Here is a 72,089-nt window from a genome sequence, read left to right on the forward strand (position 1 = left end):
CTTCTTTAGAAAGTCGCATGAAATTGTCATAGGAAGAGGCGATGGGAGGATGCAGGTTAAAAAAAAAAAGTAAGGAAAAGGATCATAAAGGTGTCGGGAAGTTAATTCTTCAGTATGTTGTGATGAGGGTGCTGAGCTTTTAAACATTCCAAGTAGGTGTGCACACTCACAGCTGACTCTGTGTGTGTGATTTTGTAATCCTTAAGAAGCGCAGTGTCCCTGCCCCCGCCACCCACCACCACCCCGCAAAAACACAACACAACAAGAACACACAAGCCTCAGCGTCTACCGAGTCTCATCTTCTTTGGACAGGCGTGATCTCCAGAAGCAATTATGGTTTTTAAGCTTCATCCCCTATTTCCTTTCTTTTTTTTAAGGGTCAAATCACCTTATTGAGGGACCTGGAGAGAAGGAGTCAGTACTGGAGCGGCCCTGAACGGGGCTGGATGGGATGTCCCCAGCAGGGCGGGATCCTGCCGTCACCGAGAGCTTCTTCCCTGATTCTCTGCTACTGGATCAAGTTGGAATCCCCCCACATCTGTGCTGGACAGTGTTCCCACCGTTCATGTCCAAACAGAACCAGAGAACCTGACCTCACTGGGGGCTGTGCCTTCGCAGATGAATCAAGTTAAGACGAAGTGATTCTGGACTCGGGGGACAAGTCTAATATTTGGTGCCTCTATCAGGAGGGGGACATCTGAACACAGACACGGAGCGAGGACGGCCACATGGCCATGACCACTGAGACTGCAGTCCCATATCCACAGGTCACAGAGCACCCCAGAAGCTCGAAGCAGCAACGGGAATTCTTTCCAGAACCACCAGAGAAAGAGAGAGGCTCACCAACATCTTGACCTGAGACATCTGACTTCCAGGACTGGGAGGGTGAATTCCTGGTTTTTTTTTTTTTTTTTTTTTGTGGCGGGGGGGTACTAAGGATTGAACTCAGGGGCACTCAACCACTGAGCCACATCCCCAGCCCTATTTTGTATTTTATTTAGAGACAGGGCCTCACTGAGTTGCTTAATGCCTTGCTATTGCTGAGGCTGGCTTTGAACTCACGATCCTCCTGCCTCAGCCTCCTGAGCCTCAGAGATTATAGGCATAGGCTACTGTGCCTGGAAAATGTCTATTGTTTTAAGCCAACATCTCACTGGTAATTTCTTAGAGCAACCGCAGAAAATGAATTCGATATCCCATACCCTGATTCGATACAATTGCTAGTCATTCTCCCCTATTATTTGAGGGTGATCATTTATTAAGGAACATTTACAACACTGTAAGTTTTATTTACTCCAAATATCACATGTTGGATATACAATTCCTTCGAATTAAAAGGAACAGTACAAGAATACAATGAAGTAAATTACACAACATTTAAATTTGGCCTCACTTAAGCAACAACAAATGCCAGATACTGTTATAACGTCGTTCAACCCTGACTTAAACTTAGGAAACAAAAGGCCAGGTGAATCATCTGTATCAGATGAACGTGGTAACATACTGCCTATCTCTAAACAGATAAAATCATGGTTTTTAAGTGCATCGACATGGACTTATTTGTTCAAATCTGCTCTAAAAGAAAAAAAAAATACACGTCAAATTCTTAATTGGTAAAATAATTTCACAACTACAAAATGAACTTGCTAAGGACACCATCCTCCACTGGCTTGGAAGGGAGCTTCCCGACCTCTTCACTGTCTGTTTCTTTCTTTATTTTTCCAGAGTTCAGTGGAAAATGGTGGTGGTGGAGGTAAAGCAGTATGAGAGAGAAAGTGGTCACCGATTAAACTGTCCACAGTACAGAATTTAACAGAACCCTTAACGTTAAAACAACCTGGTCAACAATGACAACCTGGATGCAGTTTGCAAAAACCAATCACCGGGAACCAAGAGGTGATCCGGGTTGCCGACGCCTCCTTCCTTCAGGGTCACACTTCCCAGCGCAGCCTGAGACAGCAAACGTCCTCAGTGTTCCCTGCTGACTCAGGCCCAGTCTCTCTTCCTGGGGGGCTGTCACCATGTGGGGACTCTCCCATGGCTCTCCTGGACCCTGCCTGCTCTGATGACTCACAGCATTTGTGCTGATGAGCTTCTGGGATAAAACGTGGTCTGCCTGCAGGCCCAGGCCGGGCCCAGTTAAAATGAATTAAATTTGGCCTAAACCAGCCTCTGTATTTGGGTGATAAAACACGACGAACTGCAACCCAGGCAAGAGCAAGATGCAACCCACCCTAGGAGTGCACCTTGGTAACCAAGAAGCAGCCGGAGCCGATCAAGGTGGAGGAAGCTCAGGCCATCCCAGGCTGAAGGCTGCCAAATGAGTCAGGTGCTGGATGCGGGCAGTTATGATACGGTGCTGCTATGAGATTATACTGCCTGGTGACACGGTCACTGTCTCGGTTTGTGTAAGAATGCCGTATGTGTTCACCCTGAGACAAAATCACCTAAGGACCTATCCCAGAATGTAGCCCCCGAAGCGTCAGGGGACTGTATTGCCAAATAAGGCAAACCCTGAGCTGCACCAGTCTGGTGATCTCTGCAGCCATTTCCTGCTTCTCTGGTTGAAGTACATGCATTGGGGTGCAGGGGGGAGGGAGACCTTGTGGCTCATCTTGGGTCTGGAAGGCGGCTTGGCTCTGGAACCTACTTCTTGGTCAAATAAGTGGTTACACTGAATTCCTATCAGTTGTTTTCCTTGCACAGTGGTGCAGTTGTGGAGAAAAAAATAACTGAAGTCGGAGACAGGCCAGGGCCCACGGAACCCCACCACCCCACACGGCAGCTCCTGGGCACTTTCCTCCTTGGATCTTGAGCTCCAGTCACTTCACGTCTTGAGCTCTCCAAATTTACCTGTGCAATCTCTTTCCCCCGTTTCTTTCTCATGATTATTGAACTGGACTCAGAAAAGACACCTCAGGTGTCTGAGTAGGTCAGACAGAAGATAGGGACTGGGTACACAAGATGGGGCTCTTGATCTTCAATTTTTAATTTGGATTACAAACTCATCACAATCTCAAGAGTCCAGGACTCCACCTCCTGGGACTCTGGCTAGGTTCGTGAGTCAGAATTATGGGCGTGCACATGCACATTTTGGGGAAAAGAGCTTAGCCTCACTAGGAAACAGCGGCCACATTCTGGAAGTTTCTGTTTGGACAAAATTGTTTACTTGCAACACATATTAGAAAAACAAGAAAATCACCCCCAAATAGTGGAATGTGTTCTTTAATTGGCACAGAGGCATCGAAAAGACTGAATGAATTAAAAAAAAAAAAAAAAAAAAAAAACTCCTGAAAAGATTCTTTGGAGAAAGCAAATGAAAAGCTTCAGCAGCAGACCAAGGGCAGGGTGAAAGGGGACTGCCTTGAACTAAGCCCATCCGCCATCAGTCTTTGCCTAGATGCTGAGTCCACTACTCCACCAGCCCTTTTTAAAAGCCCACTTGTCCCTTCCCCTTGAGGACAATAAAAAAGCGAAAGTCAAACAGATGCCTTATAAAGTGAGAGCTGGGGCCAAACCTGCCCGTCTGACCTGCTTTTACTCCACCGTCTAAGCATACAGCCAGCCGTTGTGAGCGACTTCCCAAGTCCAAAAGAAGATCTCCAGAAACTTAGAAAGGAATTTAGGACCCTTGTTAGGAGCTTAGGGCTCAAGACTTCCTGACCTTGACCAATCTATTCACACACTGGAACCCGGAGAAGCTTAAAAATGGGTGACAGAAGCAAAAACCAAAGCAGGCCGAGAAGCATATGAAAGACCCTTCAGGGTCAGACCCAGGGGAGCTAGGAAAATGACGGAAAGAGTTTTAAATTCAATCCCTGAAGTTTCCCCACCGAAAACAAATTGCTCCATTATAGAATCCTGTAGGAAAAAGAAGGATGAATCGGTTTCAGATTACAGAGCTCACCCAGGAACACCGTGAAGCACCCTGGGCTCAGAATTCAAGGGATATTTCTTGCAGGCACCAAAAGGCATGGACTGCTTTATTTATAAATGGACTTGGTCATGAACTTGGCAGTCTGGTTAAGAAACAAGTCTGAGCACGGTGGTACTGCATGCTTCTAGTGCCAGCTACTCAGCAGGCTGAGGCAAGACCACTGGAACCCACACACTTGAGGCCAACATAGTGAGACCCTGTCTTAAAAAAAAAAAAGAGCAAGGGCTGAAGGTGAACTGCACTGAGCAGCTGAGGACCTGCACCCCCCACGGGCTAACAAACTTATACAAACTCCAACTCCAGCAACGGCAGGGACCCAGAGCAAAGTGGCTTCCCCATCCTTCTTTCAAATCTAGAACGAGGAGTTGTGTACCTCTAAGGTGTCTGCCTCTATTGCAAACAACCAGGACACTGGGGGAGAACTTGTTCACTTTTATGTCAACCTAACAATAAACCTCTCTTTCTCTGGGGCCAGAGTGTTTTCCCCTTAGAGGAAACCCACAGGAAAATAATCAACACTGATGGTTCTCTAACGGGTTTCCCAGCAAATGGCTCCCTGCAATGATTCTGACCAAACAAGGAGAAAAAAATAGAGAATCCAGAGCCATTTAATCTAACATAAACTCCACTTTAAAAAATCAGCAAACCCATGGGGCTGGGGATGTGGCTCAAGCGGTAGTGCTCTCGCCTGGCATGTGCGGGGCGCTGGGTTCGATCCTCAGCACCACATGAAAATAAAGATGTTGTGTGCACCAAAAACTAAAAAATAAATATTAAAAAAGTCTCTCTCTCTCTTAAAAAAAATCAAATCGACAAACCCCTTGGAGTAAAAAAGGTCATTTCTGTGGTGAGGTTTCAACTCAGTACAAGAGGGTCCCACAACTGACACTCTAATTGACAATGGGGCTCTTTAATTAAAAAAAAAAAAAAGTAACATTATATCTGTTGGCTGGCTCAAGTGAACATGCTGGGGCCAGACTCACTCTCCAAACTAAAGGGACACATAAAATTCTCTGGGGAGGGAGGAAGAATCTTAGGAGTCTATTTCCCAGTGCCCCTGAACTAGAACCCCCACGCTCCCTACAGGCAGAACTTGATTTGGCTGGAGCTCAGGCCTATAGTCCCCTTGACCTTTCTAAAAGCCGTGGATGTTTAAGGGCTTCTGCTGCTACTGGAAGGATTGAAAGTGTGGAGCCTATAAAAGTCCAAATAGGTCGTTCTAAACCTTCTCCTAAATTTCCCCAGCATCTAATGGAGCTCATCAGTTGTAGAAGGCTTCATTACACAGGGACACAGGATTCTGTGTTCAGTCCTGGTAAGACCCCACTCCTCCCAGGGAAGAAATCAAATGGATGAGGTTGAAGATTTGTTCCCGATCTGTGAGCAATTGATACAACCATGATGTCTGCGTTTCCTGCAGTTCCAAATGCGCCCATCTTTCTGTCTGAGGTGCCCACTGATTCAAAGTCATGGCAATCAGGTCCACTGACACGGAAAACAGAGGCCGACCCTTACAAAAGAGCTCCTGGGTGGCCTCAGGCCCTTAACAATAGAGCCGCAAAGGGCCACCAGGTAAAAGCAGCTTCTTGTGACCATCAGCCGATGACAAGCAGACCTCTCACAAGTTACAAACTGGAAACCAGGGCTTTTGGAAATGACACAAACACTTCCCTTCAACCTCACAGGAGGGATCCTACCAAATCCTCCCCAGCTACACTAACGTTCTGGGGCCTCAAATCCTCCGCCCATGCTTCAAAACTTAAAAGGGCCCCTCCAGACTCCTGGAACTGCACACGTGGTGGAGATGTTAAAGGTAAAGCTAATCAAGGAATTTCTTCCCGAAAACAGCATCTTAAGCTTTCCAAGATCCTGGATCAAAACTTCTCTGTTACAACAAAGGCCTTACCTCTTGTCTTCTTTCTGTTTCTGGCTAATTACTCCCCACCCCACCCCAAACAGGGAAAGAAGTGCAGAGCAATCATCTGTCAATGGCTTCAGCAAAGGCTTATGCTTTAGCAAGAAGCCAGAATGAGGGCAGGGGGTGGCTCGGTGGTAGAGCACGGGCTTAGCCTGCACAGTCTGAGTTCCATCCCAGCCCTGCAAAAAGTAAATAAGTAAAAAATAAAAAGAAAGAAAGGGTGACTGTTGAGACTGTGGGCTAATGCCAAAAAGATGAGCAAACTCTTTCATTAATGCTAGTACCTTTCTCATGCTCCCATTGAGAAATACCCTGAAACACAAAGGAAGAGTGGAAGCCTACCCCGGATATTTTAAATATCACTACTTGCTTCCTAGGTTCACTGATCTCTCCAAGCAACAGCCTGGCAGTCGCTACATACGGAAAACCTGTCCAGGGGAGGCCGACACAAGGTGTTCTGTGCTCCAGGTAACATGTTCTGGTAGCTGTCTGTGTGGGTAGGAGTGACTGCTCATATGAGGTCACTGATAAACCACCAAGAAGGACCCCTGACAATAAGTATGGTTATGCATCCTTACAACAGGTGAAACACGGTGCACTAAGAGCAAATTTTCCAGGATACCTGGAATAGGAGCCATGCAAACTTACAGGTGAGAGAACTGACGTATGTTCAAACACCACCAGATGGCCCTCATTTCCAGCTCCTGGGGGTCCTCCCTGGAGTGTGGAGAACTCATTTATTCTGTCATGCCTGCTCACTGGTTTGGGTCTTGCTGTTTGCCCTGGCTCACTCCTGCCTTCTGACCAGTTTCTTGGCCCTGTGTATTGTGTAATACTTACTCAGAAGCCTTAAATACCTGGATGCAACTGTCCTTGCTAAATCAAATGGTCTCACTGCAGTCAGAATGTCAAAAATGTAAAACACAAAAGTCATCCAACTCATGTGACATTTTGAAATTTAAATTCTGAACCAAGAACAAGCAGATTCATTATGATGGTTGCTAAAGATGGTGTCATGGCCCACACCTATAGTTATGGTCAGTCTCGAGAGGATGACCCCAAGGAAGAATTATTAAAATTGAACTAAATTGGACTAAACTGGCCTCCTTACCTGGGTGATAAAATCAGACTTAGGGCAGCCTCTATAAAATGAACTACAACCTAGCTTGATGTGCAAGCAAGTTGTAATCTAAGTGTATACCCCTGGTAACCAAGCAACTGAGCATCGGCCAATTATAGCAGCTGTTCCCTCAGCCAATCCCACACTAAAGTCTCCCAGATTATGCCCAAATAAAGCAAATGCCAAACTGTACCAATTAACTAATCTCCGTATGACATTTCCTGTTTTTCCCACTGTAAACACAGCTCATGACCTTGGGGGTGGACGGCCTTCTAAACCATTTTGGATCTGGAGTGCTCCATGGTTCTAGAACCTCTTTCTTGCTCAAACTTGGTTAAGTTTAACTCCTGTCAGTTTCCTTAATACCCTTCTGCAGAGAAGTGTATTAAGTCATTTTGAGTGTAAAAGTTCAACCTAGAAATGCTAGTGTGAGCTTGTACTAATCACCCCTTTCCTAATTTTCATGTTTGACATCCTGGGGGCTTCACTAATTTGGAAGAAATTGCCCCTCCCAAGGCTGGCTAATTCCTAGACACAGGAAGGGTGGCCTGGGAGCATGCTTTCCACAGGCAGACTAACCAATCCACCTCCTCTATCTGGCCCTTACACCAGGGGAGAGAATGACCCCTGCCCTAATCACTAGGGGTCAGCTATCAGACAACTAGAGATCGCCCTTGTAGCCAGAGCCCAGGGCACAACTGAGTTGAAGATTGCCTAGCCTTGTCTTTCCTGCAGAAAACATTCAAGGGCCCATGAAGAACAGGGGCTGTACTTTCCCACTACTTCCGTTCTGCCTAAGTGCTTCCCCGCTTGGCCCTGGGGGTGCGTTCTGCTCCTCATTCCGGGGGAAACCGAACACAAAGCTTCTCTTCCACTGGAGCTCCCCTCTTGGCGCTGTCATTCGGGTCACCTTTATAAATTTGGACTTGGGGCTGGGGACCACAGCTCCGTGGTGGACTCGTGGCTGGCCTGAGGCCGTGGAAAACCCTCTGGGACTGACTCGGGGCCAACATCCCCCACTCAGTGGAGTGCACAACTTTCTTCATCTTCTTGCACGACTGCCACAGACTCATTGATTCAGGCGCCTAAGAGGCTATCTTACAGGATTCAGAAGTGAAAGTCAAGGTGAAGTTAGGTGAGGAGTTGTACAGGCAAAAAGGCCTCCTCCCGGGAGTCAAGGTCCGAGCTCAGCACGCAGTGTCCCTCCCCAGCCGACAGGAGGCGCCGTCTCAGGATGCAGCCGTCTTCCTATAAGGTGGCGCCCACCACTCACCCTACACATTCGGGTTGGCTCTTGTGGGAACTGGGTTCTGATGAGCCAAGGTATCACGACAGGGCCTTCAATCAGGGATAGTGGATAGAGCTCCCTCTGCTGCCCGCCTCTGCTGCCCATGCTAACAAATGGGAGATGGGGACCTCCCTGCCCCACCCTGTGGCCACATTTGGAAAAAACAAACTCATGCTTCAACAAAAAAGGAGTCTCTCACACTTATTATTTTTTCTAACTTGTCATTATCACCCTTTTTCCTATCTTTCACATTTCTTGTTTCCTTATTTGATAGAATCTCTTGTGGTTCTGGATCTTTGGTGAACCCCACAGGCTGTGTGCTGAACTAGGTCACCAGCCCCACGGCTCTACTGGGAGGCAGTGAAACCTGTGGGAGGCGGAGCCTAATGGGAGGAAGTTAGGTCACTGGGGGTGTGTCCTCGGAGGGGATACTGGAGGGTGCTCCTTTCTCTCTCTGTGCTTTCTGGCCACCATGAGGTGAATAAGTTTCCTCTGCCACACACTCTGCCTTGATGTTCTACCTGGCATGAGGCCCAAAGCAATGGGGCTGGGAGATCACAGGCTGAAACATCTGAAACCATGAGCCCAAATAAATTTTTCCTCCTTTAAGTTGAATTTTCTCAGCTGTTTTGTCACAGTGATGGAAAGTGAACTAACATAGCATCTAAATTTTAAAGAGTGATGTTTTCCCAAATAATTTAAGTAATGGGGGAAAAAAGAATAAGAAACAGATAAGTACCATGAAAAAGCAACATAAAAATATAAAAAATCCTATGTAATATAGCTAGGTCAAGTACTAGACCATTCTGATTGAAAATATAATGGCTGAGTTACAATTTATCATGTTGGTGGTTTTGGGGGTAAGGCCATTTGTGAGAAAAAAGGGACACATTTATGATTATACAAATGGGATAACACTGTAGAATTTCACATGTGAACTGGTTAAAAAAATCACTGTGGCGGGCTGGGGATGTGGCTCAAGCAGTAGTGCGCTCGCCTGGCATGCGCGTGGCGCGTGGCGCTGGGTTCGATCCTCAGCACCACGTATAAATAAAGATGTTGTGTCCGCTGAAAACTAAAAAATAAATATTAAAAAATTCTCTCTCTCTCTCTCTCTAAAAAAAATCACTGTGGCTCATGAAAAGAATTTTAATTTTTAAAAATCTTCATTTGGAACTTTAGGGACTATCCTTTCCATGTCGAAGATGGAGAGGCCCAGGGGATGGGATATGCCTCTTCGCATCCCAGCTGCAGCTCCAGGACAGGCAGGTATGGCACTATGAGTCAGGGTACTCAGGGGAACAAACGGGAAAATACCTAATAGTGTGCGCAGCGTCTCTGGAAGAAGGTGACTCCCCACACTGGTACTTCTCCTGTCTGCTTTCGTCCTGGTGTAAGGAGAGCACTGGGGCTGGAATGCTTTCCACAAAATTAAACTGAAAATCCCTCACTTGCGATGAGAGTTGACATCATCTTCTGAGAAATCCTTAAAAGGGACGTTTTCCTGACAGAAAAGCAGAATAAGGCAGCTGGGGAGGAGGAAGCAGACTGTGCTGCTGGGAGCTAGATCTGTGCAAAGTGGAGCTGGGCCTCTTTTTTATGTTTGCAAAGGATGCCTCCTTTATAATGTGACCAGGGGACACGGTCACCCTGGTTCAACTTCCTGGACACTGTCATGCGAGGGCTGGGTGAGGACCCGTCTCTGCCCACTGGGCACCGGGTGGAGGACTGATGCTGGAGAAGGAGTGTGGGGTGCTCACACTCAGTCTCCTTTGGTGTCAGCGACGTGTGTTGCTGTCATCTGTGTCACCACTGCCGTGCGGGGCTCACGCGAGAACACTGTTGGGAGGAAGACAGACGAGTTGGGAAGAAATGAAGGAGCGGTTCTGACTCCTCGCACTGCCTGAGTGATGACATTCAGCAAGTGAGGAGGAGAAAGCAGGAGCTTCCAAAGGCTTTAGCAGCACAGAGACTTTGGGTTAGAGGCTGCCGGGGAAACGGCGGTCATTCTGTGGTTACTCAGAAACTTCCAAGTGGAAACAGCAGTGACCGACTCTCGTGACACGGGATTGAGGTGAGACAGAAAGGAGGACCAATGTTCCCTGAAGGGAATTTCTTTTCTGCCATTTCTTTCTGTTTTTGATACTGACGCTGCCCGGGGCTGGTGGGAACCGACAGACCCCCGTGGCTGGCCGCTAGGCTGACTGACAGCGTCATGCCCCTCCCTGCTGCAGCAGAGACTGGGGTCAGATAGGAACCATTGCTATTATCCTTGGGGCACCTGAGTTTGGATGGGCTGTGACTGACACTGCTACTGCTCCTAAAGTGCCATAGGAAGTGTCAGCAATCTTGGCCCCACTGCATCCTCAGAATGACAAAGGCTATCAATCAGAGGGCCCCGACTTTGGCAGCCTGGCTGCCTGTCATCATGACAGCAGCTGAAGCCCAACCCACCTGCTGCTGCTGCTACTTCTGCACTCCTGTAGCTGTCATGCAGCTGCTATGGTTACCATGGAAACTGCAGGAACTGTCAATCAAGTGGCTGCTTCTCTGACAGTCCCGCAGAGCTGTCTGGATAGCGACGGCTGCTCCAGAGGCCTCCATGACTCCAGGAGACTGCTCTACTTGGGGCAGACTTGGACATCCTTGAACCACCCCAGACATCTCTGCCTGCTCTTCAGATGTCCTCACTCTGGTCTTTGAGGAGCACCACTCCCCCATGACGCTGGGCCAGTACAACTATGCAGACTGACAGGACTGAAGAACGTCTGGTTAGGTTAGTAGGCAGGAGACTGTGGACATGTGAGCATTGTTTTTTTTTTTTGCTACATAAGCAGCACTTTTCTCAGTCTTATCAGGCCAGTCTGGGACTTCCATTCACCACTCTGCCTGCTTTGCTGCAGCATAAGCCCCAATAAAGACTTATTCAGATGATTTCTATCTTGGGTAGAGTGGGCTGAGCTGGTCTGGGTAAGAGCTGGTAACCAGGGCTGCTAGCCTGGAGAACGCCTCACAGGCAGATCACTGCTGACGAGCTCCAGACAAAGGCTGAGAGCAGAGAGCCATGGGAGACTGTAGGGAGCTGCTAGCCCCACACTGGGAGAGCTGCTGGGAGCTGCTAACTCTGGCTGCTGAGGAGTTCCAGCAGCAGCTAGAAGAGCTGTTAATGCCAGCTGTTGGGAAGCACGGGCACTCGGGGAACTGTGGCACTGAGATACAAGAACCACAGGCACTTGAAGCTCAGAGCTAGAACACTAAAAGCTGAGAACTGCTGGCACTCAAAGCCTGGAGCATGAACATCAAGAGCAGAGAGTCATTGGCACCTGGATGTTGGAGCACTAGAACTAAGGGAGTGGCCCTTTGCCTTTTTCCAATTTCCATTTGAATTGAGCAAAAGAATCCTTAACAAAGGTATGCATTTTTTTTTCAAAAAGAGACAGACAATGATTGATACCTATTAATTTTCATGAATCACTTCTACTAAAGGCTTCCTGGCATGTCAATCAGTTTTTTTTTTTTATTGAAGTGGTCAGATTAGGTCATCATGCCTTAGAAATGTGAGTTCTATTGTGAATGCATGAATTAATACACTCTCCTAGAAATCCAAGCTGCCTTTAAACCACATTCAGAATGAGATTTGAGATTCACAATCAGCATTTGAAACACTGGGTCAGTGAATATTTTCTCCTTATAATTAAGTTGAATGAGTCTAGTATTTTCTAACTCCCATAATGAAGCAATTGTAGCTACTGAAAAGTCCTACAATACAAAAATTAATGATTATAATGTCCTGCTAGTAAAATAACTGATGAAGTGATAAGTCATCAAAATTTTTGTACTATGAAAAATTTCTTAAAACTGAAACAATTGAATCCTCTGAATGAATGAGGCAGAACTTGTAGCTGTCATTTGCTCATTAGTTCTCATCATCCTTCGGTTAAGAACGTGTGCCTCACAATCTAGGAAGCCAGTTATCTGCACCAGCTGGGTAGAACAGCGGGAACATCTGGGTACCCCAAATAGTTATCCCTGTGCATTAACCAAGGTACACCTATTGTTCTTTGATAAATAATGTTTGGTCTGATAAACATAAAACCGATATAATAAAAATTTAGGTTGATGTTGGAGAAAAATTTGCTGAACACTGACATCCCACGCCAGTCTCTCTTTCCTTGTACATTCTGGTTGATTTCCCTTGAACAGGCAGGTTACCACGGCATGGCAATTTTTTAACATCTTCATATATTAGTGGATGGATAGTAAATTGAAATTTACGGATGGGCCTAGCCTGTAATGCAAAGCCTCGTAGAGAAGTGGACTGTCTCCTAAATGCTTAGCATCCATTAAATCAATGAGACAGGGCTCTGCTTGCGGGGGCTCTCTGGCCTACTTTGGCGGTATGTCTGACATCCCAACACACATACAGTTTAAACGTACTCTCGCTTACTGTTCATTGAGTGTGTATAAATATATAGCCTCAAATTAACTAGATTATTATCAGACTTTTCTATATCCGAGATACATCTTGTATTTTGACATTCGTTGGATTGCAACATGCAGTTTACGACACCTGGGACTACAGCAAGACGTGAAACACAGTTCTACCCAAAACTGCTACTTCTTGGGGAAGGACTAATTTTGGCTACTGCACTGGACAATGGTTTGATTCCTTAATTTCACAGATAACTTCACAGGGACACACAAAGCCTAAGCACATTTTTTTGGTTAGCCTGTGCTCTAGTATCTGTTTCCAGATTAAAACACGATCCCCCACCACCCACCCCATGGCTGTCTGTGGTCACTGACGTGTTTCGATTCCATCTGGCAGAGCCAGATCCTCCTCAGGAATGGAGTCCTCCATCCTCGTGAAACCTCTGCTTCCTGTGAGTCGTACGCGGTGCCCTGTATTATCAGTGAACTGCATTCCTGAAACATTGGCTTCAAGGAGACTTTTTGAGGTGGTTTTCCAACCACGGGCGCCATGTGAATTTCAGGCTCACTGTGTACTGGGTCAGATTCCACCAGGCACAGACTTGCAACTAGTGAGCAGGAGTCAGCGTTTGGCAAGAGTTCCATTTGGCAACCTTATCGACAAGCATTTTACAAAGCGCAGTGGCGGGGATGGGTGCTCGTCCATTCCCAGCACTCACGGCAGTACAGGGAATTCCAGAAACCTCAACAGCAGAGAGAAAATCAATTATTTCTTTCCCTGTTATTAACCACCTCTTGGCGACTATTCATCTTACGTGTGATGATGACTAATATTCGCCGAATGGCAAGCAGGCGCTCCTTCAGGGAGGTCATGCCGAGGATGGCCAGCTGAGCCTTGCGCTCCAGCGGCAGCACTGCCAGGATCCACCAGGACCAGGCAGGACCACTAGGATTGCTCTGCCAAAGGAAGGAGAAGAAACACAAGATTGAGGTCTAAAATATACCGACACCTGTTCCCTGATATAGTTTTGGTTTAACCAACAAATGTGAGCAAAAATTAGATGCCACCTTCTATTATTGTAGGACCACCTCACAATTTATCCATCCTCAAACTGCACAGTCCAATGTCACCTGCTCATAGGTGGGGAGACTCACGAAGCAAAGAGCCTGCTAAGAGATGGCCCTGCCACAGGGGAATGCCATGGATGAGTTGTACTCCTGAGTACACACCAGCCAGAGGAGAAGGCCACGAGAGTGACCTCCACGGTCCAGTGTCCAGTGCTACTGTTTTGTAAGTTTTAAGCAGGCTCCATAAAGCATGATATTATAAAGGCTACAAAAGCATGTGTATAAGACTGAGTGCCCAAGGAAATAAATCTTATAATAAAGTCAATGTGGCCAATGTGTAATATGTATAAAACATTTATATATAGACATGTTACATGTGGGAACTATTGTGAATTTATACACATACACATGTTGCAAATTTATATAAATTTATAGAAATAAATATATGTGTGTGTATATATATATATATATATATATATACACAAAAAAAATACATACACCTATACCTGCATATATGCATATGATTGCCTTTCTTTAACAAAATCAAACAGGTACTTCTGGATTGAGCTCTAGGCAAAAGCTGCTCATAAACTCATTTCCAATATTCCTGATACTGGACCCAAGACATCCCTGTCTCTCTGCTTCCAAGGTCTCCTATTCTCTTCCGTTCCTACTCCAAAGACAGGCAAAATACCAACTGGGAATGAGGGAGGGTGAACTCTGGAGTGGTTTTAGTTCAGGGTGGAGCAGATTCCATGAGAGGATTAGTAATAACATTGTGGCCAAAGCCCAAAGGGGAAGCCCAAGTCACTGTCAGGAGGACTGTGATGCACCCTTCTGTGGTGACTTCCAACACAGGGGCTGTAGGAAAATGACCTAAATGAATCCACATTTTTCTCTTCCTTCCTCGTCTTAGAGTGGGAAAAAACTGAACGGCATGCCTAATGGGAAGGATAGCACATTAAAAAAAAAACAAGTGCCTCCTGCATACTACCTAAAGTCCTCTGTATTGGCAGAATAACACCCTCCAGAGATGCCCACCACCTGGTCCTAACACCTGTGAACCTGGCACTTCACATGGCAGAGGGGACTCCACACATGTGGAGCAGTTAGGATCTCAAGGTGGGAGAGTCTCCTAGTGGGCCCAGTGCAATCTCCAGGCTGGGGTCAGGGAGATGCGACTGTGGAGAAGCAGACAGGATGTGATGTCCCTGGCTTTGATGATGGAGGAAGGCAGCCATGAGCTAAGAGTGCCAACAGACTCCAGAAGCCGGAAAATGCAGTGAAACAGATTCTCCTCGACGTCTCCTGAAAACAATGCATATGGCCATCATTTGATCAGGGCCCAGTGAGACCCACGTCAGGTTTCTGACATAGAAAACTAACATATAAGACGATCCATTTGCATTGCTTTAAGCCACCACCTTTGTGATCCTCTGCTACAGCAGTAAAAGAAAGCGAATACAACTACCAAATTAAAGATTAATCTGGGTTAATAAGAAAAAGCCTTTGGGAAAAGAAGGACTCACAGCCCCTGGCAAATTAATCTCATCACTCTGCTTTCTGAATCTTGAGTCAGAGCACGGAGGAGCAAGAGGGCTTACGTGAGAAGGGACGGTCGGGTAGGACTTGGAAGCAATTCTGGCTCTTAAAGCTCTCTCCTGAGTTTGGAAAACACAGAACTCAACCAGAGGGTAAAATCTAGAAACCTCATCAAGAGATAAGATAAAGAAATAAATAAATGGGGGAAAGACAAGAGGTAACTGACCTTACACTAAACCTGTTGAGAGCTGGTCCTACCCCCCCCACCTCCAACCCCAAACACATGATAAGATGGACAGATGCCCACGTGCAGATGGGAAGAACTATCTTGTGCCAGTCACAATCCTACATCATCCCTGCTGAACAGCCTCACCCAAATGAGGAGGTCATGTGCACGCAGAAATACTCCAAAACCCTAAGGCCCATTTACTGCTTAAAAAACCAGCTTTACCCAAAAATCATTTTCAGGAAGTACCAGAGAAAGCTCATGATGCCTGGGCCCCACCAAGGACTTGGAAATAAGGCTTCCAAGTTCACCAGGACCACGGGGGTCTCCCTACTGACTCAACACCTGCTGGACTAGGAACAAGGAAACATCATGTGGAAAACACCGTGTTCGTGCCAAAATGACGAAACCGCTATCCAGGTCTTACGGTGTTCATGAGAAAAGCAAAAGCACAGGAGCTGGCGGCCACGCAGAACAGGAGGGTTTTTGTTAGAAAATAAATTATCTTGATAGAAAGCACTTTTTTTTCCTTCAATGCACAAGATGCCCATACTAAGGGCTTTCTTGGGCTGTTAATAAAGGAACTGACTCATAAGCAGTGATAATGGAATATACGGCATTGTGCTGCCAAATTTTTCCATCAGAGTGATGTGTCTCCGCACAGTAGAGCAGGACGCAGAGCATGAAGAAGGGAAAAGGAGACCATACCTGAGGCTCAGGTTCCCTGTCAGGCATTAACCCAAAATGACTTAGGATCTGTTCTTTCATGTGGTCCTGAAGAGATGCGAACCAGGACACGGACTGTTGGTAAACAGAATCATGAAGAGCAGCCAGTTCTTCATACTCCGGACCTTCCACCTGGCCAAGGAAAAGGAGAGAGCCATTTTAATAACTCAGGAGGTATGTGGCCCTCCACTCGTCTGCTCCAGCTAGCGACCTCTGCCGTATCCGCTAAGTGCATTTGTGGCGTTTATTGTTTCAATAATTCACGACTGTTTCATAAAAAAGGTATATTCTCAATAAAGAAATTTTGCACTATTTCTTTTTGCCTAATTGAGAGCTACTGATTGCATGATTATTCCTCTTAAGACTCTTAACATAAGCACAATTCCACATGATGAATGATTTTCAATGGATGCACATAATTATACACTTGAGATATACTGTAATCTAACCATTTACATAAGATAGATTGAGACACTTTCAACTTTTTTTACGTAAGATAGATTTAGACACTTTCAACTTTTTAATTTTGAATATAAATATTCAAAAACAATTTTTTTTTCTTTTTTGGTGAGGGAAGTGTTATTTCCTCAGGAGAATTTCCTGGAAATAGAATTACCAAGTGAAAGAACTTAACATTTTAAAAATTGTAGTCCATATCAGCAAACTGTATTCCAAAAGACACAATGGAGCAACCCCTCATTCATGCATTAGCTAGGGCTCAGCGGGAACACTTGGCTTCTGGTATCTCTCTCACTGTCAAGTCCAGTGTCTTACAGTTCCATCTCAGCCCTTGGTCAGAAGAACCGGTAGAGTCAGAACAGTGGGCTGGGGCCTGGGTTTAGATGATTGGTTTCATCGCTGACTTAAACATGGGTGAATTCTAAGCAGGCTCACAGCCTCATTAAGGTAGAGTTTTCTCATCTGCAAAATGGAAGTAAACCACTCAGGTCCTTTCTGGCTATAGAATTCCAGTTATCTATGAGACTGAGGAATTACACTGTTATGCAAATGGCCCTCCTAAACTTGATTTGTAAAACCAAATATTCTTAGGTGGTGGTGGATTTTCTTTAAAAAAAAAAAAACCTCTAAATTTATTTCATGTTGTTACTATTTGAGCCATTTAAAAATATATAAATACAGGGCTGGGGCTATAGCTCAGTGGTACAGCACCCACCTCACACGTGTGAGGCGCTGGGTTCGATCCTCAGCACCACATAAAAATAAATCAATAAAAATATGGTGTCCATCTACAACTAAAAAAAAATTTTTTAAAAAATACAAATACATAAAAGCTGTCATCCGTAACAGTCAATAAAGCACAGAGACCCTGAGGACTATCACTTTCAGCCATGGTCTTAAAATGTAGCTCTGTGGTCCAGTGACCTTGGAGTTTGGCTCCGTGCTCTGCTCCTTTGCCAGACAGCAGAGACCCAGCTGGAGGAGAGGGGCCTGGTGCACCGGGTGTGTGGATCCACTTAGATGAATATGCATCATGGTCCCCAACATGACTTCTACGGAAGACCACAGACTCTTACTTCCACATTTCCAAATGTCAAAGAATTTTAAAAAAGAATACAATGATTCCAACAATTTCCTCCTTCTAAATATTAAAAGCATTTTTTGTTACAGTATAATTTATATACCAAAAATAAATGTGTAACTCTTAATTGCCGATAATTTTGTCAACTGTGCACACCAGTCTAACCATCAACCTAAACAAGACAGAGAACATTTCCACCATGTAGAAAGATTACAAAGTCCATCCTACATTTTCTGAGTTTTACTACCAGATGCTAGTTTTGCCTGTACTTGGAAGTATGCCCATAGTGATGGTTGTGCCTGCTGCCTATGTAGATTAAATACTGGTATTTTTCCTGAGGCCGGCTTCTCTTACTTGGCATAATGTCTGTGAGATTCATTCATGTTGTTTATTCCTTTTTACTGTTGAGTAGTATTCCACTGTATAAATGTACCAAACTTGTTTATCTATCAACCCGTTGAGATCTGGGCTGCTTCTAGCTTTTAGCTATTAATAAGACTCTTACGGATATTCTCATAAGTCTTTTTTAAAAATCTCTTCCAAACATTTTGCTAATTTGTCAAATTATGTGCCCTGATATTTCTATTAGAAACAAGTAATTCTTTTTTTCACCTAAGCATTGGTTTAACAATTTTATTAAATTATCAGCACATGCTAATTATACAAGATAACAGGTTTCTTTGTGGAATTTCACATCTGCATATAACATGTTTTTATTGTATCCACCCTCCCTTTTGCCCTCTCTTATCCCTTCTCATTTCATGTCATATTCTACCCCTGCCCCAGATTGCACATATGAGAAAACAAGTAATACTTTTTTGTGGTTGCTGTTAGTATTTTTTTAGTTGTTGATGGACCTTTATTTTATTAGTTTTTCTGGGTGCTGAGAATTGAACCCAGTGCCTCACACATGCCAGGCAAGTGCTCTACCACAACCCCAGCCCCCATACTTGTCTTTCTGAGTCTGGCTTATTTCACTTAACAGGATGACCTCCAGTTCCATCCATTTTCCTACAGATGATAGACATGATCTCACTCTTCTTTATGGCTTAATAACACTCCATTGTGTATTGCACCGTATTTTCTTTATTCATTATTTGCCTCAGTCAATTTTGTCAACTGTGCACACCAGTCTAACCGTCAACCTAAACAAGACAGAGAACATTTCCATCACGTAGAAATGGACCTTGATGGGCATTCAGACTGGTTCCATAACTGGGCTCTTGTGAATAATGCTATGATAAACATGGGTGTGCTGGTATATATTGTATGCTGACTTTGATTCCTGCTGGTATGTACCCAGAGGTGGTATAGCTGGATCATAAGGCAGTTCTGGTTTTAGTTATTTGAGGACCCTCTATACTGTTTTCCATAGTAGCTGTACTAATTTGCATTCCCATCAATAGTGTATAATGGTTCCTTTACCCTGCATTCTAATATTTCTTTATTTTTCTTGACAATAGCCATCCTCACTGGGGTGACATGGAATCTCAATGTACTTGTGATTTGCATTTCCTAACAGCTAAAAATGTTGAGCATTTTAAATATAATTTTTGGCTATTTGTACTTCTTTTGACAAATTAGACAAATAATTGCTAAGGGGTAAGAGACTCAAGTCTTTTATATTTAGCTGTGAATTAAGGCTATTGTTTTGCATTACAGCTCATTCTGGATTAAACCAGTAACTAGGAACACGGACTGACAAACTACTGCTTGTGAATCAAACGCCTTTCACCATCATGTTTTCATAAATAACATTTTACTGGAGGCTGGTTGTTGGGCCCACTTATTTACATATGGCCTATTGCTGCTTTTGCACTCCCAGGCAGCTGAGTAGCTGCAACAGAGAGCACATGGCTTGCAAAGTCTAAAGTACAGTCATCCCATAGGGACTGGTTCCAGGACCCCCTGTGGATATCAAAATCCATATAAAATAACGCAAAATTTGCATATGATCACACAGATCCTCCCACACACTGTAAATCAGCTCTAGATGGCTTAGAACACCTACTACAATGCCAACACCATGTAGTCGTTACACTGCATCGTTTTTGTTTTTAGGAGGCAGGGTTTCACCGTGTTGCCCAGCCTGACCTCAAACTTGTAGGCTCAAGAGATCCTCCCTCCAGCCTCAGCACCTTAAGAAGCTGGACTAGAGCTGTGCACCACCATGTCCAGCTATATTGTGCCGTTGGGGGACTGATTCCAAGGAAACATGTTTACACGTGCTCAGTACAGACTCAATTTTGCTTTTACAATGTTTCTGACACATGGTCAACTGAATCCGGGGAGCAGAACTCAGAATCAGAGGGTTAGCTGAAAACCTGGCCTTTCTAGGAAAAGTCTGCCAGCCCCTGGGCGAGAAGACGAGGAATCACAAACCCAGTTTGCGATGTGCAGGTGGCGTACAAGTCTCTCCACGCAGGAATCTCAGTAAGAGATTTCTCTACCAGCCCCAACCCAGGTGATACTGCACCCCGAGAATGAACCACTTCAGGGCTGGATGAAGAAGGAAATAAGCAAGGCTGTGAATAACAACCCGGCCAGGCCTTTCCGGGACACAGAGTGAAAAAAGGTAACTGACCTCTAGGAAATACACTAGGAAAACGAGCCTCACCTTTTCATCTTCCAGGTATTCGATGTCCGCCGTGTTGTAGCCATCTCTGTGACGGTGGCTTAATACTCGGAACCGGCTGATTCCGATGGCATCCACAACGGAGCTTCCATCAGGAAAGGTTCTGACCTCCTTGATCTCCAGCATGCAGCCGTACTCGGAAATCCTTAAGGCACGTGGGGAGAAACCACCATTATTTTTAACATGTTTAAAATGTTCCCTCAAAAAACGTTTGGGTTTAAAAGGGAGTGCGAAGCCCACGTCCTCTCCATAAAAGCCCTGCAGGTGACTGCTCTGCTGGATGCTAAATACTATGGAGTTGGTGGCTGCGGGTGCCAGGGCACTTGGGCCTCAGCAGTTCAAACAAGCCAGTGCTTGGGAGGGACCCGAGAGACGTGGGAAGACAGAACCTTTAACGTGGCTCCTCAGCCCCCTTGGCCAGGCCCCATGGGGGGTTCCACTCCCACACACTCCCTCTGCACGGCTAGGAACCACGGCATGTTCCCGTTTGGCCCCTCCACAGCACGACTCTGCAGATCTCTCTTCTTCCCTGTCCTCTCGGACCACTCAAGCCCTGACGGCGCCCTTCCTGTGTCACCCTTCCCCCACACACGGGGCTGCCCACGATGGTCCTGGGTCCATCCACCCGCACGCCACAGCTCCCCTGGAGATCCCGCTCACACCCACGACTCTACCTAGCACCTGCACCCTCGAGACAGTCATCGCCGCACACAGCAGTCTATACCATGCACTCACCCAAGACTCCCCAAAACAGGGAGGCTCAGGTCACGGCAAGATCCAAAGTCAAGGTCTGAACCCTAAGCTATCTGCTTCCAAAGTCCTCAAGTGAACAGCTTTACTACACATCTTCAAATGAAAGACGGGACAGGATTACAAGCCTGTGAGTCCTGCTGCACAGCCGCTCCAGGATCTGGTGAAACTCTCCCTCCCGGTTATCCAACAGGAGGGTCTCACCACAGCCCTGGGGTCCCGGAGGCCACCTGAAGAGAGCCTTCAAGGGAGGGCTGACTCCCCAGTTATCAGCCAGCAGCCTCGGAACGTCAGCTCCCCCACATCTGCCCAGCAGCAGGTCTTGTTTGAGGACAGGAGGCTGTGTCTGCAGCTCCCAGGGCATCCCTGTTCTCATGCCTGCCCACATAAGTCATCTGTAACCCCAGCAACTCAGGAGGCCGAGGCAGGCAGATTATACGTTCAAGGCCAGCCTCAGCAATTTAGCGAGACCCTATCTCGAAATTAAAAAAAAAAAAAATTAAAAGGGGCTGGGGATGGTGGTAAAGCATCCCTGGGTTCAATCCCTGGATCAAAAAAAAAAAAAAAAAAAGAAAGAAAGAAATTAGCTGAACACTCATCACACACTGTGTCACCTCCTGCTTCTCCCCTCTTCCCCTGGAGGGACCTGTCTCCCTTCTTGGTCACCCTGAGCCATCTCTGCTGACGGATTCAAGGAACATAAGTTGAGTAGTTTATCTGGGTTCCTCTTGTGGTTTGGGTGGAATAACGTTCTTTTCATATTCCATATTCTTGGTGGAATTCCTGAAGCTTTTTCATTTTGCTTTCCTTGACTTTCGATGGAGCAAATTTTAATATATACTAATTAACCCCTTCTGTGCTATGTACCTTCAGCCTTTATAGAAACATCTTCCCCTTGTCTTGACTGTAAAGATAGTGCCGAATATTTTCTCTTAAAGCTTTTTCCATCTTGCTTTTCACATTAAGAACATGAATGTGTTTGATGTTTATAGTTATAAGGTGAACAGGTAGAGAAGAGATATTTGTTGCCCTATTTGGACTACCCATTACCTACTAATTTTATAGGCACCTTTTAATGAATAGTTCGTCCTCTTCCTCTTTTTTTGTTTTGTTTGTTTTTACCAAACTACGTCACTCTGGAGTCCACATATGAGCTGATCTGTCTCTGTCATTGTTTCCCTGGTCTACTGTGGCTTATCAAGTTGATATGACAGGAATGTACTCTCATCTGCTCATTGGTTTCTTCAAAACTATCTGATCTTGCTTGGTCTCCTGTTTCCCCACAGTGATTCTTAAACAGTTTGAGCAAGTTCATGATAAAAAAAAAAAAAAAAAAAAAAACAAAACAAAAAAAAAACCAAAACAAGCAAAAACCCTTCTAGGATGCTGGCTGGAATTACTTTGGATTTATAGACCCATCTGAGTAGAAATGGCCTTTTATAACATCAAGTCTTTGCATCCATGAACATGGTATTTCTCTCCATTTATTTAGAGCTTCTTAAACATACTTCAATAAACTTTTAGAATTTCTCCACAAAAGTCCTATGTGTATTTTTTAAAAAAGATTCATCTGGGGCTGGGTTTGTGGCTCAGTGGTCGAGCGCTTGACTGGCATGTGTGTGGCCCTGGGTTCGATCCTCAGCACCACATAAAAATAAACAAAATAAAGTAAAAACTCCATTTAAAAAGAAAAGATTCATCTGTAAGTATTAATGGTGGAAACTTGTGTGTGGTCTTAAAAATCCATTGTCCCCTTCTTCCTGGGCCCAGGGGTAGACTGTGTTTCCCAACTTCTTTCACAACAGGTATGAGCATAAATGAGATGGCCCTTTTCCCTCAGAATCCTTTAAGAGTGCATGTGGCACCAGGTACAGTGGCACACGCCTGTAATCCCAGTGACTCGGGAGGCTGAGGCAGGAGGTTTGCAAGCACCAGGCCAGCCTAAGCAACTTAGCAAGGCTGTAAGCAACTCAGTGAGACACTGTCTCAGGATGATTAAAATCAAAGGGCTAGGGATGAGGCTCAGTGGTAAAGTGGCCTTGGGTTCCATCCCCCAAAGGCAGATGTGCCTCTTCTACCAGAGAGCACCTGGATGGCCACGCTCATGCAGAGCTGGCAAGTCCCTAAAGGGTAAGAAGAGACCTTGGTCTCCAAATCAGTCCACAGAGGAGCAGCCTGCTGTCTTGTCACATCCTCCAGCTTGTCCCTTCCTCCCTATACAGCTGACGTGAAAGACGGAGAAGTAACACCAAGTGCCGTGGGGTCTTTAACGGCACGTGTTTACAGCTGTGGAAACAGAGACAATATTCATGGAGGATGCATCCACTTTTCTAGACCTGGTGGTATGGAAGCACGAGCTCTCTTCAGAGAAGGGCCAGCAATGTGGACATGGAGCAGCAAGTGCAATGGCTGAGAGGAGCAGGATGAGGTGGAAAGGGTGGGCTCACACTGTGGATGGCCATGAACTCACACTCTCTGGTATAATGGAAGTCACTGGAGATTTTCACACTGTGGTCTAATAAGACGAAGACACAGCCTGCCCTGAATCAGGACCACTGGTGTGCTGACCATTCTTACCCGGCATGCTCAGCAGACAGACACATGCCGAATCGTTTGGTGCCAGTTTCCATACATCTTCTTATCATAAGCCGATAGCGGGGCTCAAAGACATGGAGCGGGCAGGGGACCGTGGGGAAGGCCATGGCACACACGAAGATGGGCACGTCCCTGGTCAGACTGCAGAGCAAGGGGAAATGTGAAGTTAGATGTGCGGGCTGTCAGAAAGACCAGGGTGGACTGGTCACCAAAACAGCACTCGATCCTGATCCTCTCATCTTGAAAACAAACCCTTCAGTGTTAAGTGGGAAACAGAAGCCACAGTGCACAGTGTGAGAAAGTTCTCTGCTCATCCAGTGTCCTGCCAAGTCTGGCTTATTCAATTGATGAGAGATAACATGACGCGTTAGTATTACTTTAATTGGAAATAGAGATAAAGCTTTTGACTACTCCAAAAAAATACTAATCAGCAGGCACGGTGGCGCACACCTGTAATCCCAGAAGCTGAGGCAAGAGGATTACAAGTTCAAGGACAGCCTCATAAACTCAGTGAGGCCCTAAGCAACTTAGTGAGACTCTGTCTCAAAATCAAAATCAAAAGTGCTGGGGAGGTGGCTCAGTGGTGAAGCACCCCTGGGTTCAAGTCCGAGTTTAAAAAATTAAAATAAAAATCAGGGGGGCACAGTAGCACATGCCTGTAATCCCAGTGGCTGAAGAGGCTGAGGCAGGAGGACCACGAGCTCAAAGTCAGCCTCAGCAACTTAGCAAGGCTCTAAGCAACTCATTGAGACCCTGTCTTTAAATAAGTATAAAAAGGGCTGGGGATGTGGCTCAGTGGTTAAGTGGTTCAATTCCCAGTACAAAAAAAAAAAAAAAAAAATTCGAATCAAAGCAAAAGCTAGATAGTAGTCAAAAGCAATGAGTTTTAAATAGGAGGGTATAAGAATGGTAAGATCTTTACTATCTTCTTGTTCTATGAACTTTGTCTTTTCACTTTGGAAAAATTCAGTGTCATACTTCTTTAGATACAAAAGCAACTACATAATTTCGTATTACAGAATTACTACAATATTTTGTATCACTACATAATTTTTCTTATAATTCCTTGCAATATATTTCCACCAATATTTTGCAATTAGCCTCTGTCCCATTTATAGACCAAGAAGCTTCTCCGCCACAAACCAACCAACCAACCAACCAACCAACCAGAATCTGAGGCAAAGCGGATTTTTCTTTAATCTGAATTTAAAAGCAAGTAGATATAGCATGAGTACTTACTGTGATAGTTCCAACATTTCTTCATCATAAATCCTCTTCCTATCCGTCAATTCATCCGATAAATATTGGAATATTAATTCTTCAGCCAGAATAGTTATATTAAAATTTCTGCTTGCCAACAACTGTAGGGAAAAAAAGTTAAATGATACCAAATATTAATTAGTTCTAGAGGACCAAACCATCCATGTCTGAAGGTCAGTGGGGAAGGGGAAGGATGGAGTCTCTGGGAAGACAGAAAGGACATTGGGTCAGCCTGTGACATGGCAGAGATAGCCTCTCCACGTGGGTATAGGACAGGAATAGGTGGACTACAGGAAGATGGAGGCACCTCCAATTCTGACGGCATCTACACTGTCAATCAAATACCATGTCCATGAGAAAAAAGGAAGAGGAGGGTGATACGTTGGGGAAAGAAAAATATGAAATAAGCATCATCTTGGAAAATGAAAAACGGAAGTTACTTGAGAAAAATCTTAGGAACGTCTCCTCATGTTCTGAATCCAAATGAAGACTGAGAATTTAACCTCTGTTTTAGTCAGCCTTTCACTGCTGTGACTAAAGGATCTGACCAGGATAACTGTAAGCAGGACAAGTTTATTTGAGGGCTCCTGGTTTCAGAGGTCTTAGTCCACAGAAGGCCGGCTCCATTCCTCAGGGCTCGAGGGGACGCAGAGCATCAAGGTGGGAGAGTGTGGCAGAGGGAAGCAGCTCACATCAGGGAGCCGAGAAGCTCCACTCTCCAGACACAAATATATGCCCACAACCACCCCCCAATCCCACCCCCTCCAGCCACCCCCCAATCCCACCCCCTCCAGCCACCCCCCAATCCCACCCCCTCCAGCCACATCCCAATCCCACCCCCTCCAGCCACACCCCACCACCTCAATTAGTCCCACCAGGGATTCACTACTGATGAGGCTTAGGATAACCCAATCATTCCTCCTCCAAACCTTCTTGCCTGGTCTCACATGTGAGCTTTGGGGGACACCTCACATCCAGACCATCACCACCCCCATTCCCAATCTTCCCAAGGCTCTCCAGCCTCGGCGTGTTACTCATGAGGACTCACGAAAAAGGCGAAGAGTCGGCTTAATCTGAACTGGGAAAGGAGTGAGGGTCGGAGGAGCTGGAGCTGGCCGTAAAGGGAAGGCAGGTGGCGATGAGTAAGAGAGTGCCAGGGTCAATGGGCTGGAGGGTCACTGTGTGACTCAGCAGCTGTCACCCCGAGATGGGCACACACATTGCACCGCTTCACTTCAGGCAAATGCGCAGAACGCCCAGGGCTCTTTCCGCCAGCACTCTCGTACACGCCAGGTACGACTCCAGGAGCATCAGAGAAGCCAGGTGCGATCTCACAGGTGTTCTCCCTGCTGCACTGAAGCAGCAGGTCTCAGCAAGGTGGAGGGGGCCAGTGCAGGGCCTCGTAGCTCAGCAAAAGCCCAGGCCTGGCAGGCCGTGCTCTGCTCGCTCTTTGGTAACTGACTGCATATCTGGACGTGGGCTGGCTCCACAGACTGCTAATACCCCAGGTCCAGGGCAGTCCCAGACACACCGCTAGGTCCCTGTTGCCTTGGGTGAAATGAGCTGAGTTTCCATGACTGACCGTGAACTAGGAGCTCCACCTCCAGAGATGACCGACTGAGCACTGCCACGACCCGAGAACTGGGAGAAACCAGTTCCACTTAACTCACAGACCTGCCTCACGACTGTCATTATGAAGGACATAAGTGTTTCAAAATTCATTTTATAAATTAGTAGTCTGTGATACCCTTTTATTGAAGAAGAATTCGATAAAACCTGCTTTACTTGGTACTATGTTAACCAAAACTTCTGCAGAGCCGTATATATAACGGATGATTCTTGTTCATAATAATTCATGCAAGGAAGTGGGAGCTCAGGAAGTGACCTCTGCTTTGAAAAGAGATCAAATTATGATTTTAAATTCTGGTTTGGGTATTATATTCTAATTTCTGGAACACTGGCTATCTGGAGAGCCTGTATATAATCACTCATTCACACATTCAACAAAGATTTCTGAGGCTCTAACGTATGTCTGGGTCTCTGGAAATAAGGTGCAAAAAAGAAAGACATAAAGTCTATTTCTGGCAAGGTGGTGCACACCAGTAATCCCAGCAGTCTGGGAGGCTAAGGGAGGAGGATCTCAAGTTCAAAGCCAGCCTTGGCAACTTTTCAAGGCACTAAGCAACTCAGTGAGACCCTGTCTCTCAATAAAGTATAAAAAAGGCTGGGGATGTGGCTCAGTGCACCTGAGTTCAATCCCTGGTACAAAAAAAAAGACCAAGTCTCTGTCCTAAGGAGCTGACATTTTGGTTCCAATCTCCAGGCACTACTTCACACAGGCCCCTACAAGGCAGTGTCAAATGTGGAGATAATAAGGGTCTATGCTACAAGTGGTGGCCACAGAGGTGTACATTTCATTCTCATGATACCAGGACTCCAAGCTCCCAGCTCAGGGAAGAAGGGGCCCAATAAGTCATCGGGGCAAATGCTTCTGTTCGCTGGAAGAGACGGCAATCCCAGGGGGAGGACTTCAAGGGACCCACCTAAGGAACCTTCCATGTAGACTCAACGTACCTAGTGCCATGACACACTGTGCATGGTGCAATGATGGCTATTCGTAACGGGAACCCTGAGGAATTTAGATTGAGTCTGCATGCAATTTAACAAGGTATGTATATATGATTTAGAAAGGTTTCAAGTATAACATTTTAACAAGTTTTGGCAGTAAATTAAAAGGTTACAATTATCTAAAAATTGGCTTCAGTATAATATCTACTCTTATCGTGTCAGGTTTCAAAAAATGAATTTTGGGGGCTGGGTGTCGAGCTCAGTTGTAGAACGTACGCTTAACTAATGTGTGAGATCCTGGGTTCCATCCCAAATGAGAGTGGGTGGGGAGAAGAAGAGAGGGAGAGAGGAAAAAAATAGAGAATCTGGACATTTATGAAAGACAAAAGCAAGACTTTATCCTACCTAAAAATGCATGTAAAAAATCTCTGGGAGACAATAACAGCAAATATTCTATTCTTAGTCCCTTTACCACCCCAAGTGGGTAAATAATGTGTTCCATGGAGAGCAGTGGCTCCCTGAGGACCAGCATCGGACACAGTGATTTAAGGACACACTCTTTAAGGATGCATGCGATCAGGAGACGGTCAGCTTTGAGATACTCTCCGTTTGCTTCCATTCCTAATGTAAATGGATTCAATAGCTTCCGTTGGGTTAAATATCATTCAACAGCTTCCCTGTAGACTCTTTAAGTGTTGCTGGTTTTGATTTCCAACCAAAGACTATGACAACTGACAGATGGTGAGGGCACTAAGGGACTGAGGAACAGTCAGAAATCATCAGTTCTTCCCCCCACGCCCAACTCTCGTGAGGAGGCCAGGCAGAGCACGCCCGCACGCGCCGAGGGCTCACCATCTTATCCCGACCATTTAGTGAGCATGCCGTGGGGACTCAGTGATGGTAGCTATCCTGTTCAGTCTCTGCCCACTGTGATTTCTGCCTGAAAATCGCCTTGAAATCCAGCTGTGTCTACATCAAACCCTTTTTTTTTTTTTTGATTAATCAAAGAGGTGGAAAAGGTCACGTCACTGATCAGAAAAATCTGACGTTCTTTAGGTAGGAGCAAAGCAGGACGGGAAATGGATCTACCAAAGGGCGGGAGGAGGAGCAGCCTTGCGTGTCACCAACTGTACCTACTTCCGAGAGCTTGTCCTTGCACAGCGGACAGTGTGGGGCATGGTCAAGGCAGCGCTCCAGGCATTTGAGGCAGAACGTATGTCCACAGGGCGTGGTGACAGGCTCAAAGAGCAACCTGGAAGGAAACGCGGGGGTTTTCAGCAGAACCGTCCAAAAGAGACATTCCAGCCGTCTGCTTTAGAAGGGGGCCCCATGCAGTTCCTTTAGTGTTCTGGAGGTCATATACGCCCATTTCCATCTTCTGCACTGAGTTTTTAGAAAAACGAATCAATCGCGAGTTAAGTAGATATCATTTCCTCCTTAGAAAAACAGCCTATTGCATTTTGGTGTCAGGCTCTGGGAAGCTGAATTGATGAGAGAACGACATAGATTCTACACCATCCTACCTCATGCAAAGGGCACACTCAAAGTCAGTTACGTCAATCGGGAGCTCTGGACCTTCTCCTGTCTTAGAGTTCACATTCCTTTCAGGTGAGGCATCTGCATCTGAAAAATTTTAAAACGGTTTCATTAAAACCCTAAACGTCTGAACAAGAGCATCCTCTGGGAGTATCTCCTCTGGACACCATGTATGACATCCATGTAACCAACCATGCCGGGCAGGAATGCTGCTGTCTAGTTAGTAGATAGCAATCATTTATCTGCACTATAAGCATGAAGAAATGTTAAAATTATACCTAAGTTTTCTGGCTATTTTGGACTACAAAGTCCTTGCCCTCTAAAATGTACTACGCCTCAGAGCAGATAATCATTTCACTGTTAATGTTACCAGTGTAGAATTAATCAAACACCAATGTCCTACCGTTTGGGATTATACAACATGATGAGAACACAGCCTACCGACCTTTCTTAGGAATCTTTCCAGGGGCACTAAGTTCACGAGCATCCTCCGTATCATCCGGATGCTGTCTCTTTAAGCCGGTGCTGGGTTTCTCTGGAAGTAAGCTTTCTAATGTCTTCTTATCCTCTTCAAAGTGTAGACCCAGTATAAAATACAAGACCGAAGAATTGGCATTTCGAAAGACGTCAGTTTTCTCAGACGCATTCTGGTTAAATAGGGAAAAAAAGAATCCTCAATATTCACGATATCACAGCATAGAAGGCATAAATCATGCAGGAATCTGCCTTAGAACCCTTTGGAAAACGAGGGTTGAGACTATCCCTTCAAAATCAGTTTCATTTATCAACTAATAAGAGGATCTTTGCACTTTTATGGTAAAATACAGGATAGTTTCTTTGGGGCACAATGAATGAACACCACTCTCCGTATGCATGTACATAACATATACACATAAGATAAATCAATCATAGATCACATGCTCAAATCATCCCGCTGCTTTCTTTGCTCCAAGCCAAAATAACCCCAGGCTCAGGTCTCCTGGTGTTTTGGTTGTTTGAAGCTTTTGCAGTTTCTTCCGTTCCATCTTCAATCGCTTTCATTATTTTTGTTGACATTTAAAAGTGTCAACTCTTGGGTTGAAGAGCTCCGCTGCTTTCATGAAACTTTTTTTTTTTTTTTTGATACCAGGGGTGCTTCACCACTCAGCCACATCCCCAGCCCTTTTAACATTTTATTTAGAGATAGGGCCTCACTAAATTGCTGAGGCTGGCTTTGAACTTGCCATCCTCCTGCCTCAGCCTCCCATGAAACACTTCTAACCAGTGTGACGCCGCGACCTCCAAACACCCTGTGCAGTGTCTCATCGGGGGAATCTGATGGACATGGGCTTCCTACCTCAGGACTCCCTGAGTTACCACCTTCTGCGGACTGTGGTGGCAGCGCCTTGTTTTTCCGGCCACGACATGGAGCCTTTGCTCTGCTTTGGATGCAAGCCTTGGTGTGCTGACGTACGTTTTCTGAAGGTGGAAAAAACACCTCACACACTGCCTATAAAATGGCCAAGGAGAGAGAGAAGTACTGTAAAATGCTTCTAGAAACATATGTAACACGTTTTAAAGACGCAAAGGAACAGGGCAGCCAAACAGGCCTAGAAGGTTGAAAAGAAGTCATTACCTTATTCCTTGTCAACCTTTTAAAATGCAAACGTTTTCCAAATCACCATGTTTTGAGCATTTCAGCTTCTAATCCCTTTCCATTCTAGCCTTACAAATGATAAACTATGAGATCATAACTTCCTTTTGTCTGGTCCTTACATACCTCCTACATTAAAACTCCCCTAAAATTCTCACAGATAAGAGAAAAATGCAGTAGAGAGGCTTCCGAGGGGGGTCCCACATTAATCTAAGCGGTGACCAGCTATGGGACTGAGACATAAACAGAAGACAGCTCTATTTATGACAGAACCACTAGAGCCAGCCGGGAAAGCAGAGGAGGTAAAGGGCCATCACTGCGGCTCCTGAGCCCAGGGCCTATCCCTGGGGAAGGGGAGGGCAGGGGCTGCCGGTTAGGCGTTCTGAATGACACCTGGTGGTCCTGCCAAACCCTGTGATCTCAGCTGAATCCAATGGCTTCAGGGAAGAAAGACAAGCGGATGCAACCTAAACAAAGCCCCTCCCAAAGCTCTTCATGTTATAAGGCGAGTGCACCAGAACCCAGGACCTCTGTTATGGTCCAGATCTGAAATGTCCCTCAAACACTCCTGGGTTGAAAGCACAGTCCCCAGTGCAGCAGGGTGCAGGTGGGGCTTTTAGGCCAATAATGAGCAGAGTAATTGCCAAAGGATTAACCCACTGGTAGCTGAATGGACTCCTGGGTGTTAACTGTAGGCAGATGAGGTGTGGCTACAGGAAATAGGTCACTGGGGGCATGGCGTTGGGGATTATAGCTGACCCTGGCGCTTTTCTGTCTCTCTCTCTCTCTCTGTTTCCTGGATGCCAGAGCTGAGCAACTTTCTTCCATGATGTGCTGCCCATACCTCGGCCCAGAGCAATGGAGTCCGTGGAACATGGACTGAGACCTCTGAAACCATAAACCAAAATAGGCTTCTGCTCCTCTAAGTTGTTATTGTCAGATATTCAGGTCCCAGTGACAAAAAGCTAACATAATCTCTTAGCAGAGAGCAGCTGCATCCTCAGCCAGGCCGTCGGGTCCTACCTGGCCCTGAGTGGCTTCAGCAGACCTGCCAGGGGTGTGAGTATATTTCATGGGCATCGATGGGTTAATGCTCTTTTGCCATCCCCCACCATGGTGTGCCCAGGAGGACCATGTCTGAAAAAGCAACGGGCAGACCAGGGTCCAAAGACCGAGTTCTGGCTCTGAGAGCTCTGTGAACGTGCTTCATCTCACTGCGCTCAGGCTGCCATCTCTGCCAGGCTTGTGTGAGGATCAGCAGGGAGAAGACAAGCTTCAAGCTTCTGATGACATCTGTAGGTGGGAGACAGCTGGCGGGGGTAGCTGAAATAGCCAACTCAAGACTCAACATCGTTCTGACAAGTGAGAAACGACGGTCAGAACCCAGCAAGTGAAAACTGAACAGGATGAACACCACGCGACGGCACTTGGAAAAACGGATAAAAACGTTACTAGAAAGTTCTCATCAAAAGAAAACCACAGACCTAGGTCCTTGTGGCTACCTACACTTCTAATAGGAGCCAATGGGGATGCTGCCAGGCTAAAAACAAATGCGCCTCACCCCCTGTCCCTGTCCTGTGTGCATGCTCAACTCTGGAGAAGGTCAGAACACATCCAGGAAGAAACCCTCGTGACCTTGTTCTCAGAGTCAAGGAGGCCTGGTACAAAGAATGATTGAGGGCAAGGAGAACAGCTATTCTCAAATATCTCAAGTGGTCTGAGCTGTTGAAGGAAGAACTGATTTATTTTTATGTTGCTCCAGAAAACAAAACCAGAACTGCTGGGTAGAAACTACAGGGTAAATACACGGTCGATGTTCCCAGGAGTGTGAAAATAGAGACAGGCTGACATGGAACAAAAACTCTCAGGCCCTGGAGGTGCTAAGTAAAGGCCAGGGCACCAGTGTGCAGGCTGTTAGGAGCGTGGATTCCTACCTGAAGTGTTCTCGGAGACGAGCAGAAGAGCACGTCCTCCTGCATTATGCTGGTGAGGCAGAGCTAGAGATTACAGGCCAACCTCTGGGCTGAACTGGTATATTTTACGTATCTCAGGATGTCTTGATAGGACTTCTGCGCAAGTTGTGGTACTTGAAATGGGAAATTCTAGGAAACAGCACTTTGCCTCCCCCGCTCCAAACGGTCACCTAGCCTCGTCTCCCGTGGGCCATCGTTTCAACACTACCCAAGCACACTGTACACCGTCTCAATAAATGGAACATCTAATTAGAAGCTGCCAGATGCACGAGCCTCATCATTATTCCTATGTTTCTAATCACATTGTCCAGAACATTTGGAATTACACTTCCGGTTTATTTCAAATGCCAGGGTTACCCAGCATGGACCCAAGGCTATAGACAGGACTTCCCAGAGAAACTCACTTATCAGAACTCATACCTTCTGTGCTTCTTTCTTCATGGTGCTACAATCAGGATTTAAAGCAAGGCAGTAGAGATATTCCTTCAACACTTCCTCACTTCTTCCCAGTGCACAAAGAGCCTGAGCTTTTATGTGGTGCCCCTGCATGGACCAAGAGACAGAGCAGACATAGACAACACAACCAGCATGAGTATACACATTTGAATGCAGACAGCTCTGCAAAAAATTGTTAGAATGATTTGTTTCGATTTCATAAACCCACCTCGGAAATCTGGCAAACTGCAATGTCTCATAAATACAATTTGCAATCAGAACACAAGAATCACCATATTTGGAATTTGCTGCTTACAGCAGTTCTAATGGACATGGTACGAGAGAACTGGTCTCTGTTAGTTTTTTTTATTAATTTTATTTTTCATTAATGTAATACTGCTACTGCGCTGGTGAGAGCTTCTTCCTCCTCAACTTCGTTGCTGGAAGATACCTGGTCTACACGGCTGACATCTACTGAGGAGGATTCTGGGGCTAGAAGTCCCAAGAGCAGGATGTCAGGGCCCTTATTCAGGGACTTCAGGCAGCCAGGCTTCCCCCCCCCCCCCCCCCCCCCGTGGTCCGTCTAGAGTCTCTGGGTGAGAAGGCCCTGTGATGTGTGTGCCGCTACTGCCCTGCAGGACAGGGTGATCAGACACGGGGGCGGACCTCCATGCTCACTCCCATCCCCAACCCCAGCTCCTCTCCAGAGCTCCTCCCATGCCGTGAGCTTAGCTTCCGTGGGAACTGGGATGTCCTCGGCTCTTTCGGACATTCATCCATGTTTGAAAAAGAAATCTGTCGAATTCCCTTCTTCCATAAATATTCCCCATTCTCTCTGTTTATGAGCTTACTCTTGTTTACACTTCCTGTCACACTTTCACTGAGGGACGATGTATAGACAGTAAACCCCACCAATCTTAAATGCTCAATGTGACGCGTTTGGATAAGTGTGTGTGGTTGTCTAACCATTAGCACTCACATTTCCACCACCCCCCAGCATTCTCTCCTGCCATCTGCAGTCAGTCCCTTCCCCTGAGCAGACCTGCTCGCCACTGACCTGTCACTCTAGTTTTGAGTTTTTGAGTATTTCACATGAATGGAACCACCATGCTGTCTTTTGTGTGCCTTTCGTGACTTGCTGTGGCCCTTCTAAGACCAACTGTGTTGCTATGTAGATCATTTTTTCTGTCCAGCTAAGCAGTATTCCACTGTATGGTTGTACCATGAATTACTTATTTGCATGTTGATAGATATTTATTTTTGTAGTCTTTGGCTAATATGAATTAAGCTGCTATGAACATTTGCACGTCTTTGTGTTCGTTTTTTTTTTTTTTTTTTACTCTCTTGGGAAAATATTTGTAAGATTGATAGGTCTCACAGGAAGAGTATGCTTAACTTAAAAAAAAAAAAATCTGCCCAATGGCTCAGGAGGCTGAGGCGAAAGGATTGCAAGTTCAAAGCCAGTCTCAGTAACTTAGTGAGACCCTAAGCAACTGAGCAAGACCTTGTCTCAAAATCAAAAATATAAAAAAGGGCTGGGGATGTGGCTCAGTTGTGAAGCAACCCTGGGTTAAATTCTTGGTATCAAAAACAAACAAATCCGGGGCTGGGAATGTGGCTCAGCCGTAGAGCGCTCACCTCGCATGGTCAGGACCCGGGTTCGATCCCCAGCACCACATAAAAATAAAGGCATTGTGTTGTGTCCATCTACACCTAAAAAATAAATGTTAAAAAAAAATATCTACTAAACCTTTCGAAACCAACTGGATAATTTTGTATTCCCACTAGTGATGTGTAAGAATTCTGGCTGGTGGACTTCCTTGGCCACCTTTAGTGTGGTCAGCCTTGTTAACTTAAGCCTGTCTAGTGGGTCTACAATAATATGTCACTGAGGTTCTAATTTACATTTCTCTGATGACTAATAACGCAGGGCATTTTTTCATGTATTTATTTCATATTCATATGTCTTTTTTGGTAAAGTATCTGCTTAAATACCTTGCCCATTATTTAAAATTGGGTTGTCTGAATTATTACTAAATTGGTAAAATTTTTTTTTGTATTTACTAAGACCAACTCCTTTATCAAATAAATGCCTCGCATATATTTCTGTCTATTCTTTGTTTGCCTTTTCACTTTTCCAATAGTATCTTTTGAAAGGCCACGAGTTTTAAAATTTGATTATCCATTTACCATTGGGGCTTTTTTCTTTTTTTAATGATGTGTGTTTTCTGAGTCCTTTTTATTGATTTCTGTCCTTACATTTATTTCCTTCCTCTTCTCCTACTTTCTTAACGTGAAAGCTTAGATCACTGCTTTGAGAACTTTCTTCTTTAAGAAGCACTAATATTATAAACTTCCCCCTAAAAATGGCTTTAGCTGCATTTCAGAAATTCAAAGTTATCATCATTTGTGTTTAATTGTTTACTCCTTTCCCTTTTATTTCTGTTTGATTCCACAGATTCAGAAGTAAGTTGAAGATGTTTAAGGATCTCCTAGATGTTTTTATTTTTGAAATAAAATAAAACAATAAAATTGCTCTTTAATTCTGTTTTCAGAGAGCATTCTCTTTAAGATTTCAATGCTTTGAAATTTATTAATACTTTTTTTTTTTTTACTAGCACTGGGATTCCATAAGCATTAAGAGGCACATGCAGACTGCAATTGAGTGTAATGTTCTACAAACGTCAATTAGGTTAAGAGGGTAGATAACGCCATTCAGATTTTATCTACATTAACTAAAATTTTGATTTAGTGAGGATATCAATACTGGCCAAAGTATATTAAATTCACTTAACTCTGATTGTGTACTTATCTAAAATTTAAAATTTTCTGATGCCCTGACATTTCATGTGTGTGTGTGTATGTGTGTGTGTGTGTGTGTGTGTGTGTGTGTGTATAAAATTGTTGTATTGATCCTCTTAAAGTTTTTCTTTACATCTCTAGTAATACCCTTTGATACTAATACAGTTATCTCATCTTTGTACTTTTTGTGTTTGCATGATATATTTTTGGAGCCTTTTAAGTCTATTTGTGTCTTTGCATTTAAGATGAATTTCTGGTAGAAGGCAGTCTGACTTTTTTTTTTTTTTCTTTCTACTTTGAATTTGCTTTTCCAGTGTCAAATGGTTTCCATGGTTTCAAATGAGATGTCAACCATCAGTCTGGTTATTTCTCTTATGCCATTATTCTCATCTCATGTCAGTTTTCTCTTGATGCTTCCAAGACTTTCTTTTAATATTTGCCTTACAGCACAGCAGCTTGATTATCACTTGAGTTTATCTTGCTTGGAGTTCATGCTTATCTTGCTGGGTCGGAAATTAACAATTCTCACTAAATCTGGAAAGTTTTCAGCCATTATTTCTTTGAACTTTTCCCCTGCCATTGCCTCTCTTTTCCCCTGCCATTGCCTCTCTTTTCCCCTGCCATTGCCTCTCTTTTCCCCTGCGGGTTCTAGGTGCACATGAACTACACACTTGACATTGACCCACACAGGCTTCTGAGATTCTTTCCATTCTTCTTTACTCTTTTCCTCCCCTTTTTGGTTCTTTGGACTGGGAAATTTCCATGTATTTACCCTCATTTTCATTGATACTGTTGCCATGTATGATGTGCTTTGGAGCCTGTCCAGCAATTTTGAATTTCAGAATCCATAATTTTCATCTTTAGAATTTCCTTTTTTTTAAAAAAATGGTTCAATTTCCCCACTGAAATTGCTGTTTTTTATAAAAACATATTTTCCTTTTACTCTTTCGATATAATTTCATTTGACTCTTTGATCTCATTTATACTCAATAAACATCCCTAACAAAAAAATTTTAAATTGAAAATGCTCCAATAAAATGCTGACAAAGTTTTTCAGCACTGATATGATGCCACAGGTAGAAAATTCCACACCATGCAACTTTGCTTTGTGTATAGAGTCATTTAAAATCTTATATAAAATTACCCTCATGTTGTATCCATAAGGAATATATAAAACCAATTTTGAGTTTACACTTGGGTCCCATCCTCAAGACACCTCGTTATGTATATGATAATATTCTAAAATTGGAAGATATCCAAAATGTGAAACGATTCTGGTCCCATGCATTTTGGATAAGGGATACTCATTCTGTAAAAGCTGTTTCTAGGTAAATACAATATCTGGGCCCACTTAATTTTTATTGGCTTTTATCTTAAGTCAACACTTTCCTGTTTCTTTTTGTGTCAAACATTTTTTAGTTGAAACTGGACATGGTACCTATGTTGTATTAACAACTTCTGCACTTTGTCACGTTCTTCTGAGTGTTACCGGGTCGTCACAAAGGGTGATTAACTTTTCTGGATTCCCCCACAAACTCTATGTTCCCATGGTGTGGCTTCTCTCTCTGCTCTGTTCTGACTTTCCCCTGCTCCTTTTTAAGCCTTGCAGTTCCTCCCCGATATCTAAGAAATTTGGCAATCAACCAGGATTTGGCCAGAGTTGGAACTTAGCCATTCTGAGATATTTTTCCCCCTTCTTGTAGGAGTTTCCCTCATTTCTAGCTATTCTGGCAGATTAGAGTTCTTTACTGACATTTCAGTCTTGGTCTTGCCTGAGCTGTGTGCTACTCCTCATTTCAGGTACTCACTGAACACGGGAAGGGGGACCCTGTCACTCTGGCTTTTTTGCTGTGCCCTCTGCACCTCTCACATGCGTGCGCAATTTAACTGTGAGTCAGATTTATATTTTGCATCTATCTCACTTGCACAGTTGTTTTGCTAAGAAAATTTCTCCCTTTCCACTTCCTTTCTCCCGGTTCCACCAGGCACTTCCAGATGAAGTACTGACCTTGAAGTCCCCAGAACTCTGATAGTTTCAGGTGGTAATGTTCAGAGCTTGACCACTATTGTCTTCTAGCTGCAGCTACCGGCAAAAAGCCATGAAATCACAATTCTCATCCCTTCCATACTCAAAAGTCTTTGAGACTCAATTCTCCTGCTGTTTGGATACTTTACAATATTCTTTTTTTTTTTCCAGTCCAGTTTTTATATATTTTCTCTCTTCTGTGCTCACATGACCTCTTCATTTTTTTGTGGTTCCTAGAAGTAGGTAAATCATCCTTTCCCTCTACTGTCATTTTACGTGGGTCCGTTGGGAGGGAAAACCATAAGGGATGCACATCCATGGCCACCTCTTCATCCTTATCCCTGCACCAAAATGTCTAAGACACTAGTGGCAATATCGGCCAGCAAGAGTCTGTTTTCAGGTTCCTATCCACCTGGCTTCTTTCTCCACTGTCTGAATACCATGACTGTGCTGACGGTGACCCATCCTACCTCCAGCATCAACCGTGCCTAACACCCCGTAACTGACCACTCATTACATCCCAAGTCTGAGTTCTCTGGGAGAACAGCCATTTCAAAAGTCACGACAAGGGGCCAGGGTTGTGGCTCAAGTAGTAGCGCGCTCGCCTAGCATGCATGAGGCACTGGGTTCGATCCTCAGCACTACATAAAAATAAAATAAAGATATTGAAAAAAAAAGAAGCTATGATGAATATTTTGGACAACAGGTCATGGGCTTCATCCTGGGTTCTCTGGGATCTCACAGATGCCCCTGAGGCCAGTTACAATTCATTTATGGAACTCTTTAGCCCTTGAAAGTTTACCGATTATTATATTTTTCCTTTCATAAGAATGGATTCCGCTTTTGTAGAGTCTGAATCTTACATAATTTGTAAGGTTTTTTTAGTTATATATGGACACAATATCTTTATTTATTTTTATGTGGTGCTGAGGATCAAAGCCGGTGCCTCACATTTGCGAGGCAAGTGCTCTGCCACTGAGCCACAACCCCAGCCCCTTTAAGGTTTTTTTAAGGAAGGGTATAAAATTATGAATCCGATGTGGCTGAAGCCCCTCTGAGACCATATACAAGTAAATGGCCTGAATCAAGTATCAGAAGTTTCTAAATCTGTTCATTCTACTTATCTAAGGTTCTTTGAGAATAATCCTCTTACATACACAAGGAACTTCACAGGGAAATGTTCATACACACACACACACACACACACACATCACCTCAATCAACATGCACATTCTTGATACCATGTATCAATAAATGCTTATAAAGTGAATGAATGAGTTTTTCAATAATTTTAGGTAAGGTTTAATTTAAGGTCTTAGAGCCTTTTTGCCTGGTAAAATCAAACCGATCATGTGCCTATTATCTATTTCTGCAAGTGGGCAAATGTTTTCTGGCTCAGGCTTATCCAATTGCTCCAAAAAGCCTTGAATCGTTACCCATGAATATTAGCCATGATTGGCTGTGTGGAAGGGTTTTACTTGAATGAACATCCTCCTGTAACATTTCCCCCAGCGGGAAGGTGGTTCTAAAAGTTTTCCATCTCATCTTAATCATGCTTGGTCAACTTATTCTTCCCCTCAATCCACTTCCTTCCTAGTGGCTTCTCGATTACCACCACTTCAACTAACCTTCCATATCACTCCTGTAATCCTTAGTTGTAACAACATACTTTGGAACAAAATTCTATCATTTGTTGTTTTAAAATGATTTATTAGGATACATTTTTGCTGAAGCTGTTATCCACCATGCATTGATGAAGAACTGAGGTCTAGAGATTTGCAATAAATCCTGAAAATCTGGCCACAGTCTCAAACATTAAATATTCATCAGCTGCCTCCCTTAAAGTTTCACTTAGCCATGAAACTTTGCAGTAACTAACTAACTCTCTTGCAGGAGACACTCTGCCAAGTTTTTAGCTCAAAGAACAATACTGTGGGGGAAAACTACCTTCAGAGGTCAATGCAGGTCTATTGTCAGGAATACTCAGAATTCATAATTAAGATTCGGTCATTACTTACAGAAATTGCCTCAGAAGAATAGTAGTGGAACGAGACAGACTAGGGAGATGTTAGTCAAAGAATACAAGATTTAAGCTAGAAGATTGTTCAAAAGAGATTTAGTATAACACAGTGACTATAATTATTAACATGTTTCACCCTTGAAAATTCCTGAGAAAACAGGTTTTAGGTATTCTCACTACAAAAAATAATGTCAGGTAATGCATGCATTAATTTTGCCTGAGCTAGCCATTTTACAATGTATTTTTCAGAAGAACATGTTATGCCCTGAGTATATACAATTTTCATCTGTTAAAATAAATTTTAAAATAGTAGGTCAAGTGAAGGAATAAGAGAAAAGGCATCAGAAATAAGAGTAGAAAATGTTCTTAGGAAAGCAAGCAAGCAACAAAATAGGTTTCTGGGCTTAATCCAATGAACATTTGCTCTCATCCTTGGGCTCATCCCAAAGCCCAATTTTACTGTCAATTTAATCTAAAACATTTTGTTTTAAAGGATTTTGGCAAACAGGAAAGAAAGAAGAGAGGAGAGGTAGGTAAGATGGATGGATGGATAGACACAACTTGTCTCCTAACTGGGGCTAATATCTCTTCCATGTTTCTAAAGCATGCCTTTCCATCAAAAAAACACAAAGACTAATATTAGTCCAAAAAGCACACAAAACGTTAGTTCTTTCACTAACACTACTGACATGCTCATACATATATGAGGGACTGCAATTTTAAATAGTTCTTCTTCATTCACGATTCATCATCTCCAAAGCCAACCAAGATAAATCACCTTAGTCAAGAGAGGTTCCTTCTGACAAACTATACCAGAATCCTGCAGGGCCTGCTCATAGTTCCTCATGGTTAAATGCAAATCCGCTCGCAGCAGCAATAATGAGGTATCATCAGGAGCTGGAAGACAGGAGGAATACAAATGAGTGAAAAAGACTGAAAACAAATAATCAAAAATGTTAAATTACAAAAGCAGCATAAAGACAAAATAAGAATAATTCCTCTCTCGGTCCTATTTAGAATTTAATGGTTTGATGAGTATTAATTTACAGAACTTCTCTCAGAAAAACAGTAACAAGACCTCAAAACACCCCCCCCCAAAAAAAAACCAACCCAGACTAATGGTGAGTATTCCTGCACACACACTACATCATCTCCAGTAAAAGACCCAAAGTCCAGTGAATCATATATATATATATATATATATATATATATATATATATATATTTTTTTTTTTTTTTGTATAAGGGACTGAACTCAGGGACACTCAACCACTGAGCCACATCCCCAGCCCTATTCTGTATTTTATTTAGAGACAAGGTCTCACTGAGTTGCTGAGGCTGGTTTGAACTCATGATCCTCCTGCCTCAGCCTCCTGAGCCGCTGGGATGACAGTCGTGCACTGCTGCTGCAGCTTGAGCCTCCCTATCCCACATCCAATATGCTTTGAAATCTCAAACGTTCTGAGCGCTGACATGATACTCAAGAGTTTTGTATTTTGCAGTATTTCAGGTTTCAGATTTCTGGATTAGGGATGCTCAAGCAGTAAAGTCCATGCAAATATTCCCAAATCCAAATCTGAAAGAAACCCTATGGATCTAAGCATTTTGGATAAGAGCTAATCAACCTATAATAATTCGGTATTTTATTTTTTTTACTATATGTTTTTTAGTTGTTGTTGGACACAATACCTTTACTTTATTTTTTTATTTATATGTGATCCTGAGGATCGAACCCAGGGCCCTCCCTGCACATGCTAGGTGAGCACTCTACCACTGAGCCACAATCCCAGCCCGTAATTAAGTATTTTAGGTGGAGATTTAAGATAACTTTCCTTAGAAGTTAAGTAGACAAGAAAATTCCTGCTTACGGAACAGAAAGGTAAGACCTAATTTGTTTTCTTACGAAATCTGTATGGACACAAATTTACCCATATAACTGTGCCTGCGTCCAGCCCTCCTAAATTTGTTCTCTTAAGAGGAGAAAGGAGGGGCTGGGGATATAGCTCAGTTGGTAGAGTGCTTGTCTTGCGTGCACAAGGCCCTGGGTTCGAATCCCAGCACTACAAAGAAAGGAGAAAGGAGAACAAAAGCTTTCCTTCTCTGGATTCTGCATATAGAAGATACCTGGGTAATCACTCACATGCTACCCCAGACACATGCCCAGCTGTACAGAAGCCCAGAGTGACCGGCGACACAGGAAGCAAGAGTGACTCCCTGAAGTGACCTGGAGTGAGAGCCAGTACTGATAGCCCAAGCCTGAAAGCAGAATGGTCACAGCCGCCTTCCATGCCGCTGGCCTTGACTCACTCCACGAGTCCACTCAGGATCACTGTGACAGGGCCACACCTGTGCCTGTCAGTTGATCAATGGATATTCTAGTCACCTAACATGTGTTCTCGGGGCTGGGGATGTGGCTCAAGCGGCAGTGCGCTTGCTTGGCCAGGGTTCGATCCTCAGCACCACATACCAACAAAGATGTTGTGTCCGCCAAAAACTAAAAAAAATCTATCTCTTTAAAAAACATAAAATAAAATAAAATGTGTTCTCATCTCTCTACCTAACACACATCCTCCGTGTGCTCCAAATCCTTGACCTTGACCTTTTATCACACTTCCCACTTGGATCTCCCCAACTGCTAGTATGCCTTCTTTCAGCTCATGTAGGTAAGTGAGCACATGTGTGTAAAAATTCTTGTGCAAGAAGATGGCCCACCAAGACACAGTGAGCAACAAATATTAATAAATGTGTTATCGCCACATGTGTCAAGACAGAGAAGGTGCGGCAAGAAAAAAAGGGGGAGATGGGGAAGGGACCAGCAAGAGTCAGATAATAAAATGTAAATTATTTTTTTAAAAAACACATTTCTTGGTATAGCTAACTGGCTGGAGCAGGAGTCAGCAACTTTTTTTTTTTCTGTAAAAGGCCAGATGATAAACATTTGAGGCTGTAGGTCAAGAGAAAACTGGAGGATATTATGCAGGTACTTGTTTAACAAAAGAGAAAACAAATTTTTCACAGTTAATTGATGAAATTCAGAATCTAACAATATTTTTGGGTAACGTAGGTCTCCTAATGAGAAGAGCAGTATCCCTTGTGGAGGAATAACATATTACTCAATTAAGGTTCAGAGTTGGTATTCCCCATCATCAAAAGCAAGTGAGAATGTTCACCTGCTAATTATAATTCATGATGAGATTTTATGTGTTTCGACTTTGAAAATGCACAAAGAAACCATGAAATACACAAACATATGATTTTAAATTGAACATTTCTGTTGTCTGGAAGGCATTATAAAATTCTGTTAAGATTCTTCTCAGGATTTTTGTCACAGTCACTAAAGATAATAACATCATTGCCAACCAAAAGATTAGGTAAAAGTTCCCCAACTGTAGTTAAAGGAATTTGATATATAATTCTTCTTTGGAGATTTTTGGAAATCTTAAAAAAAAATGCTACTGTAACTGTAGTTTGATCTTGGGAAACGTGCTGGGGATCTGTGCAGACAGCTAAAGTCTCTTACCAGCTCTAACATCTGCCAACGGATTCTCCTGAATTCTAACTAGGTGGGTCATATGCAAATGATAAACTTTGATTATTCTATTTTAATATGTACAATCCTTATTTTATTTTACTCTCATGTTGCAATAATAGTGATAATGAACCCCACCCCACCCCCCCTTCTTTCTCTGTCTCTCTCTGCAATGCTGGAGATCAAACCCAGGGCCTTGTGCATTTTTCTCACTGATTTAAAAATAACATGTCTAATTTGTGTGTGTGTGTGTGTGTGTGTGTGTGTGTGTGTGTGTGTGTATGTGTGTGTGTAGCGGAGGTACTAAGGATTGAACTCAGAAATGTTTTACTACTAAGCTGCACCCCCAGACCTTTTTATTTTTTATGTTGAGACAGGGTCTTGCTAATTTGCTGAGGCTGGCCTCAAACTTGCAATCCTCATGCCTCAGACTCCCTAGTAGCTGGGATTACAGGCATGTACCACCGTGCTCTTCTTTTTTGATGTTTACCGTAAGCTTCTGAGAGAGAATACTAGTCAAGCTAGGTAAGTAGCTAAGCCCACAGCTTTTAGCCTGAGCTATTCCTAGTTTTCTAGAAGGGTTTTCTAACAAGAGGGTATTGAATTCTACAGCTAAGATGCTCTTTCAGCATCTGATACATGTATAGAGCATTATTTCCTTTGATCTGTTGTAGTGAATTACAATGAAAGGTGTGTCTAACATTCAATTATCCTTATATTTCTAAAATACACTGCCAGACTTGAATACTAAGAAATTTGGTTTAGGATTTCAGCATCTATGCACATATGTACTGCTATGCTATAAATTTTTCCTGTCTAGTATCAAGATTATACCAACCTCCCCAAATGAGATGGAACTCTTCCTATATATTTCTAGGATCTTAAATAAAGTTGCCAATCAACCTCTGAAAGATTGTGAGAGCTTGCTGGGCCTCTGTGCCCTTTTAGCAGGAGAAAAATCCCTGGGTAACATTTCAGTGTGTTTTAGGTTATTGGTCTATGTCAGCTTTTTACTTCTTCCTGAATCAATTTTGACCGTTTACATTTATGTCCTTCTATCATTTTAAGATCTGTTATAAACTTTTGTACCTGCAATTACTCTGCCTTCCCTTCCTGATGCTATCTGTGTTCCGCTTCCTTTGTCACCACATGTGCCACACATTGGTCTCTTACCCATCTTTGGCGTGAGCCAGTTTCTGACTGGTTAACAGATTCCATTTTTTTGTCTCATGATTTTCTTAATCATTCCTCTGTTTGTTTGAGCTTTGTGTTTGCTTAGTCTTAATGAAACATCCTGAGTTAATTAGGTAGGTTAACTTTCTGTCACTGTGACAAAACATCTGAGAAAACCAGGGTAAGTGGAAAGATTTATTTTGCTCACAGCTTGAAAGGGTTTTGGTCATGGTCGGCCAGCTCCATAGCTTTGGGCCTCAGGCAAGGCCAAACATCATGGCGGAAGGTGGGGGGTAGAGTAAAACTGCTTACCTCATGGCAGCCAGGAGGCACAGACAGAGAGAAGGGGCTGGGGACAAGAGACATCTCTCTGGGGCGTATCCACCTACAACCTACTTCCTACTTCCCCCAACTGGGCCTCATCTCTTATAGTTTCCAACATCTTCCAATAAAGCCATCAAATTATGGATCTATCAATGGATTGATCCACTGATGAGGCTGGAACTCTCAGGATCCAATCACGGTAAGCTCCACCTCTGAATGCTGTGGCCCTGGGGACCATGTCTTCAACACATGAGCCTTTGGAGGACATTCTAGCTCTCATGACAATTTACATTCTTTTATTTTCATCATTCTTTTTTAAGGAATGCAGTTAAGTCTTCTATCCTCACATTCAAAGGCTCCTTTTCCTGAAGTCCAACGTTCATCGTGCGCCCTTCCCACAGAGTCACCGAACAAATCCAGCTATCTTCTTTGTCGACTTTGGTGACTCGTTCATGAAGCCGGCACTGCATAATTTAGTCTCTTAGAACATGTAAAATAAGTGCATCTACACTTTCTCCCATCCAAGTCAGAACAAGGCCTGACTCTGCTTAGCTTCCAAGACCCGATGAGATCAGGCACATTCGGGTGGTAGAGCTGTAGACGAGCTACATGTTTTCTAAGCCTTAAGCTTCAAACTGAGGAATTTTATTCAGGAGCCACTCAAAAATAAATAGAAGAGGGAAAGCAATTTAAAATTCTTCATGTGGAGAAAGTACACAGCAGAAAAAAATGGACATCTGCACTTGCCAAAGAATTGAGGCAGAATTTCAGAAGGCTCACCCATTAACCCCTCCCGAGACGCTCTGTGAGAAGAGTCTGATCTGGAGTTCAGAGTTGACCCAAAGCTGTCCTCCTCCAGCTGCAACCAGTGCCACTGTGGTACCCGGAGCTGGGGTCCCTGCTACAAACCATCAAATGTGTGTGCAAGTGGTGAGGAATGAACAGTAGGATGTCATTTAAGAAGAGTTTGATGAAATGACTCCTAAAGCAATAAAGATGGGTAGAGCTCCCCGGGAACAGAAAGAATGGATGGCAACACTCCTCAGAAGCTACTGACTCAAGCTGATACGGGGCTTGCTAAGCCAAGCCCTAGCCTTTCCCTTAGCATTTCATGTAGTGCAGCGCTGGTGGAAATAAAACCCTTCAACTTAATTTCTTCAGATGAAGGCATACTGATTTTTCCTGGAAAAATATGTCCAGCTGGATCAAAACATTCAGACCGACTTTTTTTTTCTTTCACTATTTAAAAAACACTATTCCATTATCTTCTGGTTTCAATAATCTTGGAGGAAAGTCAGCTATAAATCTTACAATGGCTTGAAGGAAATGTGCTGTCTTTTCTAACAGCTGTTAAGTTTCTCTTTGATTTTCAGTAACTTGGCTATAATAGATGTATTTGGTTTTTGTTTTGGGGTATGTGTGTGTGTGTGTGTGTGTGTGCGCGCGTGTATACAAAGTGCATACTTGTGTTTATCCTGCTGGACTGACTGAGCTTCTTGACTCACTGACATAAAGTTTTTCATCAGTATTGGAAAATTCCCAGCCATTTTTTCCTTCAAGTATTTCTATTGGGCTCGCATGTGCGCTCGATTGCTCTCTCTCTCTCTCTCTCTCCCCCCACCCTCTTCTGGGGTTCCAGTTTCATGGTTTTAAAACTTTTGTCTTTGTCCCATTATATTCCTGCTCTATTTTATTATTTTTCTGTTATGATTCAGTTTAGAATTTTCTATTGACTTGTTTCTGAGTTTTCTTATGCCAACTTCTGACGTATGCAGTCGATCTTTTTAACTCCTTTAAGTAATTCCCACCCTCAGATGCTGTACTGTGCAGTACTAGAATACCAATATGATCTTTTGTAGAGCCAATTAGGTACTAAATTATCCTTTCATACCTTTACTTATCTGTTCTCTTTAACATATGTATTTGTTATTCTGAATTCCATTTACGACTTATTGGCTCCCAAGTAGGCACACGGCTCCAAATAACCTCAGGTGGTGAAGCCAGAATTAGAAGGGTAGTCAGTAGAGATAGGTAAATCCAGTCAGGTCGGATCAAGGAGGCCAATTTTGAGTGAGTCTGGGAAGTTGGAGACTGTCCCCTGAGGGATTGAGATGTTAATTCCTTCAGAGCCCTTCCTCCACCCTTATCAAGAACCTGCCCCTGCTCCTACCTGTTGCCAAGATAACCTGTCCCAGGAGTAGCCCTTCCCTACAGGGAGCTATAAGGTAGTTAGTGTATCCTGGGCTGCTCCATCCTGTCCTTCCCCTCCAGCCCACCTGTTTCCCACCTTTGGGCCCCCCACCGAGCATTCCTGGGCCTAGTCACATAGGCAGGAAGGAGAAAGATAAGGGGGGAAGGCAGGAGAACACAGGAAGCCTAGGAATATAAAGAGGGCAGAACACCTCACTTCTGGGGTTACCATGATGCCAGCTATGGTCCCTTTCTCCCTCACAGAAGTCTATGTGACCCCTTTTTAAATAAACCCTGCTTTGTGTGCTGGCCTCGGCCTGCTTCTCTAATGCTCAAACTTCAACATGTGGGGAAGCAGGGCTCGGCATCCATAACCAGCGGTATCAGTGGGCCAGGACCCTCAGCCCTACGTTGTCTGGGGAAGGTGTGAAGAGCTACTTGGAGAACAAAATAAATGATACATTTGGTCATGTCATGTCATGTGTCAAAGCCTAGGTCTATTCACAGGTACTCTGCTTCCAAATATCTGTGAACTTTTTTATGATATCAAAACCTCTGGGGCTGGAGTTGTGGCTCAGCGGCAGAGCGCTCGCCAAGCACATGGGAGGCCCTGGGTTCGATCCTCAGCACCACATAAAAATAAATGAAGATATGGTGTCCAACTAAAAAATAAATATTAAAAAAACCTCTATTTGAGGCTAATTTATCATTAATTGAAGTATTTTCTGTAAATTATTTTTTTTGTAGTGCTGAGGATGAAAAACATAGCTTCATGTATACTAAACAGGCACTCCACCACTGAGCCACACCCCCTCCACTTTTCCACACAATTTTAAACCTCAAAAGCTTTTTTTTTTTTTTCTTTTTTAATCTTTGGAAAACTAATACTGAGTAGACTCAATAATTAAGCCGTCATAGGAATTGACTAAAATAGTGTAAAACTTTAAATTGTGGTCTAATATATACATAGAAAAGCTTAAAAACATGAGTATATAGTTTCATGAACACACCTGTGTATCCATTCCCTAGGTCAAGAAACGGAACACCACCTCTTCCCACAGGCAGGTCCCTCTCATGATGGCTTTCACTCATTTTTTTTAAGGGGCAGGTAATTGAGGATTGAACTCAGGAGCATGTGACCACTAAGCCACATCCCCAGCCCTATTTTGTATTTTATTTAGCGACAGGGTCTCACTGAGTTGCTTAGCACCTCACTTTTGCTGAGGCTGGCTTTGAACTCACGATCCTCCTGCCTCAGCCTGCCAAGACACTGGGACTACAGGCGTGTGCCATTGGGCCTGGCTTCAGTCAATCTTTCTTTTGATCCATCAGAGATAACCACTGTCCTTACTTCCAATACTCTCTAGTTTGGACTTAAGGTAAATAGAATCACACAGTAAAAACACTTTTGAGTCTAGTTTCTTTCACTTAACATTATGTTTGTGAGATTCATCCACACGGTAGTTTGTAACAGTAGTTGGTTTTTCTTTCTGCACAGTATTCTGTGAAGACATAATATATTTAACCGTTCTGACCTCATTGGACATTTGGTTTATTTCCACATTAGGAGTATTTTTAACAATGATATGCACTGTTTCACATTCGTGTATAGTCTTTTGGTGCATATATTCATGCACCCCTTTGAAATTGTTTGGTCAAAGGTCTTATTTAACATTTGTAGATACTAAACAATTTCCCAGGGGTATAATCTGTAGTCTCACCAGCACCACAGGAGAGTTCTCATTTTCTACCTGTTCTCCAACTTTTAAATCCAGAAAAAGTGCTGGAAGTGAAAATTTAGGGACTGAATTGAGGAGTACAGTGAATAAAAAATATATAATCTTTATTTTATATAGAAGACACATAAATAATATTTTGTATAAACAGTTAAAATAAATTTCATTTGTTTTTATGACCCTTATAACACGGCAACCAGAAATTTTTAAATTATTTGTGTGGCTTATACTATAGTCTATTGATAATGCTGCTCTACACCATAAATGCATAAATAAGATAGCTGAAAACCTGAAAATATACAATCTGTTAAAGTGTGGACATATTGGTTACAGAAATTAAACAGAATATTTGTTATGTAAGACAAGTTAACCCATTTAGTTCCATGTTTTCAATTCTTCCAATATTTTAATTAAATTAACATAGATGTATTAAAATAGATTGAAAAATTATAATCTGGAGCTTATATATCTGACATGTATATATATTTTGTATAATACATGTGTATATTTTCAAATGCTCTAATTATTCGCCTGTTTTCTCAGAAGGCTAAAACATTTATTTCAAATAAATGGTTCATTTGTTGCTCAATTTTTTAAAGTAGGTGTCCCACATCTGGAATGAAAGGACTTAACAGGTTAACTGCTCCATTCTTGCAGAGAATCCCCCAATTTAGATATTGCTACCTATCACCTGTTTACTAAATCAGAACTTGTTCTACAAGATGACTGAACTTCACCTTGTAGTGTGTCTTCTAAAAGAGTAAACCTTAACCCCCGGTTTAAAATAAAAGCCATACTCACACACAGATTCTTCCAGTAACAAAAGATTAGCCACATCCCCATAGCTAATGATTTAAATGATTTGCAACCCTTTTATAAAACCAGAAAATGAACCTCCACACACAGCCCAACTCAGCTGCCCACAGAGCAGGCATACTCATTCAAAGTCAAATACAACGGCAGAATCTGGTCTTCCTTTAAATTATGTATTGGTAACAGGTGGTGGTTGGGAGGGGCAAGACCACGATGCTGGTCATAGACCAGATAAATGAATGGATGAAGGATTAAGAACCTCCACCGTCAGTATTATCAGAAGCTAAGTGCGTCAGAACAACATCTATTGGCCTTTGACCCAGAAAGGAGGGTAGAGCCAGAGGCACAGGAGACAGTGAAGTGGGAGGGGTTCCTTCCCGGATACACCAGCAGAAACCCCAAAGCAAATCCTGCCCCAGCACAAGGCACTGGGCTCTGGGTCTCCAGTGGACCAATTACTGGCATTTTCCTGCAGGAGGACAAAACACGTTGTCATCCTCCCCCTGGTCAACAACTGAGAAGGGGCTGAAAGGCAAAATTACAAGGTCCTACCCAGCTGCCCAGGGAGGCCTGGGAAAACTTCCCCAGGTCCTGGAAAAGGCACAGCCAATGGGGCGCTTCTGAGAGTGGCCACCCCGGCTGCAGGGTGTGGCCGCTAACACCCAACTACCTTTAGAAATCAAAGCGCTCCTCCCAACCCTGAACAAAGCTCTCCAAAACCCTGGACCACGGGCCACCTCCCGCGCTGTCGCTCAGCGCCCGACAGGTGTGCGAACCGGAGGGCCCGGCCCCGCGGCTGACTCACCCAGATCCAGGGCCTGGTCGCACCTGAGCAGAGCGGCCTCGGGCTGCTGCTGGCGCTGCAGGGTCCGCGCCTGGCTCGCCAGCTTGCGCAGCAGGCACTCGGAGGGGAAGCACTTCTCCAGCACGCAGCTCAGCACCACGTTGACGCGCCGCGCCTGCGGCCGCGCGGGCCCACACTCCACGCAGCGCTTGCAGACCGTGAGCCCGCACGGCAGGGTCACCGGCTTGTGCAGCAGCCTGCGGCAGCGCGGGCAGCCGAGCAGGTCGCGGGGCGCGATGGGCGCCGTGGACTGCTGTCCCTCGCCTTGCGCCTCGGTCGCGCGGCCCGGGGGAGACTGCCGCCACTCGCGCTGGCCCAGGGCGCGCGCTAGGCCGCCCGCCAGCTCCCCCAGCTCCTCAGGCCGCATCGCCCCGAGCCTCGCGGCTCCACGGAACGCGCCCAGGGCCTCGGGGAGGCGGCCGGCGCGGGCCAGCGCGTTGCCCAGCCGCAGGCACAGGCCGCGGTCCGGCTGCGCCAGGCCGGCCAGCATGGAGCGGAAGAGCTCGGCTGCCATCTCGTATTCTCCCGCGCGGAAGGCCTTGTCGCCCTTCTCTAACTGCTGGGCGAAGGGCTCCCCGCAGTCGCAGCGGGGACACTTGGGGGGCGGCGGCGGCACCGGCTCCGGGCTCATAGCCGCGGGTCTTCGGTGACGCGGACCCTGAGGGAAGACTCGGAGCAGGAAGGATGCTCGGCTGCCGGGAGCAGGGCGGCAGGAGCGCGGCCGCCGTCTTCGTCACCAGCCAGTCGCGTCTGGGGGCGCCGCGCTAGGAGCCGAGGCGACCACGCGCGGGGGCGGGCGCAAGGCTGGGCCGAGGGGCCAGCGCGGCGTGGGCGGCCGGACCGCGCGGGGCCAGGACCCCGCAGGGTGGAGGCGGGACGGGCGCTGCGAGCGCGGCCGAAGCCTCTGCCCACGCGAGCGCCCCCCGCGTCCCACCGCCTTACGTAAGCCAGGTCACTGTGGGAACCTCGCTCCGCGTCAGCTGCTCCTCCCAAGCCTCTCCCTGCTCGCCCCGGGGCGGCCCCGCGCGTATGCGCGCGCCTCCGCTTCCCGCCGTGGAGCCGCTGGGCGCGCGCCGGGCAGGTACGCGCCGGGGGCTTCCAGCTCGGGCGCAGAGCCCGCCAGCCTGCCTGTCCCCGAGGGAGGCCTGGCAGCCAGGCAACCTGTGGCTCTGCTCGAGAGAGGGCGGAAGAACTGACCAGGACTGGGAACGCGTTGATTCAGGGAACTGTCTTCCTTACCTGGGGAGCCCAAGGGGGGCTCCCAGAACGCCACTCTGCATTTCATCAGAGACGCTCTAGAACTCGGATTTTAATGTAGGGTATGAGAAAATACCAAACTAGGTATGGGGAGGACAAGGGACTTGAGAAATTCACAATCATATTGTGCCCTTGATTAGGAAGCAGAAAGAGTATTTAAAAATGTCTCCTGCAAAGGAGTCCCGCAGTCGGAATTGCAGGGAGGAAGGAGTGGAAGGCTGCGTTGATGTACAACGCATAAATTAAAATCTTTCTGTGCTTATTAACCAGCCTTTAGAATTGATCAGGATATAGCCTGCACTTCTCTACCTATTGCCCGCCCCCCCCCGCGCGCATCCATTTTATTCTATATTTTGGAATGCAGTAAAATACATCACCATACTCCAGAAACCATAGCTATTCATTATTTCAAGAAGAAATTTCTTTTTTAAAAAATTCGTGATGCTTTTTCTAAATATAAAACTGCTGGCTAAAGGAAATATAGATGACCCTGATCACATTTAGGGAGAGAGGAAATGCCTCAGGAAGCAAGGAGAGAACATTTTAGACTAATTTCTAAAAAGGAAAACGAGCTTTGGCCAACCCTCTCTGGTCCTATAGTGAAGCAACAAAGTACAGAGCAAATGCTCTCCCTTTTCCATAAACGATTCTCTTCCTCCTGCTGTCTGTTTAGTTTCACTGATAAGTCGTAGCCAAAGTAGATTTTTGGTCTGTTTCTCATTGGTGAATTATTCCAACTTTCTTTTTCAATCTCTCTGGCTTTTTTCCTGCAGTCTGTGTAACAATTCACTTGTATTTGAAAGTTGTTGACACAAATTCACAACCAAACTACCAAGAAAGGGTGGTGCCTTCAGAGGAGTTAAACTTGCTGCAAAAAAAAGTATACCAAAGATGATTAAACATATAATCTTAGAACGTATTTTTCTTATTTTAGACAATTTTGTTTTTTAGAAAATAGAGACGGAAGCTTGCTGGAGTTATGGGTATTAAGAGTAAGAAGTTTTTGAAGCAAAAGTATTAATGTGAGATTTATAACATTAGTGCAGTGTGTTAAAAAAATAGCATAAAGACCAGAAGAAGAGAAATGCAAGAATATGGTCATGGTTCTAATCCTGTGTGTGAAGAGGTACAATATCACCCTAAGGAAGATTGTGTGACGCTAAAGATGTATACTCTAAACCCTAAAGCAACCACTGAGGAACACAAATCAGCTTCATCAAAGTCCCACCATGGGGATAAGATGAAATTATTCAAAAGAAAACAATCCAAAAGGAGGCAAAAGAGATAGATAATACTAGATAATACTAATAGAAAACCAATAGCAAAATGTGAGATTTAAATCTAATGTTATCGATTAATGCTAAAATAATAGTCTAAATGCCATAGTTAAAAGGCAAAATTTTTCAAATTACATTTAAGAAACATGGTGGCCACCAAAACAAAAGAAGAAAGAAAAGAAAAAGAAAAACATTTTAAATATGATGAACACATGAGTTAAAGGTAAAAGGCAGCTGTGACCAAAATAAAGCTGGAGTGATTACATTGATTTCTGATGTTGTAGATTTCATAGCCCAGAATATTGTCGGGAAAATATTTATAGTGAGAAAATTAATTGTTTCAGAGAACATAATACTCCTAAATATGTGCGCACCTAATAACAGGGCTTCAAAATATTGAAGCAAAAACGGGTAGGACTGTAAGATAAAATAGATAAATTCACCCTGATGGTCAGGGATGTCAGTGCCCCTCTCCCCACAACCAGTATAACAAGCAAAGGGGAAGTTAAGGATATAGAAGATTCAAACAATGCTACTACCCACTCAACCTGATTGACAGTTAGAGAGCACCTCACCCAACTGCAGCAGAGTGTAGTTCTTTTCAAGTGTCCATGGAACATGTTCCAATACAGAACATATTTGAGCCATAAAACAAATTTCAGTAAATTTAAAAGCATTCAGAGTCAAGCTATAGTAAGTATGTACCTTCCCATGGTGAATTGAAAGTAGGAATTAGTAAAAATTAATATACCATAGATAAATATATAGAAAATCCTCAAATATTTGGAAACTAACATATCTCCAAGTAGTCCCTGGAACACAGCCTATTTCTGTATAATATCACTAAATTGAAATTAAAATGATATCATTACAATATATAATATGTAAAACACCTTGAGAAAAACATGAAAATAGATATGTAAGACTTGAACACTTAAAACCTATAAAATACAACTAAGAGAAATAGAAGAAGATAAGTAAATGGAGAAAGATACTGTTCAAAGATCAGAAGACTCATTATTAGGATGTCAATGCCCCTTAAATTGATCTATAGTTTCAACTGTACCTTAATTAAAATCTCAGCATGCCTTTTCATATATAGGCAAAAGCTGATCCTAAAATTCATGTGAAGATGACCTAAAATACCCAAAACAACTTTGAAAAAAGAACAAAGAAGAGCCTTCATGTCTCATTAATTAAAGCTACAGTAATCGTGGTAGTGTGGTTGTGATATCAGTGAACAAGTAGAACTATGTGATAAGGATGTATTCCAAAAACAGACCCACACACAATTATGGGCTCCTGGTTTTCAGCAAACACTGTTCAGTGGGTAAAAGATAGTCTTTTCAACAAATGATGCCAGAATTATTGACTATCCATATGCAAAGAAGAAGAACGGGAAGATCAGAACAAGAATTACCCTTACTTTGACCTATACTCAGCAAAACAAAATTTAACTCAAAAAGGATGACTGACCTAAGTGTAAACCATTGCACTTATAGGCTAGGGAAATAGGAGAGAATTTTTGTTACCTTGGTTCTTAGATATGAGGGCAAAGCAAGATATAAAAAAGGGGAATAAAAAAAAAAGCAAGGGAGCCCCTTACATTGGGAACCTGTCTGACACTCACAGTGGATCGTCAGTGTTTGTACAAAGTTGGCCTGATGTTCACTAGTTGGTAACTAGGTAACAACTAGTTAATATTATTCTTTTGGACATAAAGAACGTCACAGATCACCAACATCAAAGTCGCTCTGAAAATGTGATAAAGATAAAAATGGGGTCACTGTGCAACCCTCAAAACCTCAAACATCCCTCTTTCAGAAATGAGTGATTGCTATCTCCATACCAATTATAGCTCCCTCAAAGCTCTAGTTTACATTCCTTATAAACAAGAACTGTGGAGATACCTACTCACAGAATTTCACTTGATTTCTGACAGCACCCAATCAAAGTGAATTCCTAATTCCTTAAATATTTCCCAAAATTACCCAACGAAAGCCCAAATCCCCCCAAAGATGCCTTCTAACCCCCTGTAAAAAACTCTCCATGATTTCTATGGGAGCATTCTCCCTCACTGCAACAAGGCATTGTGTGTGTGTGTGTGTGTGTGTGTGTGTGTGTGTGTGTGTGTGTTTCTGTCTGTCTGTTTGTCTCCTGAGAGCACTAGGGCACGAAGGCATTGAAAAATTGATTAGTAAGGTAAGAATGTCTGCTCGCTGAAAGACATCGATAAGATGCTGCACACTTGGAAATTTTTTTTTCAAATCATATATTTAATAAAAGACATGTCAAAAATATGTAAAGAAATCTCAGAACTCAATAATAAAAAACACATAACTGAATTTAAAAGTGAGCAAAAGATTTGAACAGTCACTTCATTGCAGTAGGTATATTTTGGCTACTAGACACATGAAATGATGTTCAACATCATTAGTCTTTAGGGAAATACAAATCAAAAGCAAAAAAGCTACCACTACACACCTGTCTGCAATTAAAAAGGCTGACCATATTGAGTTCTAGGCTGGAGAACCTAGAACACTCCCATATGGCTGGTGGAATGTACAAGGTGCATAACTTGGCAGTTTCTTAAAACATAAGGTGTGTGCTTACCATATTACTCAGCCATTCCACTTCTAGGTGTCTATCCAAGAGAAATAAGAGCTTATGGTCATCCAAAGACTTTCCTATGAATGTTCATAGCATCTTTATTTGTTACAGCCCCCAACTGAAGCTAATTCATATGGCTATTAACAGGAGAATGGATGGATAAATTGTGATATATGTACATCATGGACTCCTACTCAGCAATAAAAAGGAATGGGCTATTGGTCCATGACTCAACATGGTGGAAATGCAGAATAATTTTGCTCAGGGAAAGAACCCAGACAAGGAAGAGGACATGCATGTAAATTATTCTGCTTATTACAAATGATAGCAAAAACCATGGTCCCGTGGAATGGGAGCAGGGAGGCGCCTGCATGCATGAGGAAACTTATGGGCGATGCCGGCAGTTGTCCTCTGGATGGTGGTGATGGTCTCGTGATGAGTCAGCACTTCTCACGGTGCCCTCTAATTTCATGCATTTGTTGTGTTTCAATTACGGGGGCGGGCTGTTTTAAAAGCCATACAGATTTAAAGAGAGATGCTTGAAAATCAAAATTTTTTTAAATATGTAAGATGCATCTGAAACTATAATTTTCAGGAAATTATAGCCCTACATTTGTAAATTAGAGAAGGCTACAAACGGAATATGCTAAACATCCAACTCAAAAAGTGGAAGGAAGAAGTAACAGAGTAAACCCCCAAAGCAGTAAGAAGACAAAGAGAAGCAACCAGTGAATTGTTCTTACCTTGGTAAGAAAAATGAGTAAAGCAACTCTAACTCAGATGACAAATCAATTAAAATATATCAGTAATTATAATAAATGTGTAAGACTCAACTTACCAGTTAATGACTGAAGATGACAGATTGTGAAAACATCGAATCCAGCTACATGTTAATTTAAAGAGGCACACTTGAAGTATAAGGACAAGTGTAAGTTAAAAACACAAAGATGAAATATAGACAAGACAAAGATGAAAGATACCCTAGCTTTACTTTTACTGACAAAAGTAAAGCTAGGGTAGTTGCATCAATAGCAGATAAAATAGATTCTTAAGACAAAAAGCATCATTAGTGACAGAGTCACACCTAGTGATAAAAATGTTCAACACACCATGAAGATATTAAATTCTAAGCAGGTTTGCAACTAATAAAACAGTCTCAAAATACATAAAGAAAAAAAATGAAGGAATTACTTGGATAGTTAAGAGTTGATGAAAGAAAATAAAAGTTTACTTTTTTAAAGGATCATTTTTCTTTGTTTTTGAAGAGTCCTTTATCATGGAAGTTTTTGAGCACATACAGGAGTAGAAAGGATAGAACAACGAGGCTGTAGCTATCCATCTCCCAGCCCCAACACCTCCTGGCCCGCCTTGTCTCCACTTTTCTTTTCCCCTGCAATTTCCAACAACAGACTGACATCATAATTAACATTCATCTGTTAATGATTTGGCACAAATCCCCAAAGGGTGAGGAATTCTTTAAAAAAAGAAACTACCATGCTTTTCTTTACACTTAAAAAATAATTAACCGGAGTCACTTGATATCACCAAACAGTCCGTCTGTTCATAGTTCTGATTGTCATTTCCTTCTCATTAGAAACTTGCTTTTAAAACAACAGATACCCCCGATCTTGGCCCTTCAGGTATGTCTTATAAAGTAACCCTTGGAGACAGTGACACGACAAACACACAGACTCAGTGGAGAACAGAGGTTAGTGGGAAAATGCATCAAAGATCTTCCCTTTAAAGGTCCTATGAATCTGAGTTGTAACAAGGTATTCAAGAACTGGCTAGCACTGTGGAAAACCAACCTCCAGAATTGGAAGGAAGGAAGGAAGGAAGGAAGGAAGGAAGGAAGGAAGGAAGGAAGGAAGGGAGGGAGGGAGGGAGGGAGGGAGGGAGGGAGGGAGGGAGGAAGGAAGGAGCAAAGCGATTTTATTGCAAGTTGATGAATGCATGGGTAGGATGAATATCAAATTCTTTTTGGATAAGTTGAACTTGAAGGTGATATGGAGACTCTCTTCTTGTAGCACCATTGCCAACAAACCCAATGATGTGGCTCTGAATGGCCACAGCACTAGGAGGATTGCCTAGGAAGGTTTTTTTAAAAGTGTTTTGGATTTGAGGTTTCATATGCACACCTGTTCTCATGGTAAAGCTGCTTTGACAGGAAAACATCCTTGGAGCTGTCACACAGACTGAGGAGTTTGAGCCAGAATATAAAATAATGCCCTGCAGCTTGCTATCAAAAATGTCGGCTCCACCAAAGGGTCCTTGGTGACATAGTGAAAATCGTAAAACGTGTCAAAGTCAAGATGATTGTCTTTATTTGGTGCAATCATGACAGCAATCATAAAGAACTAGTGTCATTGGCTGTTGAGACGCTCAAGGGGAAAGTCCTAAGAATACTGGAAGTGCAGAGTGATTAGTTAATACTCATTAGTGTTAGCAACAAGTGGATCCCAGCTTTTAAATATGTAAATTAGATAACCAGACTTGCTTATTTGTCTTGTCCCTTTGTAGTTTTAATGATTTTTTGCTTCCACTCAAAGAAGAAACCCAACAGGTTTTTCAATGCAGAGAGGTTAAGGGGGAAAAAAAAAGTTCAGGCATAGAGAAGCCCCAGGTCTACAGATGATGACATGTTCTGCAAATTAACCACCATGATAAATTATTTAGGTGATGTTCTGGAGTTGCGCATTTGTAAAAAGTTGTCATCACATTTTCTACGCATTTGACCCAGTGCTTTGAATTTTGTTTTCTTTTTCTTCTTCTTCTTTTTTTTTTTTTTTTTTTTTTTTTTTTTTTTGCTTTTTGTAGTGCTGGGGATAAAACCTAGGACCTGGCACATGCTAGGTAAAAGCTGTACCCCTGAGCCACATCCCCAACCCTAAATTTAATTTCTCTTCTAAAAAATTTCACCTAAGAAATTCATAGATCAGAAATAATATCTTCTACCAAAAGGTGATTTAAATTTAGTTATAACTTTTTAGGTAAAATTGTTAAGACTTGTGACCAATAAGGACTAAAGATTAATTTTGAAAACAATATAGTAACACTTGACTCATTTTGGGAAAAGACCAATATTAGTATCCCCAATTCATGGAAATTCTTGAAATTTTTTTTGAAATTTTAAATTAAAAAAAAAAAATCCTTTTATTCAGTCATGGTGGCACACACCTGTAATCCCAGTGACTTGGAAGGCTGAGGCAGGAGGATTGCAGTTTGAGGCTAGCCTCAGTAACTTAGGGAAAACTTTTCTCAAAATTAAAAAAGATAAAAAATATAAAGGTCTGGGGATATAACTCATTGGTAAAGCATACCTGGGTTCAATCCCGAGTACAAAAAAAAAAAAAAACCACTTTATTTTTAATTTTTGTAAAAAAATGTTTTAAATTAAAACTCTCACTAACATTCTTCTGTGAGATGGTTTCTCTACTCCTAATGTTATTAAGATAAAATATAGAGTAAAACAAACACTATCTCCTGTAAATACATTATTGGCAATCTAATTTAGATTAAATTAACCGAGCTCTAAAGAGTTTACAAATTAATACACATGGCATAAAAGGTACACATGGGCATTTCATATGGAGAATCATGATTTTACTCATGACATTTAGTTAATTATAATTGACCAAAAGTTACAAGCATATAATTACCTGGACGCATGCATACATTTCAATGAAAGTGCACAGTTTCTAATTCTTTTCTAATGTTATGCTTTGTGCTGATTGTATTTATTGAAGCATAATATTATGTTGACTTTACTAACAGAATTTGTGGAGTCTATTAATAAAAATTGGCTTGTATATATATATATTACCAGATATTTCATTTTTCTGGTGATTTGTTTCAGTGTGTAAGTGTTTATCTGTAGTGAATCGAAAAAAGGTAGTTGGACACACACAAACTTTCAGAAATCCCCCCTCCCGCCCCCCTGGTTTGAAATGCCCACTCTCTCCATGCAGATCTGTGGGGTGGAGGGGTCCCTTTCCTTTCCCTCCCAACGCACCTGTGGTATTCGGTCATCAGTTCACTCAGTCTGTCACTGGTGGGTCCGAAGGGAAAGGTAGGTGAGTTAAACCTCAACCTGGGCTCTGTGAGGCAGCAGGGAGCAGAACCGTCAGGAGTGGTCAACTGCTGGGTGACTCTCCAGGCCCAGTTTTATGACTTCCCGTGTCTGCTCAAAGGACCCATTGGGACTGGGGCATGCGGTGGTCAGCAGGGACTCTGACTGTGACCTTCCTTCCTTCAGCTTTGGCATGAAGGGCTTGTCCCATGAAAACATTTCACTGCTGAACTGCTGGCCACCTGCTCTCCAATGCCTCTTCTTCAAACCACCAAATGTCCAACTATTTACGTCCACTCTCTGAAAGGGGCTAGATGATGGTTGGCTTGCAGTGAATTATCGTTATTAATAAGGCCTAATTCTAGAGGCTATTCATATTTTAAAAATGAAGCCAGCTCTGTGTGCCTGTCATCCCAGCAGCTCTGGAGACTGAGGCAGGAGGATGGTGAGTTCAAAGCCAGCCTCAGCAAAAGCAAGGCACTAAGCAACTTGGTGAGACCCTGTCTCTAAAGAAAAGACAAAATAGGGCTGGGGATGGGGCTCAGTGGTCAAGGGGCCCTGAATTCCATCCTTGGTATCCCCTCCCCCAAAATGAAGTCAGCTGACCCAAATAAAATTGTGCTGTCCCAGTATTTAGAAACCCATTTGTCACGGAGCTGCTGCAGTCCAGCCTTATTAGGGATAGAGGCACACACCTTGGAGCCCCTACCCACACCCACCCTGCCTCATTCATAACAAAACTCAGAAGTAACAAGGCCAAACTCTGTATTTGGTTGTAGAATCAGTACATGCTGGTAGTGATTGAACACCCCAAACATGCAAGCCTGACCCAGTTAACTTTGGGGACTGAAATCAGAACTAATCAGCTTTGCTAAACTTTTTAAATAGTTCAAAGTGTAGATGAGATGAAGTGCCCTCTGCACTGTGGCCAGTTGTAAGGAGCAGTGGAAGGACAACTTAGGTTGTGCTGATTTGTCACCCTCTGTCATGAGTGCCCGGTTCTTTCTGTGCCTGTCTCCTTTGTGAACCTGAGAGTTTATGTGAGGTGGTGACATGTGTCCCCAACAGCTCCTAGCACAGGGGTTTGCCTGCAATTTGTGCCTAATAAATCTCCATGGAAGGAATGAATCTCACATCTACCATATTCACTAAACCCAGGTGACTCTGGAGCCACTTGGCTGATCCCATTTCTGCAGCAGTAGAGCTAATGGATGCAAAGTCAGATTCTCATCCCTGGAGGGATTTTACCAACTTAACCTCCTGCTAAGCAAGCACACACATGTGCATGCATGCACACCCTCCCACCCACACACACACATGAGAACATTTAACAGCCACACAGGGCAGCCACGAAGTTCATCTGTTAGCCAGGTGCATTTATGTGTAGAGACTCAGCAGAAAGCACAAGCCTTCCATCATCAATCATCTGGAACAACAGCTCCACCATGGTTAGGCACCAAGGGGGCGGACAGGAGCTGCTTTCAACACAGCAGCCAAGATCCTGCCCTTGACAGTTCTCAAGAAGAGGTACCAGGTGACTGGGGAGCCCAGGCACCAGCTGGGACTGGCAATGCCAGCTTGCCAGACGTCAGCACACTAGGTCTGCAAGCAGCTATGCACCGAGGGCCACAGTGAACCCGTCCATCCGCTGGGAGGCAGGAAGGCAGGTTCAGAGGCTGCAGGGAGTGAAGGAGACACTGAAGTATCTGCACACACTCCTGAGCTCCTGAGAGGCTGAGGTGCTCCCTTTCCCCATGAAAGGAAAGACAAGGGCACAGCACCCCCACTGGAACTCCCCAAATTCCCCCTGCTTCTCTTGTTTCCTGATAAAAATAAAAATGAGAAATCCAAGGCACAAGGGTTTTGGTACCTCACCTGAGGGATCCAGGAAAGGCCGGTGCTTAGCTCTGAATCCAAGCCAACATGTGCCAGAGGATTCTGCTTGCAACAACCCACTCCATGCCCATGGGCCAGATTCTCATTACCAGGACCTCACATCTGCAGCCGCATTTCTACGGGGGCATCTCGTGATCCAGTTGAAAGGGTCTCTGACTGTGACCTCCCTTCATTCAGCTTTGGCATGAAATGGTCATCCTGTGAAAATATTTGTAAAAACGCTTTTTTTTAATAAATTATTTCCACACCCTGGCCCAAACTTAAGATTGCCTTTGGCAACATTTAGTGAATGCCTTTATCTGTGATAGCCATGTTCTCAGGGGATGCAACTTGATTATTATACATGAAGAATAATGGCTTCGTTCTTGATTTCAGATGGGCCCAAAAGACAGTAATGGCAGTCAAATGCACTTCATAAAGAGTGCTATTTCATGGAAATAGGAGATGGTGGAAAAAAAATGCTATGCTGGGATATTTTCACATGACATTGTAACTACAGTAGCTGCCATAAAACCGAGCAACTTTCTTTAGCTTTCAGCTACATATGAGAACCATGTGTTTAAATACAAAATGAGACACAAAAGTGATTTGGATCAACATGAATAAATTTACCACCACAATGGTAAAAGATGATTATGAATTAATTACTAAATGCTGGAATGTCTGGATTAGGGGCACCCTCTGAAACCTGGAACATGTTTAGATTCCTACGTGGCAAACAGCTTTTAAGTTGGCCCTACTCAGATTCTAGAAGGCTTGAATCAGATTCATGCTTTATAAATTGTCAAAAGTAAAGCAGAGGCATTCAGAGGGAGTCATTCAACAGTTGTGATTAAATAAAAACAGTAATAAAAAAAGGAAGGGACTCAGTAGGAGAGAGAAGAGAGAGAGAGGAGAAGGAGAAGGAGAAGAAGAAGAAGAAGAAGAAGAAGAAGAAGAAGAAGAAGAAGAAGAAGAAGAGGAGAGAGAAGGAGGAGGAGGAGGAGGAGGAGGAGGAGGAGGAGGAGGAGGAGGAGACAGGACTGAAGGAGAGAAAAACCTCTGGAAAGAGTGGGTGTTATTTTCCTGATGGGTAAGCTCAGCAGCCGGCGAGCAGAGGTGTTCTGGACTGATGGGGGGAATCAAAGACAACAGCTTCAGCTAGGCTGCAGGAGCTGCCTTGAGCATTTGCCTGATAAATATGGAATGGTCCATGTTCTTCTATTCAGTCCTCCACCTTAGATAGGCCAACATGGGTTTTACTTAAATAGATTTATTTTCAACTATTTTCTGGAATAAAATCGAGATTTTTTTTTCTTTAGAGAAAATGTAAGAATCTCTCATGGAGAATTCTGTGACATTAATTTCCAGTTTTCACAAAAGTTCGCTTGGGTGATTGTTATGGTCTGGATGTGAGGTGTCTCCCAAAGGCTCACGTGTGAGACCAGGCAAGGAGGTTCAAAGGTGAAATGACTGGGTTGTGAGAGTCTTCACCTAATCAGTGCAGGAGTCCCCTGACAGGGACTAACTGGGTGGTCACTGAAGGCAGACGGGATGTGGCTGGAGGAGGTGGGTCTCTGGGGATGTGCTTTTGGGGGTATATATTTTGCTCCTGGTGAGCCATGTCCCCAGCCACTTTCCCACACTGCCCTTCCGCCATGACATTGTGCCTCACCCGGAGCTCTGAGGAATGGAGCTGGCCGTCTATGGCCTGAGACCTCTGAGACCATGAGCCCCCAAATAAACTTTCTCTCCTCCAAAATTGTCCTTGTCAGATCATTTCGTCACAGTGGTGAAAAAAAGCTGATTAAAACCGTGATGATTCATCCCAATGTGTCCTAGGCATGATCCTGGGCATGGAAATGTGGCAAAGGCTCTGGAAAAATAAATAAATAAATCCCACCCCCCAAGCAGGATGCCTGGTGACGAAATGTAAATATCTTGGCAGCTGCTAGAATTTTGCCAAAGCACCGTGCAATTGATTTCTCTTATTTTTATTTTATTATTTTTACCTTCTTACATATCTGCCCCTGGAAATTGGTTCTACAGTCTTTCAACTATAAAAATGTGAGTCTTTAGAAGCTCGAAGAACCCTGGCTGAAGGGAAGGCCTGAGGAAGGGGCAGATCAAGGGTAGGGAGGGGCTTTACTGGATTCAGTCACTAGACCCACCGAGCTCACATGCCAAGGAGGGGAGAAAAGTCCCAGGGGAAAAGGAATCAGGAATGCTTGGTTCTGACCGGGTGCACGACGCGGGAAGCAGGGGAATTCAGAGTCTCAGAAAAAGAACATGCCACCATTTTATTGACTCATTAGAACAAATAAAAGCTATCATGTAACTCATGTCCTCCCCTTAGCCAAGTCCCCTGGCACAGATTCATAGGTCATGAAAAGGTTATTTCACTACCATGAAAATCAATCATTTTGAAAGTTAAAACAACAAGACCCGAAACTTCTGCTCTGGCCTCGAATCTAACGTGGAAGAAAGGATTATTTGGCCAAGTGGGTGTGATGGGACACTGTGAGAAATTTCTTGTCGTGCTGGGGTGAATTACAGACGAGCAAGGACAGGTTGGCATGGGCCTTACACTTTACAAAAATGTATTTCATAATTTTCAGAGAAGAGATGATTATGAACTTTTGATGAAATTTTATAGAAGAAAGACCTGTCAACCAGAATCTCTGCTAATGCATTCATCACCGAGGTCATGGGGTGGTGGGGCTTGGGGAGACAGGGGTTCAGATTGTACCCACGCCCTCGGGCTGTTGCTGAGACTTTGGGATTTCCTTGAGTAAGGCCGGGCAGTGCTGGAGGGCTCTGAGCAGAGGATTGACCTGATCCCACTTACATTTTTAAATGTTCACCCTGTCTTCTAATTAGCCTAGTGTAGCTTATTTACACCACCTCAGTAAGATGCAAAAAGTTTTTAAGAACATGTTACCCTTCTCCACCCCACCATAGATACTTTTCTGGGGAAAAAAAAGTTTTTATTTTTTCTTTACTTTTGAAAACTACTTTTGATGAGCAGAGATTCCTATGCTGCAAATGATTTCCTTTTAGCATGTTAAAGACGTCTTTTGATGGTTCTGGCTGGCAGAGTTTCTGAGATGATTTCTGTCTTTGCTTCCCTTAGGTAATGTGTCCTTTTCTTCTGATTGCTCTAAGATTCTCTCCTTATCACTGAGTTTCAGGTATTTAATGTGTCTTCGTGTGGTTTCTGTGTTTACCCTTCTTGGGGTTCATTGCACTTGTTAGACTTATAGGTATAAAATAGAATTTGGAAATTTTTGGCTCTATAATTCCCTAATTATTTTTTTCTGTTCCCAATTTTATTCTTCTGGCAAGCCAGTTATGTGTGCGTGGACTCCTTGGCACTGTCCCATGGGTCACCGAGTAGTATCTGTTACCATTCATTACCATGCCTGAGTTCCGTGATCTTTTCTTCTACCAGCTCCAATCTACGAAATTTTCTCCACCTATGTGTTTTAAATTCCTAGAACAAAATCCATTCAATTCTTCTAGGTATCTTCCATGTCTCCTTATATCCATGTTTTCTTTTAAACACTTAAACACAATTATAATCCTGTTTTATGTATCTTTCTTCCAATTCCATCATTTTCACTTTTGCCAGGTTTATCTCTAAGTTTTCTTCTAAGTTGTGGGTCGCCTTTTTCTGTATCTTGTAGTGTCAAGCAATTCTTAATTTGGTGCTGGAAATTGTGATTTTCTTTTGATGAATATCTGGATTTTCTTTTATTTTTTTAAAAAAAGCATAGGACATTATTCTGATAGGTCATTATCTTATTTTTTTAATAATTTAAAATTTTTTTTGTAGTTGTAGATGGACACAGTTGCCTTTATTTTATTTCTTTTTAAATGGTGCTAAGGATTGAACCCAGTGCCTCACACATGCTAGGCAAACACTTTACCACTGCGCTATGGCCCCAGCCCCTTTAAATTACTTTAAGTTCCTTTTTAAGCTTCTTTTTAAGTTTCATTGAGGTGGATCTAAACTTGGACAGTGTAGTCCCACTTCTAAAGCATGGTCCTTGCAGAACTTCTATTGAATGCCTGGAGTGACTAAGGAGTACTCTACTCTGGCTAATAGTGACCTCGCATTATTTCTTGGACTGTGTGGCCTCTGAGATCCATTTAGCACAGAACTCTGATCTCTTGGCTTACCTTGCGGAGTTTCATGCTATCCATGCACATTTTATAATTCAGGAATATTTCACCCATGGAAATTTCTATAGCTTTTCTCTCCTATTATCTCCTCTCTGATAATCTGTGTCTGCAACTGTCTTCTAAACTCAGGGAGAATTCTAGTCTTTGCTTAGGATTCTCTTCCTACTCCAGGGTCCAGAAGGATCCTCCAGACAGAAAGTTGGAGTGGAAAGTTGGAATATTATGAGGATGAGTATGTAGAATTCTCAGAATTCATGGAACAATAGCAAACTATCCCATAGACTCCCACATACATGGTATTTATTACTGAAGTCAAAATGATCCTTTCATTATCTCGGGTCAGTTTTAAACCTGATCTGGTTACACACAAAGTAAACAAGAAAACTATGAAAGGAAACAGATATTCTCCCTCTGGACATTCCAATATAAAAAGAAAACAGGTGTTGTAAGTTTTCCTCGGATCTTCACTCGATTAGATTAACTTAAATGATTTCAGTGTCCTGAAGGAGGGGCCCCAGGGGACCTCACAATGGAATGGAGAGATGACTGGCCTGGGAATAAGGGGTCTGGGTTCCAGTCTTGATTGTGAGTGCGACTTCGTGATTCCAAACATCAATTCCTAGGTCTGTCCACGAGGCAACCACGATGCACAGTACCCAAACCCCAGAGTTGTTTTCAGGATGAAGAGAGCTAGCAGACATGGAAGTGCTCTATGAAGCACAGAGGGACAGACAGAGCATCGTTATTAGAGTGATCAAAATTGTATCCTGTTGGGGATTCATTTAAGGCATCCACAGTTGATGGTCCCACTTGGGAGGCGCACATCAGGAACACAGCTGGGGACCTGGGTGGTGGGTGTGCAGCCCTGAGCCAGAGTCCTGGGGCCCCCGATTGTCATGATGGGGCCTTCAGGGGGCACTCTGCCCAGTGCTGTCACCTCCGTGTGTTTTCAGGTCACTTGCTGTGGATTAGCCATTGCTGAGCCTCAGCAGGACTTGAGAAGCACCTTCCTTCCTGGTCAGTGCTCACAGCGAGTCGCAGCCCCTCTCTGCAGCAACCTGCTCTGGCTGGGCTTCAGGTCCTCCACTGGTCCCCCTCCAAGGTGTGCCACTCACTAGACCTCCCTTGCAGCCCGATGGCTTTCTTCAATCCATTCTAATTAACTTCTGCCTAATTACCAACCTAATTAAGAGCACCTGCTGGGGAGGCCAGCCCCTCCTTCCTGGGTTCCTGCTGTATCGATCCCAGTTAATTTGTGTCTGACTGTTTTCAGTTGCTATTACTGACCACCTGAGGTTGGATAGTTTATAAAGAACAGAGTTTTGTTTGGCTCGCAGTTCTGGAGGCTGGAAAGTCTAAGAGCATGGCGTGGCATCTGACGAGATGTCATCACAACATGGAAGAAGGACAAGCAAGCACAGGTGAGAGAGAGAGCAAGAGAAGGAAGGGGCCAAGCTTACCACTTTTAAACATCAAGAACCCGCTGCCATGATAACTAACTCCCATGATGATAACTCCCAGTCTGTTCTTGAGGGTGGAATCCTCATTGCTCAACCACCTCTTAGCAGTTAAATTGCATCATGAGTTTTGTAAGGGACATTCCAACCCCAGCAACTTGTTTCTGAAGACTTAGAACCGTGTTCTTACTTTCACTGTGATGCTTGATTATCTGTAAGTCAGCTCCCTCTCAGTCTCCCTGGATCATTCGCTGGGCATAACCTGTGCTGTAAGGTGGGCAGGGCACAGAAGGAAGGCTCCCCAGACCTTGCTGCTCAAAGGGAATCCACCAACCAGTAACACTGACCTCAACTGGAGCCGCTCAGAAATGAGTCTCTCTGGTTCTGGCTCAGAACTATTAAACAGGAGCCTCGGACAACTTGCGATTTGAATGGGGGGCACCATTCAGTTGCCACAATCCACCCACTAAGTCAACTCCACAAATGTGTTAAGTAGGTGTAAGTCCTGATCTTTAGATCATTCGAATTTCGAAACAGTAACATTTATCTGAACACATCCAAATCGAGCCCAAATGAGCAAATGGGAAGAAACAAAGGATTTATATCAAAAAAGCAAAAGCAAAGTGAAACGCACAAAACAGGCAGAATCTGGGCCTCAAAGCAGGTTAAAGTCAATAATACTCCTACAGGACACGGTGAAGCGTTGGCCTGTTAACACCCGAGGAAGGATAAGAAGATGCCATCGACCGAAAGACCTTGAGATAAGCAGTTGGAAGACCTGAATTTGAATCCTACTTCCACCTTAAAACTTAATATTTCAAACGGTCGCATGTGGACAATCTTTGATAAAATAAAGCCCTTCGCATGTGTCTTGAGGGAGCGCCCGGGACCAGCCAGGAAGGCTGGAGAGCAGTGTCTTGCCTGGTGCCTGCGGCAGGGATGTGGTGGAGGCACTTCTTCATTCCTCACCTAGGACGGTGCTGGTCTTGGCAGGGTCTGGATTCAGCTGCTCCTGGAAAGAAAGGCTGTGTTCTTGGGCATCAGGAGGCTGGAGAACCAACCACTTTCTCGATTTTGTGTCAATTCTGAAAGACAAGAGACTCCTTTAGTCTTCCCTGTTTTCTCTGCTAGTTTATGTGCCTCATGAGATTTTTGTTTAATTTGCAAGTTTTCTCTCCCTGGCCCAAAGAGGCCTAGCTCTCTGCCTGGTGAGTGTATTTTCCAGCCAACCTGCTCATACAAAAGGAAGTCAGGGTGTCCTGCTATATACATAGGAAATCTTCGCAGAAACTCAGAGGTGAAGATCAAAAACAAACCAACCAACCCAGGGAGATGGATCATTTATATTTGTTATTTTCAGTCTTGAGTGAAGTGGAAAGAAAATGATTGAGAGGAGTTTTGGTTACAAAAAAGCCTTTCAGAGAGCAGATCTTATAAACCTGGAGGCTGAGTCCAATGAATATTCAGGCGTGTGGCAGGAGCAGAGCCCAGGGAGGCCCGGGGAGGCCCAGGCCGGCAATGAATGAGGCATTAATAAAACATTAAAAGCCTCCCCTCGCTGGATCCTTGGTATGAGATGTGCTGATGCATAAAGATGTGAGATTTGCAAAGTACAATGGCTACACAAGGAGGCAGGAAAAATGTCACCGCTGTGTACCGGTGATGAGTCCTTGCTTCCCCGAATGCTGAAGTCTAACACCAGAGAAGCACACGCCGAGGCCAGTGTGGAGTGCACAGTGGAAGCTTTATTAAAGGACAGCAGAAAAGACTCCTCCCCGGAGGAAGAAGGGGACCCAAAAGGAGTAATCCATGGAAGGGGCGGGTCTTCCCTCTTTTATAGCTAAGGTCTTCTTTCAGCTTTCCCCACTCCTGTCCTTTGTTTCCCTCTGTCCTGCAGTGATGGAATGCAGGTGGGAAGGCCCAAAAGGTGGGGGACAGGTGGACAGAAGGAGTAATCTGGGCAAGAAGTGCCTGGGGCAGCTTTTGGATTAGCACCTCCCTGTTTGCTGGGAGCTGCTTCCTTAGCAGTTCCTTAGGATGGGTTCGGGCCTTGGGGACATTAACATTTCAATTCCCCCAGGTGCTGCTCTGCTCTCCGGGACTCCATTCTCTGTAATGGCCTCCATTTTCTTTATTTTATTCGATGTTAGACCCGATTTACCTAACTACACTAACTACCTACCTGCAAATCTGGCTGCAAGAGGAAAAACTGTAACATGTAATCTGGAGCCTCCTCCTATTTGGGATAAGAGCAACGATGTTGAGATTATGATGAGCCACAAATAAAATTCAAGGCAGCCGTTGGGTGTATTTAAAAAGTTAAGTGTGTTTGTTGCCACAGCTAAGAGCAGGAATCAATTGTGGTTTAAGAAAAGCACTGGACTGGGGTCTATAGAAGTTTCTAAAGGGGGACAGTCATGCTCACTGTATTCACGAGTGTCGCGAGGGGACAAAATTGCAATGTATGCAGTCAAGGAAATAAAGAATGTCCACACCCTTCTGCCTATTCAATGCTTTATTCACTCAGATGACTCAATACAATTTCACTCAAGAAAACGACCATCCTTCCTGCTAGGCACTGCAACAGACACAATCAATTCACAGCCAACAATTCTAGATTAATTAATTCAAATCAAAGAATTCTAGATTAATTCTAAGCACTGCAAAATGCACTTAATCATGACAGGCTAGTGACAGACATTCCCTCTGCAGGCTAAGTTCAAAAGTCTCAAGCCTTAGGCTTTATGTCCAGCAGATGCACACTCACTCAGACCGCGGTGATCGGGTCTGGAACCAAGGCAGGCTTTTCTTGGCGTGGAGGGGACGACGGGTTGAGGAGGGGGTCATGGGGAGAAGTTGCGGCTCTCACCAAGGTCCAGCCGAGGCGGTAGAGTTTGAGAGCGGTGAGGATCACGCAGAGGCTCAGGAGCGATGACAAGTGATGGGATGTCAGGTCCTCATCCGGCTCTCCAGCTCGAGTGCATCCTTGTTTCAGCTGGCTGAATCCCTGTTCATTTGCTCTTTCATTTATACTAAATTGGGGGGCTTTTGACTCCCCTTTCAATCCTGATCAGCTACCACTGGATTTCTCAGTGACATCGTTTACCCTGGGGGTCAGAACATGTGGTCTGGGGGTCCCCTCCCCCATCTTCTCGCCTGTCCCTCTTATCAGGCGAGGACAGCCTGTCAGGGGCTTCATTCTGTTTATCAGGGTGAGGGGAAGTGACTTGTCTGAGGCCACACTGGAGGGCTCCGTGGGGGCTGCCTGGTGAATCTGCAGGTTTCAAACTGGAGTTTTTAAAATGGAGTTGCTGAGGCTCAGGCCTAAGGCCCTCCAACCAATGGGGATTCCACAGCTCTGATTAGGCCCAGGTGGGAAACGGCACAGGGCTGACCTCTCCAGTGGCTCCCCGTGGGTCTTACATAACCTGTAAGTTACTTCATGTTAGGATGGAAAAACTCCGGGACTTTGGTTATTTCCCCTGACTTATTTAAATCTGATTTTTCTCATCTATAAAGTAAGGAAGATCAACAAAATGGTCTTCAAGGATTGAATTCTCTTCCATGAGGCTTGGAGGACAATTGAAGTGTAAGGGATGGGCGAAACGTTGGAGGAAGAGACCACAAGAGACTGGCTTCATGCAATTGGCAAAAGGGGATTTATTGAACCAGCATGCTAGGGCTCCGTGCCCACTCGAGAAAGGAGAGCAGCCCAGAGCCCAGAGCAGGGGTTGAACAATGCTTAAGTACACCTTTTGGGGAGGACTGGGGGGGGGGGGGCTTTGCATACATCACAGCTTCCTTTAACAAATCACCTTACACTGCGGGGAAAATCAAACAATAATTTTTAGACTTGATTAGTACATTTATTGGCAGGAACAGGGCTGGCTGGAGTGATAGGTCATTCCTAAGGAGGGGGTTACATTTAAACTGATTGGTTCGGACGCTAAATATCTACATGACAAGCTGCACCGGGTCTTGAATGCTTACGTGGGGAGTTGCACAGGACCCCAGGCCATAATTCAACTAAATGGCCAGTAGGGCCTTGTCCTAACTGCCTCAGGAATTTAACCCATGCTTTGCAGTTTAGAAACTTCACCCTTTCAGAAGTACAGCTGGACCAGGTCAAGATGGTGATGGTCATGGTTGGGTACCATAGGAAAGTGAGGTACCCAGAAAGAGAAATGACTCAAGTCTATCTGCTCCCAAAGGCCACACGCATGCTCTGGAGAGGCCAATGTAAAAGTTGCATCTGAAAAGACCAGGGCTGGGATCAACGTTTGAAGTTCAGAGTCAAGGGCTCCAACACAAGACTGAATTCAGGAGAATATTTTGGAGAAAGTACACACAGACACATTTCCCAATCAGGGCACTGATGTCATGGCATCATAGTTTTCTAACTCTTTCTCTTAAATATCCTCCTAAAAACAGAAATAAAAGTCAGATGGGAAAAACAAAATCCCAGAGACCACGCACTCAACCAAACTAAGTGACAAGATATTCCACAAGACCCCAAGAAGAGACACATAGACCAAGGTTTGGGCACAGATCCCACACTGGATATACAGCTGTGTGGACAGGACAGGAGCCCAGGACAGTCTTGTATGGAGACCTCTGCAAGGGGCCTGATGTCTATCTGGAAAGATGGGAGAAGCCTCCATGGGTTCCTATTGTGGTGAGAGAAGAAAGACCTTTGAGATCCACTGAGAGACAGCAGGAAAG

At 43.9% G+C, this 72,089-nt stretch overlaps 1 protein-coding gene across 1 annotated transcript; it reads right to left on the reverse strand.

Annotated features, from left to right (window-relative positions):
- Nucleotides 1-13,456: 13,456 nt before the first annotated feature.
- On the reverse strand, nucleotides 13,457-51,268 carry Lonrf2 (LON peptidase N-terminal domain and ring finger 2). The gene is made up of 12 exons (XM_077792095.1): nucleotides 50,599-51,268; nucleotides 40,808-40,926; nucleotides 33,167-33,289; nucleotides 30,477-30,629; nucleotides 29,586-29,787; nucleotides 29,128-29,227; nucleotides 28,742-28,856; nucleotides 25,016-25,137; nucleotides 23,759-23,917; nucleotides 20,414-20,576; nucleotides 16,239-16,388; nucleotides 13,457-13,651 (listed from the first exon to the last, which is right to left on the reverse strand). Exons 1-12 carry the CDS (start codon nucleotides 51,266-51,268, stop codon nucleotides 13,457-13,459), a joined length of 2,271 nt encoding a protein of 756 aa, XP_077648221.1.
- Between the last annotated feature and the right edge of the window lie 20,821 nt (nucleotides 51,269-72,089).

This window comes from Urocitellus parryii, chromosome 12, assembly GCF_045843805.1.
Source record: "Urocitellus parryii isolate mUroPar1 chromosome 12, mUroPar1.hap1, whole genome shotgun sequence".
NCBI classification, from domain to species: Eukaryota; Metazoa; Chordata; class Mammalia; order Rodentia; family Sciuridae; genus Urocitellus; species Urocitellus parryii.

Bases quoted from the DNA above. Each gene is read 5' to 3' on its own strand.
- Lonrf2 (XM_077792095.1), bottom strand. From the start codon at position 51,268: ATGAGCCCGGAGCCGGTGCCGCCGCCGCCCCCCAAGTGTCCCCGCTGC. The intron at 29,788-30,476 runs GTAGGAAGCCCA...CTATTTAACCAG, and splicing joins GTAACTCAGGGAGTCCTGAG to AATGCGTCTGAGAAAACTGA. The intron at 29,228-29,585 runs GTCGGTAGGCTG...AAAATTTTTCAG, and splicing joins TGGAAAGATTCCTAAGAAAG to ATGCAGATGCCTCACCTGAA.